At 51.0% G+C, this 69,771-nt stretch overlaps 7 protein-coding genes across 7 annotated transcripts; 4 read left to right on the top strand and 3 right to left on the bottom strand.

Annotated features, from left to right (window-relative positions):
* Positions 1 to 30,741: 30,741 nt before the first annotated feature.
* On the bottom strand, positions 30,742 to 35,189 carry EI90DRAFT_3089466 (uncharacterized protein). Its single transcript, XM_039062296.1, has 10 exons — positions 34,591 to 35,189; positions 34,323 to 34,510; positions 33,886 to 34,265; positions 33,239 to 33,823; positions 32,763 to 32,900; positions 31,829 to 32,713; positions 31,607 to 31,774; positions 31,484 to 31,555; positions 31,220 to 31,414; positions 30,742 to 31,163 (listed from the first exon to the last, which is right to left on the bottom strand). Exons 1-10 carry the CDS (start codon positions 35,175 to 35,177, stop codon positions 30,867 to 30,869), a joined length of 3,495 nt encoding a protein of 1,164 aa, XP_038908720.1. The 5' UTR covers positions 35,178 to 35,189; the 3' UTR covers positions 30,742 to 30,866.
* A 1,618-nt stretch (positions 35,190 to 36,807) lies between these two features.
* EI90DRAFT_3089462 (uncharacterized protein) lies at positions 36,808 to 37,835 on the top strand. Its single transcript, XM_039062295.1, has 3 exons — positions 36,808 to 37,303; positions 37,377 to 37,725; positions 37,781 to 37,835. Exons 1-2 carry the CDS (start codon positions 36,902 to 36,904, stop codon positions 37,425 to 37,427), a joined length of 453 nt encoding a protein of 150 aa, XP_038908719.1. The 5' UTR covers positions 36,808 to 36,901; the 3' UTR covers positions 37,428 to 37,725; positions 37,781 to 37,835.
* Positions 37,247 to 38,418, top strand: EI90DRAFT_414488 (uncharacterized protein). Its single transcript, XM_039067586.1, has 4 exons — positions 37,247 to 37,303; positions 37,377 to 37,493; positions 37,552 to 37,725; positions 37,781 to 38,418. Exons 2-4 carry the CDS (start codon positions 37,479 to 37,481, stop codon positions 38,138 to 38,140), a joined length of 549 nt encoding a protein of 182 aa, XP_038908718.1. The 5' UTR covers positions 37,247 to 37,303; positions 37,377 to 37,478; the 3' UTR covers positions 38,141 to 38,418.
* A 193-nt stretch (positions 38,419 to 38,611) lies between these two features.
* EI90DRAFT_414412 (uncharacterized protein) lies at positions 38,612 to 39,060 on the top strand. Its single transcript, XM_039067585.1, has 2 exons — positions 38,612 to 38,879; positions 38,947 to 39,060. Exons 1-2 carry the CDS (start codon positions 38,684 to 38,686, stop codon positions 39,015 to 39,017), a joined length of 267 nt encoding a protein of 88 aa, XP_038908717.1. The 5' UTR covers positions 38,612 to 38,683; the 3' UTR covers positions 39,018 to 39,060.
* Positions 39,061 to 39,171: 111 nt separating this feature from the next.
* On the top strand, positions 39,172 to 39,595 carry EI90DRAFT_2947613 (uncharacterized protein; the record flags this gene model as incomplete). The annotated part of the gene is made up of 2 exons (XM_039055356.1): positions 39,172 to 39,375; positions 39,425 to 39,595. 2 exons carry the CDS (start codon positions 39,172 to 39,174, stop codon positions 39,593 to 39,595), a joined length of 375 nt encoding a protein of 124 aa, XP_038908716.1.
* A 639-nt stretch (positions 39,596 to 40,234) lies between these two features.
* EI90DRAFT_3089459 (uncharacterized protein) lies at positions 40,235 to 40,800 on the bottom strand. Its single transcript, XM_039062294.1, has 2 exons — positions 40,435 to 40,800; positions 40,235 to 40,381 (listed from the first exon to the last, which is right to left on the bottom strand). Exon 1 carries the CDS (start codon positions 40,725 to 40,727, stop codon positions 40,461 to 40,463), a length of 267 nt encoding a protein of 88 aa, XP_038908715.1. The 5' UTR covers positions 40,728 to 40,800; the 3' UTR covers positions 40,235 to 40,381; positions 40,435 to 40,460.
* An 11,132-nt stretch (positions 40,801 to 51,932) lies between these two features.
* EI90DRAFT_3022183 (uncharacterized protein) lies at positions 51,933 to 53,052 on the bottom strand (the record flags this gene model as incomplete). The annotated part of the gene is made up of 4 exons (XM_039057746.1): positions 51,933 to 52,094; positions 52,129 to 52,147; positions 52,482 to 52,539; positions 52,770 to 53,052. 4 exons carry the CDS (start codon positions 53,050 to 53,052, stop codon positions 51,933 to 51,935), a joined length of 522 nt encoding a protein of 173 aa, XP_038908714.1.
* Between the last annotated feature and the right edge of the window lie 16,719 nt (positions 53,053 to 69,771).

Here is a 69,771-nt window from a genome sequence, read left to right as displayed (position 1 = left end):
GATCCCAAATTAGGGACCCCCAGGACAACCAGCAATGGCACAGCACTCCGCTTGAGTTGCTGAGGCCGAGGTCCTTCCATGCTAAGTCTCCGATTCCACTCCGGAGTTGTCCGAATCCACCTGTTCTAACAGTGCCAGCATCATGGGAATGTGGGCCTCAGAGTATTCCTGATCTCCAAGATCGTGATATGACATCATCTGTTGAGCACTGGGGGGAGAGCTGAGTGATGAAGTGCCGTAGGGTACAGATTCCATAGGATGATATACATGTCGAGAGTCTTCGGCTCGCAACCTCGAGTTCTCATGGTGAGGACTGCTAGAGGACTCGACATAACCAGACTTATAAGACATGTTGTGAGTTGTACAGTCACACAGGTTCAATTGAGTCACAAGAGAAGGGTTGTTACAGGGGACAACACACAAGACAGTTGTAGAGAGTAATAGTAGTTAGTGGGAACCGCCTTTGGTGGTTTCCATACAAGATGCGTGACTATCTACAAATGGAAGGGTCGCAGGAAATCCCATGAAACACAAGTAACCTCGGCCAGCACCAAAACCCCAATGGGGAAAGCTTTGCACGAGGGGGGGAAAGGGGTAGAACGAGTAAGGAGGATAGGGTACCGGGACAGAGGGCGAAAGGGAGAGAGAGGGGGAGCGATAGAGAGGAGAAGTCTTTGACTATGCGACGGATATGGTCATTGGAGACTCCGTATCTGTAACATTGCCCCCCAGTCTCCTAACGACCATGATGCGGTCCCTGGGGGGCATATCTCCACAGGTCGTCTCTCCAGGGCAACCAGCTTCTCGAACGCTTGTGATAGGAATCCGGAGGGAGGGAGTCATACTGAGCTCCACCAGAGGAGGAGGATGGATGTGGGTCCAATCCTGGGTACTGCACAGGCAGGGGGTAGGGCCGACTCATAGAAGGAGGATGAACAGTTGTTGGAGGAGCTGCCAGGTTGACGACGAACGCAGGCACGGCAGTGTTGGTGTTGTTATCCACCACCCATGTAGGATTGACTGGCATCACGAAAGTTGGCGTCCGCAGAATTGACTGTGGCCCTCCGGCGCTATACGGTACCATACTAGAAGGGGAAGGATCGGGATTCGAGTCTCTCGGGTTGGAGCAGCTGTCCCTTTGAGCAATCGATTCCCGAGACGTAGAAGACCACCTTCTATCTGCATCGCTGTCGTAGTCGGATCGACTAGGTTCGGGCGATATGAGTCCATCCGAGTTCGACGGGTTTTGTTCCCCATTTGCCAACGAGCCTGTCCCGAGTGACCCGAGACTGATCCTTCTCTTCGGCCAGGATACGGATGGGACCTTCTCTCTTCTCGAGGCAATTTCCTCCAGCGGTTATGGTTCGACGAACCCGAGGGAGAGGATGAGGTGGAAGAGTTGTCAGTGGAAAGGGCGGATGGGGTGTTGGTAGGATGAACGCTTGGTTGCGGCACCACCACATTCGGAGGGGGTAGGAAGACCGAACTCCCCGCACCTGGCCAGTTGGGAGATGGAGGTGGCATGGAAGCATCTCCTAGGTTCAAACCCAACGTTCCCGATGTCAGCTCGTCTGAGCCTTCGTCGAAAGGAGTCGGTGAATCTGGCTGTGCCAGTTGTCGCTCAGCGTCATCCATGACCACCTCTTGTGCCTCGGCACGAGTCATGAAGTGTCCGGTATTCAGGTAGTAGAATGTCCAGCTTAGACGACATTTCTCCACCAACTTGAGGGTGGACAGGTCCTTGTTGGAAGGGGGTGGACCAGGCCACATGAGTCAGAATTCGTAGGCCTCCCTGTCTTCAGCACCAGGCAATGGTCCGGGCACATCTTCCCATCTGGGCCAGTCGAGGAACCAAGGGACTTCAGTCCCTTGAGCCAATGGGAGTTGATAATTACGAGCAGCCTTGGCATGTCTGCTCAGGTCCAGTTCTTCGAACAATCCATTCTTGATTATGCGACATGGCAGCTGACAAGCTAGGTATACAGTGAACTTGGGTGAACTTGCCATCAATCGATCATCAGTCAAACTTTCTTCAAGAAAAATTCCTTTCGGGGGTTCCAACCAGGATATCTTATGTCCCTCTTGGACATCTACTTCCATCAGGTGTTCATGGATCCGGGTGTAATTGACGAAAGCGGTAAGGAGGGAAATGATCCGGAGTATGTAGGTATATCGAGATATTATGGTGAAGGGGTGTTGCCAGGGAGCGAACTGGAAGGCAAAGATGTGACTGTCCAACTCGTGCTCGCCACCCGACTTGGACTCGAGTTTGTATATTACTTCCCTCAATTCATTAGGCAATCGCAATTTCGTGAGGGTCTCAGCCTTGAGTGCGGCGGCCTTTGAAGACTCCCAGCGTTCCAGCAATGGGGTCAGAGATCGAGGTGGAACGTTCTGGTTCCCGTTTTCTCTCAGCACTTCGGCCTTGTTGAGGTGGTGATTTTCAGGTAGCAAGAGCCACAATCGATCCAGAGATCGAGCACCGGGTCTTACGTGGTGCAAAGCGACGTACGAGAAGGTCGGGTCGAGGGGTCCCAGCTGCCCGTTTAACCACATAGGGTCGGATGGGGCTCTCTTGAAGGGCTCGGACGATACTTCGGCTGCCTCGAGACCTGGGCAGTCCCGTCTGTGTTCGTCCATGATCGCAACAGAGTTATGTGGGGTGGGCCTGCAGCTCATTCTTGCCAGTCCGAGAGACATTGTCAGTTAGGTTCGTTGATGGGATCGCGAGAGGAAAACGATGGAGATGGGAGGTGATCGAAGTGTATCCTGTTCACGTGCTGTTAATCGACTTCGTGTGAATACCCGATCAGGAAGTGGGCGCTTATTCACATCTGCTCAGGCCCGCCTTCGATCTATACCTTCCGAGGATCTCGGGGGCGTTTCGGAGGTCTCTTTCGGTTGCCCAGGTGTCTTCTTGCACCCCATATCCTTTCCATCTCACTCTGTACAGGAGTTTCCCTTTCCGCTTCCTGTACCCCACCACCTCTTCTACCTCAAACTCTTCTGAGGCTTTCATATCGTCCCTGGGGTTGGACAGTAATGGTCTTGAGATGTCACCGGGTGAACGATAAGGCCTCAGGTGCGCTACATTCACCACGTTATGCATAGGGTAGGAGTCGGGAAGTTTTAATCGGTAGGCGTTTTCGTTTATCACCTCTGTCACCTTGAATGGTCCAATGTGTCTCTGCATTAGCTTCCTCCCTGTACCCTTTACTTCCAGGAGGTTGAGTTTATGAGGATCGATCAGTACCAAGTCTCCCACTTCGTACGTTACTCTCCTGTGTTTGGCATTGTGCACTCTAACTTGACGCAGTTGTGCCAGATGGATCGCTTCTCGTGCCCATCTTCTGCGTACGTTCAATGCGTCTACTCTTTCCTCCACTTTGACATTGAGGGATTCCTCGGGAACTAGGAATGAGCTGGGCAGATGGGGTCGGAAACCCATCAGTAGCGTAGCAGGAGCTTCTCCTGTAGTAGTGTGAGGACTATTATTGTACGCTAACATCAGAACATCCAAAAATTCATGCCAGTCATCCCTGTCCTTATTGACATAAGCTCGTAACATGACTTCCAATTGCTGGTTCATTATTTCCATCTGTCCATCCGTTTGCGGGTGCGCAGCCGAAGACATCGCCAGCTTAGTGTTAAAGTGATGTGCTAAGGACGACCAGAACGTCGAGAGAAAACGAGGATCCCAGTCGCTGACTATTACTGCGGGCAACCCCACATGTTTAATCACATGGCGCCATAATAAGTCTGCAGCGCCCGTTGCATCCATGGTGGAAGAGCATGGGATAAAATGCCCATATCTCGTGAACTTGTCTACCACTACCAAGATGGCATCTGGCTGCATGGTTCCTTTAGGAGGGGGTAATCCCATCACGAAATCCAAGGTTATCGTGTGGTATGGCAAGTCAGGGACAGGCAAGGGCTTCAGCAGACCCGGCGTTTTGCCTCTGTCATGCTTGATCTTCTGGCAGATGTCACAAGTTTCCACATACTGTCGAGCATCCTTTCCAAGGTCCTTCCAATAACACTTAGATTTCAGGCGCTTGAGCGTTCTTTCTATACCCATGTGGGCAGCCTCGTGAGGGGTGTCATGAATTTCCTTGAGGATCGTGGTCCTGAGACTTCTCGGGACACATAGACATCGGCTGGCTTGCGGGTTGTCCCAAAGTAGCAACCCTTCCTCCGACACTTGGTAGGCACCTCCTGATACACCACCATCAAGAGTTTTACGGCATATGTCCCTGAATTCTTCGTCCATGTAGTAGGCCAGACGGAATTCCTCGGCTGTTCTTGGGGCTAAACCCAACCATAAACTTGTCGTGCTCTTTTCCACTTGATCTTCATCCACTATGTCCATGCTATGCGATAGGTCTAACTTATCTACAGCATTAGACCGTGCCCTGGTAACCACAAAGGCTCCTTTCGCTGGGTCCTTGCGCAGATACGTGCTCCAACTTTGGATAAGGTCCTCCTGAGCCAGGCTGGTTTCCAGACTGAGTAGCTTCTCCACGTTCGGGGATATCGTTTCCGGGGTCCGGGCCAAGCGAGATAAGGGGTCTACGTTAGAATGTGCAAGGCCCGGGCAGTGGACTATGGTCATCTTCGGGAATGCTGCGAAGACTAGACCCCATGCCACTAGGCGACGATTGTAGTTTTCGAAGGTCCTTGCCCATTGCAGTGCCATGTGGTCCGTGATCAGGAGTAGGTCCTCGCCTTCGATGAACGGTGTGAACCTGACTAACGATTCCTTAGCTGCTAAGGCTTCTCTCTCGGTTGCCAAGTATCGGGTCTCCGGACCCTTGCACGTTCGACTCCAATACGCGATAGCTCTTTCCACCTGGACGGTAGATTCTTCGAAAGCGGATGCCCACTGTGCAGGTAGGGGGCGATCATCTCACCTGGCGTTCAACTTCTTTACCCACTCAGGGATCTGCTCCTGCCGATCATATGCGAGTTTCAACTTCTTGTAGGTGCGCATCCCCTTGAAGTCCTTAATAGTCATCGGCAGTATCTGCTGTAACGTACCCGCCAAAGCTACGTCAGATGCATCGGTATAGAGCCTATAACCCAGCCCTTTCATGGGGTGTCCCCTGACCGGAGCTGTGGCTAGGGCGTATTTCAGCAATGAGAAGGCTTGTTTGCATGGCTCATGCCAGATCCAGGGAGCCCCATCTTTCAACAAGTCGAAGAGGGGTCTGGCAATGAGTGAATACTGAGGTATGAACGAGGAGAAGTAAACCACTATTCCAAGGAAGGTGCGCAGCACCTTCCTGTTTTGGGGTTCTTTGATCTCCAGTAAGGCTTGCACCTTTTCCCTGTGAGTGGAGAGTCCCAGGCGAGATGCCTTTTGACCCAGTAGCAACAAACTCTGGTATCCTAAATGGCACTTGGGCGGCGAAAGCGTGAGGTTAGCCCTTTTTATAGTGTCGAGAACTCGATCTATATGTGCCAAGTGTTGGGCGAAGGACGTGGAGTATACTACGATGTCGTCGATGTACACTAGGGCGAATTGCCACAGGAAAGGAGCTAGGACTTCCTGCATGACTCTTTGGAACACAGGTGGGCCATTTCGCCACCTGAAGGGCATCCTCGTAAATTGAAACAATCTGCGATGGGTACGAAAAGCTGTCTTATCTCTCGATTCTTGATCGAACTCAAGTTGCGTAAACCCTGATAGCGCGTCGAAGGTTGACATATACTGGGAGCTGGAAAGGGCCTGTAGAATATCCATTTGTCTTGGAATTATGGGGAACTCGTCTGGGATAGTGACCTCATTCAGTTTTCGCCAATCCACACAGAGCCTATTCTTCCCTCTTTGGCTGACGATTATAACCGGGGTGCCCCAGGGACTCTGGGACGGCTCGATCACTCCCATCTCTAACCAGGCATCTAACTGTTTATCGATGATCTCTCTTTTCAGAGGGAAGGCATGGTATGGCGGAAGCGAGATGGGCCTTGCGCCTTCTTTTAATGATATATGCACACGGGCATCATATCGTCCCAGGTTCCCAGCCGTAGCGAAGGCCCTCTCATGCTTCTGCACCAAGGCTCGGAGCTGTTCCTTTTCTTCGGGCGATAACTCTGGGTTTACGTCTACCACATCCACCAAGGTTTCAGGAAGGACTTCGTCTCCAGGTATCGTCTCTGCTGTCTTTGGTCCAACCAAAGCTCCATCAATCTCTTGGACTTCCTCAGGTTGTCCCAGGACGTTGGCTTCCGCTGCAACAGCCTGTATTAATAGTCCTTTACTCTGGAATTCACGGATCTGAGGCTCGCTTAGTTGTTCGGTGCTATCTAGATCCTCATTGGGATTGCACATGGATGCTATCATTGTCCCGCTCTGGACTTTGATCGGGTATGGGTTCAGATTGGTCAAGGGCAGCCTAAGGGGATGGGCAGTGTTTACGAGCATGGTTGGAGGTGGCAGGCAGTCACCCTGCTTCCATCCCGTCCTCCGTCCTTCGACGAGGCGAACTCCCGAGTTGTGGTCGAAGTTACCAGTGACCCCAACCAGGCGGACTGTGTACGGTTCTAAGGTCACATCCTCCGTGACTTTTAGTCGACCTGTACCCAAGACGTTCATTCATTTAGGTTCTCGAGAATGAGAAGGACCGGCTATAACTGGATAGACGGGTGCATGATGAATCTGGCTCTTGAGGGGAACCTGGTGGTCTGAGTCTGCCACTTGCCAGAATTCTCGTTCGGGTGGGCGCATAGTATGCAGCTGGAACGCTGTCCGCACGTCTTTGGCTATCAACAGAGGGATGGTCATCCCTTTGAGTACGTAAGCTTCCACACCTCGCAACAGGACATGACCTCGTTGTGAGGGCAGGTATAAGTCAATCGTTGTGTAGCCTTGGCATTTAGCCTTCCCTGTTAGCTGAACCAAATTCAATTTCAATCCTTGCTTTATGCGGGTACCTTCTCCTTTAATACGGTCATACAGGTCGGTCGATATTAGCATGCAGGCTGCCCCAGAGTTGGCCAACGCTTCTATCTCGATCCCGTCTATTGCGTTGATGCGACAACGGACCCGACAAGCATCAGATCCTAAGGACTGCTGACCTGGGGGTCGCTCGAATATCTTACAGGCTTCATATATCGCACCCGGGACCAGGGTGGCCCCAATGAGTCTCTCGTCAGGCAGGATCTCCTTCCACGTACAGGCCGCAATGTAAGAAAAGGAAGAATCTTCGGCATTATCTATGTCAGGTACATCCGATGATTCGGAATCGGACAGGGTACAAAACTCTGTGTAGGCCACTGCGAATTCTGCTTCCTGACCTTCCACTAAGGCAGCATAAGCCCATCGGTAGGTACTTTCCAACTTGGACGAGTTGTCACACTCCTTACAGTTGTTCCTGGCTCTATCAGCCTTCCTAGGGGGACAGTCGTTGTCCCAATGGTTCGCACTTCCACAGTGTCGACATGGTCTGGGCGGTTTCTTCCGCGACTTAAAGTCGCTTGTAGGGTAGGTCTGGCTCCCAGACATGACGGCGACGCTTCTGGTCTCGACACGGTCTCCTCCACGTTTATTCCTCTCCAGATGGGTGTGGGCGACTCGGTTCGCTAAAGCGTCGATACTGAACTCGTCGCTGGCTACTAATTCGTCATGCTTAAGTTTAGTCAGCCGTAAGAGTTCTTCAGCTGTGTCGACCTGATCGATGTTGAGGTGGACCCACCATCCTTTCGGGATGTCTTCTAGAAGTCTTTGGGCCTCGCCCCTCAAGACCTCTGGTCCGGGAACATCGGCAAGTGGATATAGGATGCGCAAGAGTCGTAGTTTGCATGTTGCGAAGTTGTGTGGGGACTCCTTAGAGTACCTCTCACCCTTACGGTACCTGCAAGCATGGAATCGATCTCGAATCTTGTCGAGGAAGGCGGGTGTTAAGAAGAAATGTAGCACATATCCATGTAGATCTTCCCAATTGGTGGTAAAATACAACTTGTCGGCGACCGGTACAGTCGACCACCAGTCTGCCAGAGCACCCTTGAAACGATCAGGAAGTATGCAGGTCATTTGTTGGGCGAAAGCAGGCAAGTGCCTGGCCAGGTTCCGACATATGCTGCACCATGTTATATAGCTGTCGATCGGACCATCAAACTCCGGGAAGTCTGACGTAGTATATTTGCGATCCACATAAGGTTGCATACGGTCGAGAGGAGGTCTGTATCCAGGATTCTGCTGAGGCGCTGCCAACGCTCCAGGTCCGGGAGGTGGGGGAGGGGGCGGTGCCCCAGCATATCTGATGGGTAGAATGCACCCCGGGTATGGAGCCCCACCGGGTGGAGGAGGTGGTCCAGGTGGAGGCGGTGGTCCTGATGGGGGTGGTGGACCCGCATCTTGTGGTGGCGGCTGCCAGGGGTTGAGAGGCGGTTGTCTTGGATCATGATCTGGATCTCTGGATCCAATGGGTCCTTCATTTGCCAGATGGAGAGGAACACGAGGGGGTTCGGGTCCACGATTGTCGGGATCGAGTCTATCCTCGACAGGTCCCAGCTCTGTCTTCCTTCCGACCTTCAAACCTCTCACAAATTCTGTGTAACCCATGTTCTCCTTGGGGTTCTCGAAGGTGTTGGTCTCTCGACAAATCATGACGAACGGCCTCGAGGGTTCGTCTCTGGGTAGCATCCCTGCAGCAACATTAATACTTGGTCTGGGCACCGGGAAGGCCCTGGATGGTTGGGTGCATTTACGAACGAAAGTGGTCTCTTCAGCGGGAGATATGAGATCCTCAAAAGTGGTCCATCCCAACGGGAGGGCTTCAGGTTGATGAGTGGGTCGCATTTCGGTCGACCACGCCTCCTCGACTTGCCCAGGATCCGTAAACTTGGCGGGCGAGACATTCGCCAATCTGAGTCCACTCATGCGCGACTCGTCAAATTCTGTGAAGGACGAGCAGCTTTCTTGATGGCGTCGAAATGTTTTTCGAAGGAGTTGAAACGCTGGTCTAGGAAGTTCCATGCAATGCTGAACTCCTTGGGCGATGACCATCCTCTTATGGTGAATATCAGGGCGAGGTCGCCTCGGGGATCCACTACGAAATCACCTATGGCTAAGTTGGCCTTGGTGGCTAGCTGGGTGAACTCGGTAATTTTCATGAGCAGGTCGGTTAGCTCAACCTGCCAGACAGTCCCTAGTCGATATCTCAAAGGCTCTCCTCGAGACCAGCTCCAACAGACTCTTTCTCGAGATCAGTGGGAGCGAGACGGCGCCAATTTCGTATATGTTTCATGTAGTTATTCGAATCCCACCTTCAAACTCTCCAAGAGCTTCGATGACTTGCCTGAGAGCTTGTTGGCTTAGGAATGCGCCAGGTGAGGAATGCACATCTTCGCCTACTGGCGAGGTATCTCTCGAGTTGGATCTACGATCCGACTGACTGATCCTCGTGGGGTGGGAAGGAGGATACAATTCATGTGTCACTTGGACCGGGGTGACTGGTTCATCTCCCAACAGGGACACCATCTTTGGTGGCATGGTGCGAGTTTCTCGCACTGGGGTTGGGGCACCAATGTTACAGGGATGGGGAGGAATCCCCTTTCCTCGATCCGTTCTTATAGAGGGATGACGAACATTGTATCTAGTCTGTACCATAACGGGATATGTAATCGATGAGTGATCCCAGTCTTGCATGGGAGTGGACGATCGAATTCCCATTGATCGTGGTTGGTGATGTAGTGAGCTATTAAGGAATTGATGGTAGGTAGTCGGAGATGTCAGGATGGATGGGTCAGCCACGGGTACTTGGTGCTCCTCGATGGAGCGTACCGTGTGCGCAGTCGCAACTCATGAGGTGGGTAAGAACTTCGTATAACTGCCATTGGTTACTTGGTGTTCGCAGCACGAACGTACTGGTAGCGGGTTGACATCATGAGTGTGCAATGAGGAATGGCTAGCAGGGCCTTCAGTGACTTGGCGTTCCCAAAGGGAACGTACTGTTGGCAGGGGGATGTGATGACTGACGAGGGAGGGAACAGACGATGGATGGATGGCTACTTGGCACTCGCATAGCGAGCGTGCCGACATCATGGGAATGTGGGCCTCAGAGTATTCATGATCTCCAAGATCGTGATGTGATGTCGTCCATTGAGCACTGGGGGGAGAGCTGAGTGATGAAGTCCCATAAGGTACAGATTCCATAGGATGATATACATGTCGAGAGTCTTTGACTCGTGACCTCAAGTTCTCACGGCGAGGACCGCTAGAGGACTCGACATAACCAGACATATAAGACATGTTGTGAGTTGTACAGTCACACAGGTTCAGTTGAGTCACAAGAGAAGGGTTGTTACAGGGGACGACACACAAGACAGTTGTAGAGAGTAATAGTAGTTAGTGGGAACCACCTTCGGCAGTTTCCATACAAGACGCATGACTATCTACAAATGGAAGGGTCATGGGAAATCCCGTGAAACACAAGTAACCTTGGCCAGCACCAAAACCCCAATGGGGAAAGCTTTGCACGAGGGGGGGAAGGGGTAGAACGAGTAAGGAGGATAGGGTATCGGGATAGAGGGCGAAAGGGAGAGAGAGGGGGAGCGATAGAGAGGAGAAGTCTTTGACTATGCGACGGATATGGTCATTGGAGACTCTGTATCCGTAACAACTAGAGAACATGATCCATCCAGCAATGTGACAAAGAAAGTCATGGGGGTGATGTTTCCGGAAGCGAAGCGGAGGGGAATATCAACGGTGTGGGTTATGATTGAGTTAGTGCTACTGTCAAAAAGGCGTAGTTGTAGAGGTTTAATCTGATATGTCTTCAGGGCCAACTTCTTCAGAAATGTGTTGTCGATGAAGCAGTCCGAAGGCCCAGAGTCTATGAGTGCAGGAACGTTCTCATAGGTGCGGAAGAGTTTATTGTTTGTCCTTACATCGGACAGAGAAGAAGAAACAGGAGAAGAGAGAGAAGAGAAATGGAGAGAGGTGGAACGATCTATGGAAGTAGGAGGAGGGGGAGGAGGAGGAGAGAGTGGTACATCAGCAACACTATCTACAATGGGTAGAACATCAACTGAAGGGTCAACATTGAGGGGAGAAAATAGACCATCAGAAAGAGAAAAAGAAATGGGAATGTGGAGGGAGGATAAGTCCGAGATGGAAGACACATTTAAGTGCACTTCTTTGAGTGCATGGAGGGAAGAATCGGAACCTCCGGTCCATGTGGAGTCCACAGGGGTGCGGACTAATTTTTTGCCTCTGTGGAAGCAGATCCTTGCTCCTCGGTCTGGGCTGTACAGGCCTTAGACATGTGAGAAGAAGACTTGGGACAGTCCTTGACCATATGGCCACTGACTGCAGAACATGCAAAGTTTCTCGTCGAGATGATGCTTACACTCTTGTGGTGTGAGCTTGCTGTTGTCTCTGAGTTTTGACGAAAGATCTGGCTTAGCGGAGCTGGCCTCGGACTTTTTGTTGTCCTTTGGAGGCTTGCTACCGGAAGCGGAGTTGAACGAGGAGGAGGAAGGAACGGGGTTGGAGCGAGAAGCGGTAGTGGACTTGTCGAAGACATTGGAGCATGGTTTCGCATGACGTGTCACTTCGGATTTATGCTCCCAATAGCATGCATCGAAAGTTTGTGACAAGGTGCGAAGTTCCGAAAGAGTAGAAGGTTTACCTACTCTGGAAATGTCATCCTTGATATGTTCCAGCAATCTGTTATAGAAAAAACGACAGAGTGCGGCTTCTCTGTAACCATGAAGTTGAGAAGCATGTCGATTGAACTCGATGATGTACTTGTTGATGTGGTGCCCATCCTTCATATCCACTGTCATTAGTTGAACTTCGGCGTCGCCCACAGGATCCTGAGGGTCGAAGTTGGTTTGAAGTTCGTTGATGAACTCCTGGTAGTTATTCATCCATCGAGGACGAAGTGAAGAATTTTGATCGAATAACAGGTCCGGTTCGAACCAATCAAGGGCCATCCCCTTGCGGTAGGATGGCACGAAGATGACCTTGGTGCGGTCGCTAGCAAAAGTGAGGGGGCAGTCCTGGAAGTTCAGTTCGCATTGGACCAGAAATACTTGGAGTTCACGGGGATCTTTACCATCGAACTGTTTGGGCTCACAGACCTTGGTCTGGAGAGCAGAGGAAGGTGGAGGAGGTGGACATCCGGTGTGACGAGCCAAACTGGCGATGGCTTGGGCTAGCTGTGTAATAGCTATGTTGGGGATGGGTTCAGCATGGGTTTGGCATCATCAGCGGTTGGGACAGTGGGGATGGGAGGATCAGCAGGAGGAGGGTCGACGAAATTGGGGACCTCGGAACCGAGTCCAAAGAAGTGAACTGGATCTATGGGCTGTTCCGTGGTGTCTCCGAAGTCGGAATCTGCAACTGGTGATCGATTTCTAACAGGACGCATGATCGGAGTCGACAGGAGAGGGGTTTCTAGATTAGAGAAGCTGCAAAACTCAACTGGGTTTCTCGCCAGACGACTAGGACCAGGCTGCGAGGGTTCAGCAGGTGGTGAGGCAGAGTTAGGAACTAATGTGCATAATTGCAAACGAGTGCGAGGGGCTTTGGGTGCCATACAAGACATGTACTAGTCAGGGAGTGATAAAATACTGTTAGAGACCGGATCGAGACAAAGGAGTTGTCTCCGTGGCAGAGGGCTTCGGCCTCAGCGACTCAAGCCAGGAGCACTGTGCCAAGTTACACGTCCGTGCCCTAATTTACTTACTGGTGACGAGAACTAAAGGGGGATCAACTCTAGTCGATTTTATCACTGAGGTGTAACCTATGTACAAGTTAAGTATATATAGTTACAGCAAGGGCGGGCCCATGAATGACAGGGCCAAGCGGAGCAGGGCTAATGGAGTTAAACATTAGCCGATTGAATATTACTGACAAGTCGGGTTATGGGGTTAGCAGAATGGCAGGTGATAACCCAGAAATGGCAAGGAGGGATAGGCCCGAAGGTGGGCTTGCAGGGCAAGCAAGTGAATTGCCCAGCGGGGGTGGGAGTGCGCTAGCAGACGTCGGAGCTGTCCGGAAGCCTTTGGGGCTCCGTACTTAGGGAGGTGTAGGTAATATATTGAAAAGAGGGGGTGGTGACCATCGAGGGAGGCGGCGGTGATTGTGGAATATGGGAGCTCCGAGGTTAGTGAAGAAGGAGCAGAGGTAGTGGAAGATGATGGCCGTGGATGGATATGACATGTTGGTTCATTATGGTGCTTAGGTGATGGTCCGACAGACCAAGTTCTGGGGGTTCATCTTGTACAGTTTGGAGGGTAGGTGGTTTTTGCTTACCTTTCCCTTTCTTTTTTGGGGGTTTTTCAACTGGGGTGTCTGATGGGGGGGGGGCTGCTGTGTTGGCATGGTTTTTGGTGCTGGGGGGAGACCCATGCAGCTCCACCTGGCCTTACAGTCTTTATGTGCACTGTCGTGTTTCCCCTTGCAGTTGATACACTGGTGTTCACCATCCTCGGGGTGGGATTCAGTTTTGTGGTCTTTCACTCTGCATTTGAGACATCTCGGCTGCTTGCAGTGTGCAGTGCAGTGGGAGAGCATGCCGCATTTGCTGCATGTGTGGATCTGTACTCGGTCCTCATACAGTGTGACTGTGCACCTCGTGTTGAAGAGATAAACCATCCTCAGGCTCAGCATGGTGTCTCTGTCTTTTTTGTCAGAGAGGTTGACAACAATAGACACGAAATCCTTAGCATGAATTGTTTCATCTGTGCCCAGCCACTTTGGTGGTCTCCAATACTTCAGGTTCTTGTACTGCAGTACATATGTGGCCAGTTCCTCGTGAACCATTCTGGGTGTTATCAGTTCGTTGTTGCTGTGCATGGGGATCTTGTTGATCTTTACGTGGTCATTCCAGGTGATGATGGCCACCATCTCATGGCCAAAGGCGACAAGGTCTGATGCCTTGCATGTCAGTGCAGAGGTTAACTTGATGTTGCCTGCAATCGAGTAGCTGATGGCCATTACTCTCAGGTGTTGGGGGATGTTTTTCGTCTCCAGCATGTCGTTTATCTTCTTTCTCGTTTCGATGCCATTCGGGTGTTCTTCCGATCTGATTGGGGGGCTTACTGGATAATGAGGCACCTTGGGTCTGCTGATGGGCCAGGTTCAGATGCATCCAGTGGGGACATGGGTGTCGGGTTCGGTTTGGGTGGTGGGGGCCTAGCCACCATGTGCGCCCATGTTGCACTGGGGGTTGACATGGGGGCAGCTACAGTCACCGGGTCTCTGGGCAGGGGGGTGTTTTGTGTGTTTTGGCCTAATTCTAGTGTATTTACTTGTTTGGTCAGTTCTGCGAGTATGGTGCTAATTTTATCAGAGTTATTGGTTTTAGACTCAGCAGTAGTGGGTTCATTATAATCGAGGTCTAGGTGTGACAGCTTGTGCATCCAGTCTCCGAAGTATTGCAGGTGTGTCAGGGCACACACCCCTGACCCAGCCCCACCTGACCCAGTGCCCCACCATCTGCTCCTCCCGACCTCCCCCCTCTTCCCCTTTTACTCTTCTCTTTCCTCTTTATTCTTTTCTTATCACATGGATGACTTCCTTTGTATCAATATACCATTGACCCGGCTGCAGTGTAACGTGCCTGGACCCGGACACACTGGATGACCTCCCACATACCAGACGCTCCTGGGACCTCTTACGGAGGTACCCAGATGGATGTGGCTGTGTGTGTAGATGATGTGGCGCTTCCCACCTGGCCTCAACCACATGTATATAAATACAGCCTAAGTAGGAACTGAGAAGCAACCTTCTTCTCACACTTCCCACTTTAGCCTGAGTGGCCAGGGACCCTCAGCCCCGGGCGATATACCCAGGCGCTCTCAACCCCAGGTCGGTCCCTGACAAGGTGGTGCCATAGGCCCATAGAACTGGCGACCTTGATCTTATCGAGTGTTTCCTTCATCGCTTCGGTCACATTGTCGATGACCTCGTGGTCATCTTCTGTGAGCTCTACATGGTCGAAGGGGATGTCATCCCCCATTTCCTTGTCCCTTGGGCCATGTAAGGTGGTCTGCAGTGCAGCTAGGTCCTGCCATCCTGGTGTTGGGTGGACTGGCAGGTTGTGGGTGTCAAGTAGTCCTTCTGGGTCTGAATTTTGGTGTTCAGCCATGGGGGTGGGTGGGTGTCAGGGACGCGTCTGGGGTAGAGGAGGCCCAGGTGAGATGCCCGACACTAGAAGTCTCGCGGGGTGTGGAGTGGGCATGCATACTGGCGGGCCCAGCTCAGGAGACAGTCCCTGGCCACTTAGACTGAAGTGGAAAAGGGTGAGAAGAAGGCTACTTCTTTGGTTCCCACTTCAGGTATGTTTATATACATGTGGCTTGGGTCACATGACGAGTGCCACATCATCCTCGCATACAGCCGTAGTCACCCGGGTGTCCCCATGGGGGATCCCAAGGGCATCTGCTGTGAATGCACGAGCTGGACGTAGCAGGGGTCGCCCGAGGTGCCCAGGCTGGGCATGTCGTGAGCACGCTGCGGGTGGGTCAATGGTACATTGATACAAGGAAAGATCGTCTGTGTAGAATAAAGAGAAAATAAAGAGAAAGTGAAATAAATGAAGAGGAAGTGAAGTGGAGAAAGAAAGAAAGAGGAAGGGGGGAGGAGGTAGGAGAAGGCTGGGTGGGGCTGGGTCAGGCGGGTGTGCCCTGACAGTGGGTGGGTAAGTGTGTGTTCTGTTCTGAAGATGTTTTCCCTCTCTTTTCGAGGTGGTGTCATGTGCAGAAATGCTAGGAGGTAGACATTCCACATTCTCTGGGGGAGGTAACCCTCAATATGATCTGAACAAGCCACCGGATATCGAGATACAACAACCCAGGGAGCAAAGCTCCTTGGACCAACGACAACATGAGGCGCAACAAAGCGCCATGGACTACATGACACATGTGGCACAAGCAAGTGCTGCTGTAAGGGGGCAAGGGATCTACCACCCTAATGAGAAAGAGAGGGGGCCACAGAGTTGGGAGTGCTCCAGGGGAGGTTCAGATGATGAGAAGGGGGGGGGGAGAAATGGTCTGGTGCTATGTGATAAAAAATGAAAAAGTCGTAAATATCAAACTAATGGGAACTCTGTCCCTGCACTATATCTTGAGCCTCTTTGGCTTCGTATTCGCCACTCTGGGCGCTGGTAATGTCTGCTAAAACTTCATCTTTGTTGGGGAGCACCTCTCTCTGTTGGGGGAGTCCTTTTTGTAAAATACAAGAAAGAGGCAGTTATAAATATGAAAAAAGTATGCATAGAAATCCAAATGATCCGACGGGTTTAGGACGGCAACAGATCCACAAAGAACAAATAAGAAAAAAGCAATATCAAAGCAATATTGATGTTGTTAAGGAAATAAAGAAACATGGCGATCGCCTCAACCGCAGAACCAAATTCATCACTCATAACATTGTTCGACTTGTGTTGACAAGGGCTTTCCAACGATACCAAATTCGTCCAGATCGGTGGAGAATTGATGGAGATATGGAGGAAGCGGTGGAATATGTGGGTGACAGTTACCCAATTTGGAAACTGATGGTTGTGCATGGTCAGGAATGGCTTGAAAAAATCAGAAGAGATATGGGAAATGTGGAAGGGGTATCTGAAACAGTGGGTGATGTGTTTTTGAAGTGAGGTGCTTGACGTTGTAATGGGGATTTGCTGGTGTACCATAAACAAGCCAAATCCTGCAATCCTACCACCCTTAGCCAATGTTCCCTCCTATACATTTCTTATTTTTCCTGATCTTTCTGACTCCATTTCTGCCTGATGTTTCCCCTTCTTATTGTTCTTTCTTTATTTGTCATTACCAGACTCTTCTGTGATACTATGATGCACTGTATAGTAGCTAGAGAGTATCAGCACCACACTCTAGAGGACCAATATACCCATTCAGACCTGACCCTCAGTGAGATTCCTATCCCCCCTCCTTCCTGTCTTGAGTCTAGTTGGATAGACCCATTACAACGTGGGTGGTAGAATCGCGATAATTGGCTCATTTGTGTGGTACTGGCTGTGCCCACCTACACCACAAATCAACAACTTCCTGCGATGCCAATGGGCACCATATATCCCCAGCCTCCCCAAAGGGGCTTTCAACCATATGTGGTGAAAACTGCACTGATGGCGCAGCAAGTGCCATTCCAGGGGCAGCAATTGCTGCTGCAGCCCCAGGCCTACTCTCCAGGGAACTTCCCTGGCCAAATCACCCCCTGGATTGGCCAATTTGGCCCAGGTCCAACAACACCCCAGCCAAATGTAGGCTGGGAATTAGCTATTGCATCAGTGGTAGCTGCCCAGCTGGGTCAACTCCATCAGGAGTTGAAAGAGATGAAGTCCCTCATAGGAGGGAGAGGAGGGAGTGACAGCAGCTCCTTGTCCAGCCATCCAAACAGGCATGGTCTGACAACTTGAGGGTGTCAGATGACGCCTGTGATAATTGTGCCCATTCGAGGTGCGAATACAATAGAGCACGCAGAGATGCCAAAGGCATCTATGCCTCTCTGAGAGACAGAGAGAGTAGTCAATCTCCAGAAGAGGGAGATCGGAATATTAAAATGCGAGCTCAAAGAAGCATGTGCACTGGCAGACCTCACTGCGAAACCCATTATGATGGGGGCCTCCCAGGTCAGGGGAGGGGATACAGTGCCAGGCCTCATGAGGCACGACCCCAAGTGGGGACTAGCACACCAAGGGGCAGGGCACTGACCTGCCACCCTGTGGGTAGGCAACCCTGTCTGGGTTGCATAAGGGCCTTCCCTCAGGAGGGCAAACCCATGTCGAGGGGAAGAGGTAGAGCAGTAGGCAACCAATGGCAGACCCCCAAGGAGGGACCACTGCCAGAGGCAGTGGGCCGCTGAGTACCTCAGCACCCTATGGGCAAGCCACCCTGCAGGGAAGTGTCCACATGTTATACGAGACCACCAAACTCAACGAGTTCGGCAAAGTCGAAGCTCCCATCGACGTAACAATTGACCCCAACTTCCCCATGAGGAGAACAGCAGGGTCAGAAGTGGCACATGACGCTGCATATGCTTGGTGGACAAGTGTGAGTGGAAAAGCATTCATACACTGGTACGAACAGGCCAAAGCCACCTTTAAAAGTGGCAAGGTACACAAAGACCTTTGTGAAAAAGCAAGAAATATTTCTTGGAACTCCCGAGCATCGCAAAACTCGCAGAGGATTACAACTCCCCAGAGAACAGGGGGCTAGGCAAAGCTGCCTATGTGAAGTCCCAGTTCAAACCACTCAGGACTCCTGAGGAATGCACCACAAAAGCTGTGGGGTGGGAAGCGAAAGCTTCCAAATACTGGGAGAGAGATGCAAGTCTCTGTGCTGGACAGACGAGCCAGCGACCATCCTTCCCCATGGGAAGAACAGTAAACTTACTGTACTCTACACCTGAGCCAAGTGGCTTGGGAACACAACAACCCACTCCCACCCAGGAAGCACCCACTTCGTCGAGTCCACAGCTCAACAATGTAGCCCAGGTTATGTCACCGCATTTGACACAGCAATCAGATGTCCAGATGAACAACCTGGAAAAAACCCTCCTCCAGGGCAATAACTCTACCCTCAAGAATGGGAAAGTGACACAGTAATACGCCATTGAGGCACCCGTGAAAACACCTTCCTCCAACTCGAGGCCCCACACACAATATTGTATGCGAGGAACTGCAAGTAACAATTGCAGAAACTCCTACACCTAACCCACATCCACCACTGCCCATGTGTAAACACCCACAAGACTGCCACTGCCAACCAGCCCTTCGCATGCCCACCACCTGGACCACCCCCACCACCACCATGACTGCGACCCCACACCCCCCAGCCCCACGCCCTCAGCCAATGGAGCTCGACTGCTCGAGGGCAGACCAATGACAGTGCTGTGCCACAACTGCAATGCCCCCGGGCACTTCACGTGAGACTGCCCCCTCCCAAAGGTCCCCTGAATACGCCGCATGCACCCGGAGGACCTTCGAGTGCTCGCAGAGGAGCTGAGGAGCCAACTGGTGGGGACACCTGAGAGGGATGAGGAGACAGAGGAAGCAGACCCCACAGAGGGTTTTCAGGAAGGTGACTGGTGAAGGATGCATCCCAGCTGCCCCTGAGCAATAGTACCCAGTGTAAATACAGAGAGATGTGCAAGTCTGCACTGCTGTCCAAATTCCACCAGGTAATTGCAAATAAACCGCATCCTCAGCCAGAGAATGTGCCAGAACTGCTGGCCTACCACCCCAGGTAGCTGTCTCCCTGCCTGCCATACTCCAGCATGACTGGAAACTTTGTAAGCCCAGACTTTGTCCGAAAACACGGGCTCGAGACGACCCCGCTCCCCCAACCATCCCAGTGCGAAACGTAGATGGAACACCCAACAAGAATGGAGCCATCACCGAAGAGCTGGAAGCCCTGCTGACGTTTGGCCAACACACAGAGTGGGCCCGCTTCGCTGTGGCAAACCTGGGGCAGCAGTCCCTCATCATCAGGCACTTGTGGTTGTTACACCATAACCTGGAAGTCGACTGGGTACAGCAGAAAGTCTCATGTCCCAGTGCCCCTCCTCCTGCCAGTCACCGCAGGCAACTGCCGAAGGAACCCTCGAAGTGGAGCCAGGGGACGGGATTTACGCTGCCATAATCCTGCCAGAGTGGGGACACGACTTAAGGGCAATGACCATGCTGTCCCAGCACCTAGCGGAGGAAGCCCAGGACATGGGAGCGAAGCCATCAATGTTGGAGGAGCTGGTACCAGAGCACTACAGGGACTTCTGGGATGTATCCTCAAAAGAGGCCTTCGATGTGCTGCCCCCCCGAAAGCCCTGGGACCACGCCATTGACCTGACCCCAGACGCTAAGCTCCCCAGAGGGAAGACTTTCCCTCTGTCCTGGCCAGAGCAAAAGGAACTAGACGAGTTCCTACATGAGAACCTGTGGAACAGACGCATATGCCCGTCGAAGTCGCTGATGGGTGCCCCGGTATTCTTCGTCAAAAAGAAAGATGGGTCCCTGCACCTGGTCCAAGACTATCGAAAACTCAATGAAATAACAGTCAAGAACTCGTACCCCCTCCCACTCATCTCCGACATCCTTGCATGCCTTCGAAATGCGAAGTATTTCTTGGCGCTAGATCTGCACTGGGGGTTCAACAACATGCAGATCAAGGATGGAGACGAGTGGAAGGCAGCGTTCGTGACCAACCGAGGCCTGTTTGAACCCATTGTAATGTTCTTTGGGCTGTGTAACTCCCCAGCGACCTTCCTGTCAGGTCACAGTCCATGTATGTAGGAGTCACATGACCCAGGGAGGTCACTATGTCCTACCCACTGTGAATCATACATATTTGATACTCACAGCTGGGTTCTAGGACACCCACCTTACACTTCCAGACTATGATGAACGACATCCTCCAGGACTTCATCGACCGGGAGGTCGTTATCTGCTACATGGACAACATTCTAATCTTCACGTCCACCCTGGAGGAGCACCAGAAGGTGGTGTGTGAAGTGGTGGAAACGCTGTGGTGGAGGAAGCTCTTCCTCAAGCCAGAGAAATGCAAGTTCGAGTGGTGCCGCATCGAATACCTCGGACTTGTCATCTCCAAAGGAAGCATCGCCATGGACCCAGTGAAGGTTCAGGGAGTCCTCGACTGGCTGACCCCGACGAGGGTGAAGGAGGTACAATCCTTCCTAGGTTTCATGAACTTCTATTGCCACTTCATCAAGGACTTCTCCAAGATGGTGTGCCCACTCCATTCGCTGACCCACAAAGGAAAGGCCTGGGTGTGGGGAGAGAGCGAAGAATGCACCTTCCATGCCCTCAAGGAAGCCGTCGCCTCCGCCCCCATCCTCGCGTTCCCTGCTGACTCTGGCCGCTACAAACTTGAGTGCAACGCCTCCAACTTCGCCACCAGCACGGTCTTGTCCCAGCTCCAAACCGATGGTGAATACCACCCCATTGCCTTCATGTCCAAGAGTTTCACCGAGGTAGAGCGCAACTACAAAATCTACGACAAGGAGATGCTTGCGATAGTATGGGCGCTAGAAGAGTAGCACCAATTTTGTAGAAGGGGTGGAGGAAAAGGTGGATATCTACACAGACCACCGCAACTTAGGCTATTTCTGCACCATGCAGTGGCTGAATCGCTGCCAGGCATGGTGGTCGCTGTTCCTGTCCCGCTTCTACTTCACCCTCATCCACCGACCAGGGAAACTCATGGGGAAACCGGATGCCCTCTCACGCCACATCGACCACCCAAAGGGGAAGGACGACAATGAAAGCCTGACCCTCCTTCAGTCAGAGTGGTTCAAGGCCCATGCAACTGAAGCTGTCATGGTGGAGGGAGAAGAAGCAACCATCCTGGGAAGAATTCGGGTGGCAAAAGACTGCGATGAGAAGGTGATGAAAGCACTAAGGGAATTAGGGGATGGAATGCTCAGGATGGATGAATGGGGTAAAGACAGAGAACTGATCCTCTACCAGGGGAAGGTGTATGTCCCAAAGGGCCCGCAACTCTGCCACGACCTGGTGCGCCTACACCACGATGTGCAGGCAATGGGACATCTGGGGCGATGGAAAACCCTGGAGCTCGTCTCCTGCAACTACTGGTGGCCCCGGATGGCAGAGTTTGTAGGCTGCTATGTAGTGGGGTGCAATGCCTGCAACTGTGTCAAATCGTTCCCCTCGCAGAAGGTAGGGAAACTCATGCCAAACAAGGTCCCTGCACACCACTGGCAGGTAATCTCCATAGATATGATTGGAGAGCTCCCCGAGTCAAAAGGCTACAATGCCATCCTAGTCATGGTGGACCACCTCTCCAAACGCATCCATGCAATCCCTACAGTCACGACGGTAGACTCAGCGGGGATTGCCAGACTCTCCTTGGAACATGTCTGGAAGCATCACAGACTCCCCGAGGAGATCCTCAGTGACAGGGGAAGCACCTTTGTCTCCCAATTTTCCAAAGAGCTAGCGGCCCTGCTAGTGGTCAAGCTAACCCCCTCAATGCCTTACCACCTGCAGATGGATGGACAGACAGAGCAGGTGAACCAAGAGATAGAAGCTTATCTCCGAGTGTTTGTCAACCACTGCCAAGCTGATTGGGCGGACTGGCTCCTGCTAGCAGAATTCTCCCATAACAACTGCATCCACGCATTGACCCGCTGCACCCCCTTTGAGCTCGACACCAGGCAGCACCCCAGGATGGGGATGGAACCCACATGTGCATCAGAGGTTGAGGCTGCAGATGCGTTCACCTCAGGAATGATGAAAATGCAGGAAGAGGCGAAGGCGGCACTAGAGCATGCAGCGGAGGAGATGGCCCACTACTACGACCGAAATCGAGAAGTAGCGCCTGAGTATAAGGAGGGCGATCAAGTCTGGCTCAGCACCCAGAACTATACCATGGACTGCCCGACCAAGAAACTAGACCACAAATGGATGGGCCCCTTCAAAATCCTTAAAGTCATATCCCCCGCCACCATCAAACTCCAGCTCATGGCACAACAAAAAGGAGTCCACCCAGTGGTATCAGTAACAAATGTTCGACCCTATCGCCCAGATGAGATCCCTGAACGACCTGCCAACCCCTGCCCAGGCCCTGAAATTGTAGATGGAGGAGAAGAGTACAAAGTCGAGAAGATCCTCGATTCCCACTGGCACCACAGGAAGCTCTGGTACCTTGTGAAGTTTATGGGCTGGCCAAATTCCGAGAACAAATGGCTCCCCCACAGCGACCTGGCCAATGCCCGCAACTGGATCGAGGAGTTCCACAGAGCCTGCCCAGGCGCCCCAGGCAGAGAGCGAGATAACCCTCTGGCCACTTCGAGGTGAAGAGGCTTAAGGGGGGGGTGATGTCAGGGAACGCTGCCTCCTTGCTTTCCATCTCCCTTTCCTTTCCTTCTTTCTGCACATGGACGACCTTCTCCTTCATACCTGTAGCCTGGACACATCCGATGCCAGGTACCCCACAGGGGTACCATGCCCCAGATGCACCATGCACCTCTACTTCTCTCTGACACTCAGGATCACCCATGGAGCCACCCACGATATCCTGGCTCCATCTGGGAGTGATGTGGCACCCTCACATGACCGATTCCCACCTGTATATAAAAGCAGAACCGAAGAAGTAACCTTCTTCTCACTTTCTGCTTCAGGCAAGTACCCTAACTTAGTTTAGCCCTTCATCCTAATAACAATACACTTTCTGCTTCCGAGGGAGGGCTGTCCGCTATACTGCCCTGCTACCCTGCTACCACCCGAGCCACCAGCGCCAGGCATTACACCGCTGCCCCTACCTCTCCTGCACCGTCCCTGACAGAGGTCTGTTGGAGTGCACATGCAGATGTGTGGGTGGAAATATGCAGCATGTCCGGAAGTGCTGTTCAGAGTTAGCAGATTGGGATCGCGGCCTCAGCGACTCAAGTGGAGCGCTGTGCCCTGAGCTTGACGTTTGGGGGAGATCCCATATTTAAAGATTGACACTTACAGCAGACTTCAAACAAGACTTGCGGGCAGAGTGGACCTGTAGGAGGAGCATGGACTCTGCAAGCACGGACTCAGAAGGGGGGAAGCCCCCTTTGCAGAAGGAGGGACTCAGACCAGAACAGGGGGGTACTCTAGTTGATTTCAGACTGAGGTCCCCAAAAGTATTTACAGGATATAAATAGGTAGGAGGAAAACAAAGAAGGGCTGGTCGGTCCAGCACAGTCCGGTGCAGAAATGAGTTGGGCGTTCTTAGATGAACACCTAGCCTCCGGGTTCATTCGCCCCGCTACTTCCGCTCACATGGCACCGGTCCTCTTCGTCCACAAGAAGGACAGATCCCTCCGTCTTTGTGTTGACTTCCGAGGGCTGAACAAGATCACCAAAAAGGATCGCTACCCACTCCCCCGCATCTCTGACCTCCTTGACACACCTAGCTGTGCCACAGTCTACACCAGACTCGACCTCCGGCATGCTTACCACCTGGTTCACATTGCAGCAGGCGACGAATGGAAGACTTCTTTCTGCATGCGCTATGGTTCTTATGAGTGGCTTGTCATGCCATTCAGTCTCACAAATGCACCTGCAGCCTTCCAGCGATTTGTCAACACGATCTTTGCCAACCTCTTGAACGTTTCTGTGGTAGTCTACCTAGACGAGATCCTTACCTACTCGGAAGCCATAGCTTCACATCAGGAGCATGTCCGAGAAGTTCTTAAGAGACTCCGCAAACATGGCCTATACGCCAATCCGAAGAAATGCGAATTTCATATGGACACTACAGAATATCTCAGATACTGCCTCTCTCCCTCCGGACTCACCATGTCCATCGAGAAGGTCAACGCTGTCCAAGATTGGCCTGAGCCCTGTAAAGTCAAGGATGTCCAATCCTTCCTTGGCTTCGCTAACTTCTATCGGTGTTTCATCCACCAATACTCCAACATTGTGGTCCCCTTGATGTGCCTTACGCATAAAGGAGCCCCCTGGTTATTCTCTATGACTGTCGCTCTGCTTTCAACACCTTGAAAGAAGCCTTCACTTCTGCTCCTATCCTGACACATTGGTTACCCGACGCCCCCCTCATTGTAGAAACCGACACCTCCGATTATGCGATCTCCGAATCCTGTCCATCCATTGTGATGACAGAGAGATTCGCCCTGTCGCTTTCCGCTCTAGAACACTCTCGGCGCTGGAGCTCAACTATGACACCCATGATAAGGAACTGCTTGCCATCCAGGACGCATTCCGATCATGGCGTCACTACCTTGAAGGTTCAGGAACTCCAATCGACATCGTTACCGACCACAAGAACCTCGAATATTTTTCCACCACCAAACTCTTGACCTGGTGGCAAGCCCGCTGGTCAGAGTTCCTCTCCCAGTTCCACATGACTGTCCGATTCCATCCTGGAAGACTCGGAGTAAAACCAGATGCGTTGACTAGACGCGGGGACGTCTATCCCAAAGAAGGGGATATGGACTACGCTCGCATCAACCTGCAGAACCAACCCAACCAGTCTTCACTTCGGAGCAGCTCACTGTGTCCTTATGAGCCACATTCCTAGCTGCCACAGTAATCCGAGCAGCCGTACTCATCGACACAGAGGCTCTCCATCGAGACATTCTAGCCTCCCTCTCCTCCGATATTGTCATATCCATCCCCGGCCATCGACTCCCGGGCTCTCCGACCCCCCGTCCTCACTCCGCTCCCCCCTCACCAACCTCGGAGCCCCCGTATTCCGCAAACCTCCCGGTGCCCCTCGATGACCACCACCCCCTCATTTCAATTTATTACCTACGCCTCCCTAAGTACGGAGCCCCGAAGACTTCCGGACAGCTCCGACGTCCGCTAGCGCACTCCCGCCTCCGCTGGGCAATACACTTGCCTGCCCTGCAGAGTCCACCTTCGGGCTTATCCCTCCTTTCCGTTTCTGGGTTAACGCCTGCCTTTCCGCTAACCCCGCGAACCGACTCGTCGGTAATATTCAGTCGGCTAATGTCTTAACCCCGTTAGCTCCGCTCCGTCCGGCTCCGCCAATTGCGGAACCGCCTCCGCTGTAACCATATATATACACTACTTGTACATAGGTTACGCCCCAGCAAATAAATCAACTAGAGTTACCCCCACTAGGTTCTAAGTGCCAGTCAGTAAGTTAGGGCACGGACGTGTCACTAGGCACAGCGCTCCTGGCAGAAGTCGCTGAGGCCAAAGCCCTCCGTTACGGAGACATTCCTTCGTCTTAAAATCTGGTCTCTGACAGATATCACAATCTCTTCTCATCTCACTTCCCCCAACCTCCCCAATTCCCGCTGGTCCATTGCTGCCGAAGGCCTGTTAAGGCTGGACAACCGCATTTACGTTCCAGATTCTAACGATCTCCGTCTCCGCATTGTGCAAGACAAACACGACCACCAACTTTCCAGACACTTCGGTCAAAACTGGACTCTGGATCTAGTACGTCGTGAGTATACCTGGCCGGGCATCCGTAACTTCGTCAAGAGTTACGTCTCCTCCTGCACTTCTTGTACCTGTGCTAAAGTCCCCCGTCATAAGCCTTACGGCTTGCTCAAACAACTCCCCATCCCCAAACGTCCTTGGAACTCCATCTCCATGGATTTCATCGAACAGCTACCCTCCTCTTCTGGATTCACTTCCATCTTGGTCGTCGTGGACCGCCTGTCCCAACAGTGCATTTTCATTCCTACCCATGACACCATCACCTCTCCGGAACTGGCCAAGCTCTTCCTCCTCCATGTGTTCTCCAAGCACGGAGTTCCTTCCCACGTCACCTCCGACAGGGGTCCAGAGTTTGTCTCTCATTTTTTCTGTTCACTTGGTAAGGCCCCCGACATCCGCCTCCACTTCACCTCCGGTCATCATCCAGAAGGAGACGGTCAGACCGAACGGATGAACCAGACGCTCGAGCAGTACCTGTGCATCTACAGTAACTACCAGCAGGACAATTGGTCCGAACTCCTGCCTCTTGCAGAGTTCGCATACAACAACACTCCGAATGCCACCACAGGCGTCTCTCCATTCTTCACCAACAAAGGCTACCATCCGAACATCACCGTTCACCTGGAGCGAGACCTAACATCAGTACACGCCCAGGAGTACTCTGTAGATCTCGACTCCCTCCATCACTTCCTTCGCGAGGAAATGCACCTCGCTCAGATCCGTTATCAGGGCCCAGCAGACTCCTGTCAGAGTCCTGCCCCAGCTTTCGAAGTAGGAACCTCGGTCTATGTAAAGGCCAAGTATTTCCACTCCACCCGACCTTCCAAAAAGCTCTCCGAGAAAAACCTCGGCCCATTCAAGATCATTGCCCACATAGGAACTCACTCCCTCACTCTCTGCCTGCCGGAAAACATGCGAGCCATTCACCCGGTATTCCATGTCTCACAGATCGAACCCTCCGTCCTGAACATCATTCTGAACCGCCACCAGCCACCTCCGCCTCCCATAGAAATCGAAGGCGAGATCGAGTTCGAGATCAAAGAGATACTCAACTCCAAGATCGACCGATGTAGATGCAACAAGTTGCTCTACCTGGTCAAGTGGCTAGGCTATGAAGGGACCGACGAGGAGACACAATGGCTACTTGCCAGCGAGCTCGATCACGCCTCCGACCTCGTCGCATTCCACTCTCGGTACCCAGATAAGCCTGGACCCGAAGCTCCTTAGGAACCCCAACTCCTCTCCCATCTCTCCCTTTCTCTCCACTCCTCACTTCTGTTTTGTCATTTTTCTTTTTCTGTAAGTACAGCTCCCCTCACCTTACTAATTCTGGGCCTCCAAGGGTTCAGGCCTAAGAAGGGGATACTGTCATATCCATCCCTGACCATCGACTTCCACTCCCTCTGATCCCTCTGGTCTACCTCCAAAATCACCTCGGTACCCCTCAATGGTCACCACCCCCTCCTTTCAATTTATTACCTATGCCTCCCTAAGTATGGAGCCCCGAAGGCTTCCAGACAGCTCCGACGTCCGCTAGCGCACTCCCACCTCCACTGGGCAATACACTCGCTTGCCCTGCAAGCCCACCTTTGGGCCTATCCCTCCTTTCCTGTTATAAAAATGGGGCCTAATTGGCCCATTTCTATAGCGTCCAGGTGCAGGAGGGGGCCGTGACATTGAGAAGATGTTACAATTAATGTAACAGATGTTGTAACAGTGGGGTTTACAATAACATGGACATCAGGTGTTTGGGGTGATAATAGTTGGTTAGGTTGTTATTATTTACATGTCACGTGATACTGTACTGCATAGAGCCCATAAGAGGCTAAAAATGGGAAAATCCCATTTCCATAACATTGCCCCCAGGCTCTTATGGGTCTCTGTGCAGGACATCAACAAGAGAAAAGAAAAGAAAAGACAGAAAAGTTGTGAGAAGTCCCACAATACAGAAAAAAAATCCCTTGGCCAGCACCAAAACCCGGTGGGAAAGCTTGGCACAAGGTTTAGATTAAGAAATAAATTTTATGAAAATATATATATAAAAAAAAGGGGGTCCCAGCCCCCCAGACTCCAATGGGCCGCACAGCAGCCCCCCACAGTCCAGCCTCCAGGGCTCTGAGAGTGGCAAATGCGGACTCGGGGGTGGTGGCTCACCCAGTGGACGCAGACGGCTTGGAAGGTTGGGAGGGGGAAGTGGTACTGGGTCCGTGCGCAGCTGGATGGGCATCAGGCTCACCCATTTTGACGGTGGGCACGGCTGAGGGGGGACAGGATGCGTCTGTCGTGGTACTGGACGTGTCAGAGTCGATAGACGCACCAGATTTGGCGCGGGAGGGTGTGGGGATGGAGATGGCGACGACGACGACGACAGCATGGTCTCAGGACACGCTGAAGTCGAAGGGAGATGTGGGGAGGGGGCCAGATGTGGTTGGAGGGGCGAGTGACGTGTTGTGAACGACGCGCACATCGTGATCGGGGGCGAATTCCATGGGATTGGGGGTGGAATGGCCAGGCACAGCTGGATCGGGCGCGAATGCCATGGAATCGATGGTGGGACAGCCGGACACGGTTGTGGTGGGGCCGTTGGACGACGCAGAGAGGTGGTGGGAGAGGTGGGTGGGGTCACTGGGCGCAGCTGGGCAGAAACCGTAGTCGATCCAGGAATGGATCGCGTCGCAGTGGGCTGACGCATCATTTCCTGGTGTCGATGCGACGATGGAGGGAGGGGAGCTGGGCTGGGAGGGTGTACTGGGCTGGGCTGGGTTGTTTGGGCTTGGATCAGGTGGGGGAAATGGCCCAGCAGCGCAGCGAGTGCCTTCTGCGCACGTTCCAAGTGTAAAAGAAAATCAGTTAATTTTGTTTTCAAAACACTCCAAGCTGTAGCGAAAGTACGCAGCTCAGAGCCCTCTACCAAATGTCCCCCAGTGGGTCCACCTCGAACTTCGCTGGCATAACTCCAAACTCGGATGCAGTCCGAGTGAATTCGCGAATCGCTTGAAAAATCGAGTGCGGCACTTATTATTGATGCGACAGCCAATGGACTGCCTTGAAAGGTCGTGGAAAAACTCGACCCCCACCGTATCTGGGGTCAATTTCCTCCAATCCACCAGGAGGGTGAGTGGGGCACACGGGAATGTATGTAATGAATTCAAAACCCGCTCCAGAGCGTGTTTCAAATGGACCGTTAATGAGCAGCCATTTAAAAACCTGCCATTAGGGCTGGCCTGAGTAACATCCTGCACAGAAAGCTGCATTGTCGATTGCTGATCAGATGTGGAAGTGGCTGCGACACCATTGTTATAAAAATGGGGCCTAATTGGCCCATTTCTATAGCGTCCAGGTGCAGGAGGGGGCCGTGACATTGAGAAGATGTTACAATTAATGTAACAGATGTTGTAACAGTGGGGTTTACAATAACATGGACATCGGGTGTTTTGGGTGATAATAATTGGTTAGGTTGTTATTATTTACATGTCACGTGATATTGTACTGCATAGAGCCCATAAGAGGCTAAAAATGGGAAAATCCCATTTCCATAACATTTCCATTTCTGGGTTATCGCCTACCTTTCCATTAACCCTGTAACCCGACTTGTCGGTAATATTCAATCGGCTAATGTCTAACCCCGTTAGCTCCACTCCGCTCGGCTCCATCATTTGCGGGCCTTCCCTCGTTGTAACTATATATACTCAACTTGTACATAGGTTACACCTCAGTAATAAAATCGACTAGAGTTTACCCCCTTCAGTTCTGGTTGCCAGTTTAGTAAGTTAGGGCATGGACGTGTTACTTGGCACAGCGCTCCTGGCATAAGTCGCTGAGGCTGAAGCCCTCTGCCACGGAGACACCCCTCGTCTCAACCTGGTCTCTGACAGAAGCGTGGATTTAGAGTCAAAGATGTTACATACTTGGTTCCTCACACAAAAAAATCCTGGCGACATGCTCGGTCACCAGATGGTGCCCAGCCATGGGAGCGTGAAGAGGTGTTGCAATTGCAACCTGTCTCATCGACAAAAACAAGCCATTCAGCTTGGTAGTTCCGGCCCATATACTGCCTAAATGCAGCTCGTAATTCTTCATTGTGCTCCGATGCAACTTTTTGCAGCTGTCAGGAAAAATAACTTCTTCAGAATGCTAAAGAAGACATAAAATGTATAATAAGCACCTTTTTGTATGTGAGACCCTGTTGCTTCAAGCCTCGCCAGATAGTCGATTGGCCAACAGAGATGTTGTGGTAGATCTCTAATATTCGTTGTATTTCATGAAGGTAGAGATCTGGGTTAAGCTCGATATGACCTTGCATCAGCTGGTCAATAGATTGAGCACTAGCACCAACTGATTGCCATGATATGTCATACTCACATCCAAATCCCAGTTGTTCAGTTTGCGAGTCTGCCCACGGTTGCTGACTTTCTCGAAGGGAATCCCCTGCCTGTGAGCCAAAAGATACAGTGAATTGTCTGGCTACTGAGATGTGTAGCTTGTGAAATCTCCTCAGTAGAAAGGGTTTTGGACATTAGGATGGTGAGTCGCTTCATGTCTGGAGTGGTGTGCTTTAGCGCCCATGAGAGTGACTGTTGTGAGTGACCGTTGTGCAGAGCAGAGCCTGGACTTGTTATGAAATGAGACCCAGATAGCTGGGACTTTAGTGTGCAATGGGGAACACGGAATGGCTGTGCAAGAATTACTATATTGAAATATAATTCAAACTATATTGAAAGTGGAAATTGCAGAAATTTGGCCATTTCTTGGTTGATTTCTCACAAACAGGGTCATACCCCATTCACTTTTCATCGGACAGGTTCTCTGAAAAGCACAGTAAATACATTACATTTATGCAAATTGAAATTTGACCCCTATACAGTTGGTCGAGTTGGGTCCTTGACTGCATATCTCAGCAGCAGAACAATGTATTTTACAATGAGTGAAGAGAGTGAATACAAAGCAAGGAAATACTTAGTGCCCCAGCTTCTTGAGCCCACTAGTGTTAGCAATGAGGTTGCCTGTTCTTGGGTTGGGGTTCGTGGATGATTGGGAGACCACAGGGGTGGAGGAGCGGTTTTGAAGTCGATTACTCTGTCGTGAAGGGACAGCAAGGGTGTCAGCAGCTCGGGCCCGTTTGGCTGGGACACGTGTTGGAGAGGTAGGTAAGGACTCCCCAGGTTCACAAGGGTGCTTGCGAGAGAGTAGCCAGTCCTCACCATCTGAGAGTGATGATGATTCATCCTCATCACCCTGGGGAGCAGGCTGTGACTAAGAAAGTGATAATTGTTTTGGGAAATCAGATACCCAAAATATGGATTACACACCTTTAGATCAGAAGGGCTGACATCCTGAACTATATGTTGCTTCCCCTTATCTGGAGCATTCTTGTGACCCTCGTTGTCACTCTCACTGCTCTTGTTGTCACTCTCACCACCACCCTTACCACCCCCATTGCTACTCTCCCCATCCCCATTGTTACTGTCACCACCTGCACTGTCACCACCTGCACTGTCACCACCCTTATTGTTGGGTTGAGGAGTTGCTGAGTGCAATGATAATTATTATTGGGAGAGCTCATATGCACTCACTGGAGCAATAAAATCAAAATCTTTGTGATTCCAAAGGAATTTTGGGAGGGGTGCTGAGTGGTCAGATCGCAACTGAAACACAATCAGGGTCTGCATCACCAGAGCAAGATTATTTCCACTCACTGTAGAGCCCTTGTACACATTGGGCTTGTACTCGAATTTGGATGGTTTAATCCACTCGGTAACATGGATATCTTCATCATGGAGGGCTGTTGGGATGGTAGTTCCATATTTTTCCTCATCAGTGATCACAGCATTCAGGGATGAAACAATCGAGTAACGGCGGAGTGCCTAAAGATGCAATTAATCCAGATGAAGAGGGGAGCATAATATATTTGCACCTACTGTTTCAAAGTCATTCCATGCCTCTATGAGTCCACAATCGAGGGGGGCACTAATCCGCTCGTGGGAGTGGATCCAGGGCATATTTTTAAATGTGTCACGAAGAACTTGGATGTCACTTTGATGTTGGCGACGCCGAAGGTTATACTGAGCCAAGGGTGACTCCCCATCTTCGTCCTCAGTCTCGGACTCATCAGGCAGCCCCTGAAGGCGCCGAACAAAGAGGGTTGGGTCATCAAGGTATACATACCTGTCACTTGCAGCATTCTTCTGATGAGAAGAGACAAGGTCGAATTCTTTGGGGTCGATCGCACTAGACCTAACTGCATTGACAAGAGAGGTATAGAGGAAGGCGGAAATCCCATGGCTTCTCATCAGGGGTCGGCGGCATTTGGCATCATGGACCAGCAACATCAGCATCGCAATTCTCCACTTCGAGGAGATACGTTGCAAATTGTTGCTCTTCCCATCAAAAACTGTGATGGAGGAATACACTGACATGGCTCTATGAAGAATGTCCTTGACTGAGCGTGAGGCATGGCGTAGAGCCTTTGGTTCTTCGTTCACATTCCATGTGCGAAACACATCTTGACAGGTGCGGAAATGCTGACATTCCATCTGCCAGGTCAGAGCCAGCCGACCTGATGCGAAAATCCCATTCGTATAGTTTGGTGGAATAGGGGGAACAGCATCACTGTTGTCTCTGGCACCTTTCTTGCCCTTGCCCTTTCCTTGTGCTGCTCCGTAGACATTCACTTGTTGCCAAAAGCCCTTAGGAAGCCGGGCAGTCTCGAGTTGAGGGAGGAAAATGTACTCAGGGCTCCTTTCCATCTCGATGATCCAGTTTGAGAAGTGAGGCAGCATGTTACAGACAACATGCATTGCAAACTTGAATGAATGAGGACCTGTGCAGATGAGTCCTATTTATGTGACTTACTACAAGTTCAATGTGATGGTGATTTGTAAGAAGAATATCCCTTTTAAACGAGTCAAACAAGACATATGAACGATCTGCAGGATCGTCCTTTGGCCACTCAAGCAAGTAGGCAGAGATTGGGTCCACCCAGGCATGAATCTGGTGAGACCAAGGGGTAAGTAAATCATCCCGATCAATGGCAAATGAGTGGAACCACAATGGCAAAGTAACACTTTGTAAGTAGTGTTCAATCGTTTTTCTGTTCGCGAGCAGGAGAACGATGTTATCAGGACAAGAAACCTCGTTTTCATGTTCGCGAACAGAAATACGATGATCAGCTGTTGCTCATGACAAACCGAAACCAAATAAATCGTTTTCAAGTTCGCGAACAAGAATACGATATGGGACAAGAAACCAGTCACCATTTTCGTGTTCGCAAACGAATACAACATCTGAAATGATAGTATGAAATTTAAATAGTTATTTGAACCACATACCTCACGGAAACATTCCATGTATTGCCCACAGATATCCTCGAATTTGTCAAGTAATGGGGTGCTCATAAGGACCATCCGAATGTTATAGAGGTGCCCTGAGAATAAGATGTCAAAGCGGCTGAGGGCAGCTAATTTGACATGGGGATCTAAAAGGTCCTTGGCATGGGAGAGAATTTTCTCAATCCCTTTCCGAACTTCCTTGATATAGTTGCTATATTTGGCTTGTTGAGTTAGTGTGGCAACCTGGAAAACATCGTCAGCATAGAGATGTTTCTTTTTCTTTCCTCCAGGCAATGCGAGACCAGAATCAACTTCCGCCTTCTCAACACCCTTCCAAAACTCCATGGTGTAATACTCTTCGAGGTCTGGCATGGATTCCACTTGGTCGATGAAGGTAGTGATAAATTCGACAGCAAGCTCTTCAAGTTGCTTCTTGTGTGTTTCTCGAATCGCAGGGGACTTGGCCTTTGCATGTTTGGCAAGAATTGTTTGAAATTTTTCATATGGGAAATTTGCGTCCGATGTCGAATTGCAGAATACCAAGCCCAGAAGTTCATTCTGGGCTTGAATGTAAGTCCAGAGGTACTGATGTGATGCATATTCAATTTTGCACCATGATGTTAGTCCCGCATGCAGAATCCACATACCGAGGATGTCATCTTCACTGTTCGTGTTGAGATATGGTTGACAGTAAACCCACTCCAGTCACGGTAGTAACGCCCAATGCGTGTCATTTCCATCATACCTCGGGTAGTTCTGTGGTCCATCACAATTGTTCCAAACTTTCGGACCATGTCTTGTTTGTTGATGAGTTCTTCGAGCCGCGATTGGTGTCCTCCCACCCCCTGTTGGCATGCAACAGAGCGCCACAATTCTGGGCGCCAACCATCCTTCCTCTGGAGCCCAAGAAGCTGTTGATACAGGGGGGCAAGTCGGTCCTCTTCCGTCGCATTGATTTCAACAGTGTCCTTGTTTTGGGAAAGGAGATCGATTAGCAGATTTCCTGTCTCCTCTGCCTCAATGACGTCTTTTTTAGAGCGATGTTGAGTGATCCTGGAAGACTTCGGGGCATAGCCAGGCTTACCAAGATCCCAAATGTTGCAGGGCCATGTCTTCAACTTCTCAAGCTTGTCCAGCTCGTCTCTGCGCAGGCGTTGAAGTTCTGCAGCCTTGGCTTCTTCTTCTTCTTCTTCCCCTTGCCTCTCAATGGCTTGCTCAAGCTGCTCCAACTTTGTCTCTGCTGTTTCGTAAGCACGTCGTAACCCGGCAATTCTAAGGAGAGATCAATCATGAGTTAGTCGGCCCCGAGGAATTATTAATTGCAGCCGGAAGCGTTCAAGTAGCAAACTTACCTATGTTGTCCATTTATGACATGGATCTGGTTTGAACTGGCTGCCTCCTGACCAGCATCTGAGAATACGACAGGCGGAAGAGACTGATAGTTCTGATGCGTGATTTGGCGAGGCCATGCTTGAGTTTGGATCCAAGATCGCCGCACAACCAAATGAATAGCCATGTCTGGGGTGAGACGTCGGGGACCAGCATCGTTGTAAATATCATTACCAATGCGCTTCACAGCATTGGTTTTAATCCGTCGTGGATTCCGACCACCAAGCCGAAGACGTGGACGCCTGGGGTCGAAAACTTCCAGTTCCCCAATTCCAACGAGTGCCTTCTCCCGAATATCAGCACAAGTCGCAATCTTCATATCCTTGTTCATAGTAAGCCAGTCCTTCGCAACGGTCAAGTTCCACTGTAATCCCTTTCTCTTAATTTCTGGCTCAGATCCCGACCGGGACTGATCGGCCATTGGCTGAGATGATAGAGTCGTCGTTGCCGGTTGGGCCAATGCCATTTCACAGGTTTGCGGTTCAAAGGAAAAGTGTATTCGGAGATCAGCGGAAAAACAGCCGGCCAACTCCGCGGTGACACGTGTCATCGCTACCACCACTGATTTGGGTCGGAGCGTGCATCTTGCTCAGACTGTGATGGTGAAGCCTAAGTGAGTAACGAGAGCCTTTTTCACCGTGATTTTTGTTCTCACTCACCAATTCTGAAACACAACCAAACCACTAAATGTTGACCCGTTTCGGGTAAAGCCGACGCGTCTCTTGCATTCCAAATCGTTGAAAGCGCCGTGAGTGACGCACGCGTCGTTCGACGCGTTCAGCCCCCGATATGACCGTATGTTGCACTGCAGATAGGCTTTTGATCACTGGTTTGGGCTCGGCGTCCTATCCATTACAATAGGGGCCATATCCGGTGAGCACAAAATCCGTCGTTCACGTCTTGTGAAAATCGCTTCTGATCCGTGCAGCACCCCGTTTCCTTTTCACATCGCTCAAGGCCATCACGCACGAACACTCATTTGTCCCTGTCGGTTATCGTTGGGCTTTTGACAGGCCTCTCGCTGGTAAGGGCACTCGGGTCAAACCTTCTGCCTGTATCGACACCTCTCACAACACACCCTGCATTCGACCTCAATCGCCCTACAGATATTTCAGAAGAATCCCCTCGTCGCAGCTAACTGAAGACCACCGGAGGCGCTTAGTGTGTCGCTGGTGCGTCACGGTTAAAGCACGCTCTTCAGCCAATCGAGCCTCCCGGACATACGTCGTTTGTGTGGAACGGTGATTGCTTTCGACGTCCCGTGCGGCTTCATAGCCCTTTTGTAGAGATATCCGACTAAGGAGGGCTGGAGGCTGCACCCTTGCACCGCTAGCGTCTCGTTGTCGTTTCCCTCGTCCAGGCAACACGCTGCAAAGGCCGATCTCCCACTCCGACCCCGTACGACACCCTTCACAGGCATAACCAGTACGAGCCGCCTCATCCCCACATTTCCTCTGAACGGCGCATTACGCGATACACATACCTACCTACCTACCCTGCTCCTCACTCGCGCACAAAGACTTAGATCTTGCTCTCTGTTGTGGGACATCCCCAGAATAGTAATAAAAGCTCTGTGTATCATCTACTGCCATCGAACGGGCGTAAACGGCCTCAACCTGCGGAATTGTTGGCAGTTATCGCAACCCTCTGCATCCCGTTTTCCACGCTACCCCTTATCCAATCCGGATCAGTGGGATCACATTCACATTGGGTCTGAGTAACCGCGAACTCCTCGGTCAGTGCTGGTTAATCCCAGACGGTGCAATCGGACAGAACCTGACCCGACGTGTACCCCCGCCACTGCCTACCACTCCGTGCCCAATACCCACATAGAAGAACCGCTTTTGAAGCTTCAGCGCCCTGGCTTTATTTCCCACTGCAACACGGACAAGCAATCGCTCCGGCTCACCTCGTTTGGTGTCCACCCTTATTCGTGTGTCCTGCAGCCACATCCGCATGGCTGTTCAGCTGAGCGCGCATTTGCTTTACAGATCAATTGACAGCGCGACCCGCGCGTTCTTGTTGAAGGGCCTGCCCTGTTCTTTGCTTTGACCTGAATGCGTTAGTTTTCCAAAGCAACTACACCATGCCGAGGAGATACAAACCTGTAAAGGCTCCCGTTTCTACTTCACCTGTAAAAAGATATCGTCCATATAATTATAATAAACCTAAAAAACATGGCGATCTCCTTAACCCCCAACCTGCATGTTATCCTGAATTCTCAATGTCCAATGTCCATGCCTCAGCTCGTGATAACACCGCCCCCCAGCCATCATGATGGGTGGAGATAGCAACCTCCGGTGGCTCTGTGGTGACCCAACGCTGGGGACCAGGAATCCAGTCCACCCATCGGTGGCAGGTCCCAAATCGCCACGATCATATGGGGAGTGCGATGCTGCGTGCACCGACAACATCTCGACTCCCCCCTCACCGCAGGCTCCAAAAATGGAGTCACTCATATGGGAAGAATCTCCCCACTCTTGGTTGGAAAATGTTGCAGAAGCCACTATCCCAGGCTCAGACACCCCTTCATCCCCTTCGCCACTGCCATCAGCTCCCAAAAAACGAAACAAGAGAGCATCGCGGAACCCACAAAAGCAGGCAGCTTGGCTTCATTGGCATGAGAACGTGATATATAAAGCAGTGGGAATCTACTTAGATTTGGAGGCGAAGAAGGTGGGCCGTATATCTCTTTGTACCCCTGGTGAGACGTTGTTTGATGAAAATGGATGCCTGTGCACACTGATAGCGTCGCTCTGCTCTCGTTGCAACACATACCTCCGGTTTCATTCACTCATGACGATCACATCCTCAAGTACATTGGTATCCTGGCTTCTCTAATAGTGGTTTAATGACCTCACTCCAGGTGCTGTGCAGCGTATGTTTGAATACTGTGGATGTCCCTCCAATACCCTCCCACTTAGCACCATCCAGTCCAGCTACTTTCCCGGGTCACCTGTGATACCTCAGGTTGCCTTCCATTTCGACGTCCTTTCCCTATACCTAGCTTTGAATGTGAGCTTGTCTACTCCGATTGCCTCCTTCCATGCGCTTTGTTTGGCATATTGCAGGAGAACGGTTATGGATTCCCTGTCAATGTAAGATTCATTATTTGTGTGGCGTTGACATGTACATAATCGCACTTACATATAGGAACCCTTTCTAGGCCCGTTTAGCGAAGTGGTTACATGGTTTAAGGCCCTGCGGGACGTTGTAGAGGTTGAAACAGAAAGAGAGTTTCTCCTACCCACAGGCCCTGTGGAGCTCGATGCACCGCTATGTCTTGATGCACTGTCACGGCTGTGCATTCCGGCCCGTTCCCGGCCCATCCCGATGCCGCCCGAGCCTATTCCTGCTGTGCGAGTGCAAGCGCGAGCCCCAACCTCAGCCCTATCCTCCCTGAGGGCTCCCTGCTCACTCCCCCACTTGCCCCTAGGCTCCCCTACACTTGGCCGACTCCCCCACAGCCACACCGACCTCCCTGCCCCAAGTCCACCTCTGGCACCGACCTAGCATGACTCCGCGACATCACCTACTCTGCTACGATACCATTGCCACTATCACGGCCCTACACCCCTTCGTTTATTTATCTGTTATTGTTTGTTTTGACCCTCGGTCATTGCCAGCTGCTGTGCGGCCAACCCCGCTCTTTGTTCCTATTTGCTTCCGGACCCTTCGGCCTTCGGCCCGGGTCCGCTTCTATTCATTCTATCTTCATATATATACCCTGTATACTACATTATAGTACCTTAGCTCTAATATCGATGTGACCACGACCCCTAAGTCCTGACCCCAACAAGGCAACCCCAGTGAGTCCGAAATGAGGGCCAAGAGACAGCTAGGGGGCACAGCACTCCCTTTAGAGTTGCTGAGGCCAAATGCCCTACCCCCCGGGCCTTGTTCGTGGCATCACAGCCATCATGGCCTATAGCGGCCTGCAACAGCGACCCTCGGTGCCGACCCTGGACCAGTGTCTAGCACGCACCGCATAAATCTGTAGGGCCTGACCATGATGGATCTGCTCATGACAGCGATCCAACGATCGTACCTCATGGCATGATATCTAGTGATCCTGACATGCCAGCCTCCATGAATCCTCAATCATTGACCTGTGAGCAAACAAAGCTACTTCGCAACACCTCTGGCAACAGTGCCAGCCCATACCTCCGTGCGAAATGCCCACAGTGTTTTGGGGGGTCAGTGTGGGGTAGTCCTGCCAATGAGTTGGTCCTCACATCTATTTCAAGAATGGGTATGCTAATTTCCTCCCCAGATATCCTGATGTCATTGTCGCTATGGATGGTAATATGCAACATAAGCAGTACATGTTTGTTGGAGGAGAGATGGTTCTTCCCTGGAACGAAACCTGCACATTCCTGACCCAGGCTGAAATAGATGAAGCTGCCCACCATGTCTCTGAGGCACGAGCTGCATCTAGAGGTTCTTTGGAATCTCGTCCTTCATCTCTTGTACTGGATGGTGCCATTGATGAATGCAAAGAATCCCACGGAGCCACAAAACATGAAGGGAAGTCAGCCTCCAAAATGGATACCTTCCATTCAAAGGGCCTGATGGCAACCGTGTGCCATCATGATATTCCCCTCTTCCTATGTGACATGTGCACTCGGGGCAAATGGCAACACTTCTCAGTTGCCATGCTCATCGCACTCAGCTGCCAACTCCCCTCAAACGCCACCATTGGACTGATGTATGACGTTGGGTGCATTCTTGATCGATCCGTGGCCAAGGTATGACTTCGCACACTCTGCAGATACAACCTCTGATGTTTGAGTAAAGTATAATCTTATCCCTGAAATTGCCCCCAGATTAAGCATCGCAGTTTCAGTCTTCCATGCTTATGCCCATCAATTCTGTTGTCAAATCGCGTTCCACCCATGGAAACGCAACGGGTTTGGGAAGTCAAATGGGGAGGGAATGAGCGGTTATGGTCCTCAATGGTTGACATGATAGCGCCCGAATGCATGATGAGTGTGAGTCCCAACATGCCCTATACCGTTCGCTCCACAAGCCCAGTCTGATGCAATGTTGCTCTGGAAATATAGCTGGCAAAATGGATTGCAACTATTGACAGCAAAATCAAGCTAATTGCATCCCGTGGTCAAGACTGTCTCGCTTTGTTGGCAAGGTCTAAAATGGCCACCATTCTTCATGAGGAGGCACTTTCGACTGAACTTCTCCAAGATTTGAAGAATAGTGGATTCACCACTCGTTTTCTTCAATCCCAGTGGGAAGAGCAAAAGTCTTTGCAGCTCTCCGTTCGGGCTTGTATGCACATTTCCAATCCCACATTCGGTGTTGGCTTATGCTGTTATGTCCTAGACAATGACCAAGCTGGAATGAAAAAGTTTGCAAAACTTTTGGGAGCCGAATGGTCGGCTCAGGCACATTCAGATGCATTGGAAGCCATAAAGAAGGAGCTGGATCATATCGTCCTGATACGAACAATGGCTGATAGTTCTACCGATCTCAAGGAGCATTTCAAAGCTGCTCAGCATCTGCGGGAGTTACATGATGAATCCCAAAAATGCTTGCACAATTTGACTGCCCAAATCGGTCTGTCTGATCTGAAACTTCCGCAAAATCCATCTGGCCCAGAAAGGGACTACATCGAGAAATATATTCTAGCCCGGTTCCGCAAACATTCTATACTTATCCGCTTAGCCAAGTACCAGGATGAGATGAACCCTGTTCAAAGCTCCCAACGGCGTGGAGGGTGGCTAGTTGCAAAAGTCGGTAAGCCTTCTCCCACTTGAGGTGAATGATGCCATAGTTAAGAGCCTGTCCGGTACTTTAAGGATACTCGAGGATGGTCTCAGTGTTTAGTAGTGCAAACGACCACGCCCGAACCATTTCTGCCCATGTTGCACAATATAACGAGCTTGTCAACAGCCTCGAACATTCTGTCAGACCATCCTGGTTCCCAGACTCTCAAGTGCATGCGAAAATGAATGTCAAAGAGGTGCTCAATATGGACCCCAGTGATGAACGATGGACTAAGATGTGGGAGAGCCTGTGGAACTCCAACTGGTCCCTGGATGAGAAACCACCGGCCTTCATCGTCAATCAGCAGGTTCGCCATGGGATAGCAGCAATGCTATCACTTGCTCGTATTGAGGAAGAAAAGTGCAGGCTTGCCCGAGAAGAACTTAATGCACGTACCTGGATCGTCCAATCGGTGGACTCATTGATTTGAATCATGGACAATATCCATCGTATGTCACATAAGTTCCACTGATTACCTGTATTGCTAATCATCTTTTTCGATCCCAGCCCTATTCAACCACCGATTGCAACTACGCTTAAGGTTGTCCCTCAAATGCCATGATATGATCGTAAACGGTCCATTTCCCAACATCAATCTATGGCGTGCATCAGCACACTATCTACTCACAAACTTAGAGCGTCCCAATGCCAATGCTATGCCAAGTACCACTGAATATTCTTCCTTCCGCCTTCTCCCACCGTCTTCCGCCACTCTACCCTCAGAAAGTAATGACATTGACCCTGAAGAAAATGCTGAGGCCAGAAACGAGCTAAGTGCCCTTAATGGGCTTATTAGGATGAGTCCTGAGCTGGACATAGATGCTGATCATGCTGACCCCGACCTGCCTACCGACGCAGCTAGTGGCCTGGGAAATGCTCTCGACCCTGAGGTGGCCCCAAGCCATGTAGATGATGCGCTAGAAGCAGGGCCAGATGGTGCAATTGACCTTGCAGGGAATGTCGAAACATTCAGCGAGCCTCTTGCCAATTTGGCTCCACCTCCTACGGCTATTTGGCATAATCAATCAGGAGATGCAAATAATTCCAGCAGTAATGAGAACATCGAAGAGATGTTCTGGAATCAGAACCCTCGTCCTCAGAGCCTTCCCCCAAATTCAACGATCTTTGATGCTATACGCTCGCCCAGCAAATCCTCTCAGCAACAAAAGCCAACGAAAATTTGGAAGGAAATAATGGAGTTGTATTTGCCTAAAGAATCAGGAAGAGTGAGAATTCCCCTGGCCTCCCACCACTCATCCCACTGATGCTCCATTAGATGGTGAAACAAGATGGCCAGACAAGATACTACAAACACATCACAATCTTCCCCAATGCACTAGTAATGGCCAATCGCCGGTGGCTGATAGATGGCATGATAATTGATGCATACATTGAGATGCTGAAAGACCTCACTGACAAAAACCTGTGGGACCTGCTCAGTACCACCCGACCCCAAGTGATCATGTTTCCTACCCAGTGTGAGGGAATGCGACATCATTTGGCAGTTCGCCTATTGGATGTATGTTGGAGTGCACTCTTCAACACTGTGCTGACCAGTTCCTTAGCGAGCAACAAAAAAGATTCGAACTGATCTTTTTGAAGCAACCAGTTGACAGTCCCAGCTGCTACTGGCTTCTTGGTGTTGTGAACTTTGAAGAGCAAGAGCTGCGCTATCTTGACAGCAAACCCATCCCCGAAACCTCCAATATAAACTGCCATGGCCCACATTGGGTTTTTACAGTGTGTTGCCCGATTCTAGTCCATGCCCCAGTGTTAGTGATACCCTTTCTACAGATACTCCAACAACTGGTTGACGCTGTCTGGTCGTTCACTCACCCTGATGGTCAGCATGGGTTCAACTGGTTCAATTGGACCATGAAAGTAGTCACTGTAAGTATACTATCTTGCTTCAACCGAATATGACATTCATTAACAGTCCCTAGATGGAGGAACGACAACGGAATGGGTATGATTGTGGCATGTGGGTCATGGCCGATGTTCAAGCTGTGCATGTTTGTCAGGGACAGCTCCGAAAGCGGCGAGGTCCCTGCGTGCGGGACTCGGTGGGACGGATAGCGGCTGTGCGTAGCGGCGATCCCATTGCAGGGTGAGCGTCCCCGACCACTTAGGCTGAAGTGGGAAGTTGAGAAGAAGGCTGCTTCTTCTGTTCCCACCCCAGGCACTATTATATACATGCGGTCAGGGTCACATGGAGGAGGCCACGTCATCTCTGCACACAGCCACACCTCCCCAGGTGTCTCTGCGGGAGATCCTGGAGGCGGCTGCTCAGTAGGCAGGAGTGTGTGTGGCGCGTGCAGCGATCAGGGAAATGGGGTTAGGTATGTAGTGGTACATGGAGAAAAGGGAAATCGACTGTAGAATAGAAATAGAGAGAAAAGGGGAAAAGTGAGGAAGGAGGGATGGGGCTGATAGCGGGGGTCGCAGAGTAGGGCAGTACGGCGTGGGGTGCGGCGCGGGGTCAGGCAGGTGTGCCCTGACATCACCCCCCCCTTAAGCCACTTCGCCTCGAAGCAGCTGGGCGGTTCTCCTTCTCTCTCCCCAGGGCGTGGGGGTGCGTTCGATGGAACTCCTCAACTAGGTCGGAGGTGTGGGTCAGGTGGTCGCCCGTGAGCCATTGGTTTTCTGAGTGTGGCCAGCCTGTATACTTTACCAGGTATGTTCCCTGGGACGTAGACTCTCACACACTGCATCTCTGATGTCTCTGATGTAAATCTTCCGTGAAGAAATTAAGATCAATGGGGTATGTCATTTGGGGGAACTAGATACGAGTTCAGAACCAAGTGTACAGGGAATGCCTACTAGTCACTTAAATCTATTTGTTCTTGTTCACTATCCATCACTATTGGAGCATCCATGGGGTCGATCTCAAGTCAGGCATAATTGACGGGAAATCTTGCCGCTACTTCAGCAGCTTGCTGCCGCAGTTCATGAATGAGATGGGGGTCCAAGGTTTTCCAGGTGGGCAGCCAGCAGGGATTTGTTGAGGGGAGGGAAAGGATTTGGTGTTTTACCTGATCTCGAAAGCTATCATTATTCATGTCCAGTGGTGCGGCATCAAGCCCAACATTGTCAGGGCACACCTGCCTGACCCCACGCTGCGCCCCACACCGTACTGCCCTACTCCGCGACCCCCACTATCAGCCCCGTCCCTCCTTCCTCACTTTTCCCCTTTTCTCTCTATTTCTATTCTATGGTCGATTTCCCTTTTCTCCATGTACCACTACATACCTAACCCCATTTCCCTGATCGCCGCATGCGCCACGCACACTCCTGCCTACTGAGCGGCCACCTCCGGGATCTCCCGTGGAGACACCCAGGGAGGTGTGGCTGTGCGCGGAGATGACGTGGCCTCCTCCATGTGACCCTGACTGCATGTATATAATAGCACCTGGGGTGGGAACAGAAGAAGCAGCCTTCTTCTCAACTTCCCACTTCAGCCTAAGTGGTCAGGGACACGCACCCTGCGATGGGACTGCCGCTATGCACAGCCGCTATCCGTCCCACCGAGTCCCGCATGCAGGGACCTCGCCGCTTTCGGAGCTGTCCCTGACAGCAGAAGAAGGCTTCAACCTCATCTCCCCCGCCTCCCCCGCTATGGTAACCGAAGAGCAGTATGTCAGGGCACACACCCTGACTAGCCCGGACCCGGACCTGCGTCCGGACCCGCTTCCACCTGCCGTGCTTCCCGCATGCATGCACGCTCTGCGTGCCGCATGCTCCGGACCCGGTTCCTACCCCTTCATGTGACTTCCGGGTATCCCCGGAAGTTTTGCTGATATTGTGGCCACTGTGGGAAGATGAGAAGTTAGCTTCCTTCTCATCTCCTTACCCACAGTAGGCAAGTGTATTCTACATTGCCTTTATCTATTCATCTCCTTACCCACAGTAGGGCTGGTTACACTATAGGCTGTGGACCATAGGGGAGGGTCATGGGGACCCGGGAGTCATCCCCTGACACAGTACGATGAACTGCTGTCCCGATTCCACGAGCTCCAGGCCATCGTAGAGACCAAGCTCAGAACCAGCCCCCAGCCACACCTGCACCGGCACCGGTCCCCGCACCAACACCTGCACCCGCCCCTAGACCCAAACCACCTAAAGTCGCCTGTCAGGGCACAGCCCCTGACCCCACACACCCTCAGGTACCCTTCCCCCATTTTCTCCTATTTTTCCCTTCACTGTTCCACAATCCCGCATGCATGCAGACCGTGGGAACGTTCTGGGTGAGTTACTCACCCAGAAACCATCACAGCCACAACCGTGGGAACTTTCTGGGCGAGCTGCTCGCCCAGAATCTTCCCACGGGGGGGTGCCAATTATGGAAAGTCGGCAAAGAGCCGAAAACTGTATAGTTCCCGGCTCCCATTTGTAGCGGCTTCACAGGAGGTTGAGAAGGTTACCCTTCTTCTCAACTCATTTCCTGTGAAGGCTGGGGCTAGCCCCCTCAGTGAGTTTGAAGACCTCGGACTGGGACTAGATACCCCAGCAACTCGGAGGATCCCCTTGGGCCCGTCACGGAACGAGGGCCGGGCCCTGACATCGCCCCCCCCACTGCCTTCTCTGGAGCAGTCGAAGACCTTGACCGCTTCAAGGCCGAATGCAGCATATACTTCCATGTCCGAGCAGCGGAATTCCCCAACCCCCTCTCCCAGATCCTCTTTGTCCTGTCCTATATGAAGGGAGGGACTGCAGGGGCGTGGGCGATGCAGCGCACCATCACGCTACTGACGATGGGCTCCCCCCGACTCACCATGGACGAGTTCAACACGGAACTCGATGCCATGTTCCAAGACCCGAACCGCAAGGCCACAGCCAGACAGAAGCTGGCCACTCTGCGGCAGGGCAGCGACTCCGTGGATAAGATCATCCAGGAGTTTGAGATCCTCGGACCCACCTCGCGGCTAGGGGATGTGGGGCTAGTGGATCGCTTCAAACAGGCGATCAACTCCCAGCTCTGCAAAGCATTTACCGCCTCCGCCCCATGCCAACCACCTGGGCCGAGTGGAAATGCGAGGCCAGCCTCCTTGACAACCAGTGGCGGCGTTTCCAGGCAACGCAACCCCGCTTAGCCCCCACCAGGCCCCCACTCTTGCCCCCGAGACCCCCACTCCCTGCCACTCTCCCGCAGCCACACCCCTTACCCACTGCCGCTGCACCCCAGCCCCCCACGCCCCGCCCCGCGGCAGGAGCAGGGCCACAACCCATGGACCTCGACCGCTCGAGGATCGACCAGAGGCGAAATGGGCTGTGTTACAATTGCAACACACCAGGGCACATCGTGCGGGATTGCCTGCAACCGAAAACCTGCCGAGCCAGACGGATGCACCCTGAAGATCTCAGAGCACTCATGGAGGGGCTGAGGAGACAGCTGGTAGACGGACCAGAGGCAGAGGGAGAAGGGCAGGAAGTGGAGGCCAGGATTTTCAGGAAGGCGACCGGTGAGGGACGCGTCCCGGCCGCCTGCAGGCGATAGTACCAACTCGTGTAGATACTGTGAGGCACCTAAGTCGGCGCCAATGTCCAAATTCCACCGAGTCATCGCCAAGAAAAAGAGGAAAACCGCGTCCTCGAACAAAGAGATACCAAGCGCAGCGCCGGAGGTAGCGGTCCCGCCACCCGCTATCTATGTGCTGTCGAAGCAACCCCCCAGATCCCTCAACCTAGCCGTAAAGCTAACCACCTTGACCTCCCTCGCTACTGTCTCTGTATCAGCCCTCTTAGACTCAGGAGCCACCAGGAACTTCGTGAGCCCCGAGTTCGTCAAAAAGCATGGGCTCGAGACAACCCCACTCCCCCAACCCATCCCTGTCCGCAACGTTGATGGGACCCCAAACGAGAACGGGGCCATAACTGAGGAGCTAGAGGCCCTTCTGACATTCAGACGGCACACGGAGCGGGCCCGCTTCGCTGTTGCAAACCTGGGGCAGCAGTCCCTCATCATAGACCATTCGTGGTTGCTGCACCACAACCCAGAGGTAGACTGGACGCGGCAAAAGGTCAGTATGTCTCGCTGCCCATCCTCCTGTCGGTCGACACGAGGACACGCCGACCAGGACCCCATAGTGGAACCAGGGGACAGGATTTACGCCACTATCATCCCTCCAGGGTGGGGACACGAACTGAGAGCGACCACGACTCCGTCTCAGCGGATGGCCCAGGAAGCCTGCGAACCGGAAGCAGAGCCTGTGTGCCGTTCGAGGCGCTGGTCCCAGAGCAGTACCAGGACCCCGGGACGCACCCCGAAAGAGGCCCGACCAGCTGCCCCCACAGAAGCCCTGGGACCATGCAATAGACCTGGTGCCAGATGCCAAGCTCCCGAGAGGGAGAACCTTCCCCCTGTCGCAACCAGAGCAGAAGGAACTAGACGAGTTCCTGTGCGAGAACCTGCGGAACGGGTGCATACGGGTGTCCAAATCCCCGATGGGAGCCCCAGTCTTCTTTGTCAAGAAGAAGGATGGAACGTTGCGCCTAGTCCAGGATTACCGGAAGCTCAACGAGATCATGGTCAAAAACTTGTACCCCCTCCCTCTCATTTCGGATGTCCTCGCACGCCTCCGAAATGCCAAATACTTCTCGGCACTAGATCTGCGCTGGGGATTTAACAACATCCACATCAAAGACGGCGACGAGTGGAAGGTGGCGTTTTCGACCAACCGCGGGCTATTCGAGCCCACCGTCATGTTCTTTGGCCTGTGCAACTCCCCAGCGACCTTCCAAACAATGATGAACGACATCCTCTGGGACTTCATCGACCGGGAGGTCGTCATCTGCTACATGGACGACATTTTGATCTTCACTGCCACCCTGGAGGAGCACTGGAGGGTCGTCCGAGAAGTCCTGGAGACGCTGCGGAAGCGGAGACTCTTCTTAAAACCGGAGAAGTGTAAGTTTGAGTGGAAACGGATCGAGTACCTCGGCCTCATTATCGCCGAGGGAAGCGTCGCGATGGATCCCATGAAAGTCCGTGGAGTTCTCGACTGGCCAACCCCAACCAAGGTCAAAGAAGTACAGTCCTTCTTGGGGTTTGTCAACTTTTACCGCCGGTTTATTAAAGACTTCTCCGAGACCGCCCACCCCCTCCATGCACTGACTCGTAAAACCAAGGCATGGGCCTGGGGACCAGACGAGGACCATGCTTTCTGTGCCCTTAAAGACACCGTCACCTCCGCCCCGGTCCTTGCCTTCCCTGCCGATACAGGTCGTTTCAAACTCGAGTGCATGTCAGGGACTCGTCTGGGGTCGAGGGGGCCCGGGTGTAGCGTCCGGGGCTGAGAGCCTGGCGGGGGGCGGATCGGGCGTGCGTACTGACAGGCCCGATGCAGGACAATGGTCCCTGGCCACTTAGACTGAAGTGGAAAGTTGAGAAGAAGGCTACTTCTTCGGTTCCCACTTCAGGTTTGTTTATATACATGCGGCTTAGATCACATGACGGATGCCACGTCACCCTCGCATGCAGCCGTAACCACCCGGTGTCTCTGTGGGAGATCCCGAGGGCATCCAGTGCAGGCGCGCATACTGGGCACAGTGGGAAGTCGTCCGAGGTGCCCGGTCCGGGTGCATGGTGGGCGCGCGCTGCAGATGGGTCAATGGTACATTGATACAAAGAAAGTCGTCCATGTAGAATAAAGAGAGAAATAAAGAAGAAGTAGGATAAGGAGGAAGTGAGGAGGGGAGGATGAGGAGGGAGGAAGGGAAAGGGGGAGGAGGCAAGGAAGGGTGGGCAGCGGGGCACCGGGTCAGGTTGGGCCGGGTGGAGGCGGGTCAAGCGGGTGTGCCCTGACAGCAGTATGTACGTGGATGTGACACCTGTAACCGTGTCAAATCCTTCCCCTCCCGTAAAGTGGGGAAGCTCATCCCGAACAAGATCCCCACCCGCCGCTGGCAAGTGATCTCGGTGGACATGATCGGAGAACTCCCCGAGTCAAAGGGTTACAATGCCGTGCTGGTCGTAGTGGATCGCCTATCCAAACACATCCATGCAATCCCAACGGTGACGACGGTGGACTCAGTGGGAATCGCGCGGCTTTTCCTTGAACACGTCTGGAAGCACCATGGCCTCCCAGAGGAAATCCTCAGTGACAGAGGGAGCGCCTTCATCTCATGCTTCTCGAAAGAACTCGCGGACCTCCTCGGCGTCAAGCTCACCCCTTCGACCCCTTATCACCCCCAAACGGACGGGCAGACGGAACGAGTAAACCAAGAAGTGGAAGCCTACCTTTGGGTATTTGTCAACCACCGCCAAGATGATTGGGCGGACTGGCTCCCACTAGCGGAGTTTGCCTATAACAACCGCGTCCACTCCTCCACCCGCCGTACCCCTTTTGAGCTCGATACCGGCCAACACCCCAGGATGGGGACAGAGCCCACACGCACATCTGAGGTGGAAGCTGCTGATGCCTTCTCGTCGAGGATGATGAAGATGCAGGAAGAGGCGAAAGCGGCGCTGGAGCACGCGGCAGACAAGATGGCCCGCTACTATGACCGGAACCGCAAGGCGGCCCCTACGTACCAAGAAGGCGACCGGGTCTGGCTCAGCACCCAGAATCACACAACCGATCACCCAACCAAGAAGCTAGACCATAAATGGACTGGCCCCTTCACGATCGTTAAAGTCGTCTCCCCCGCTGCCGTCAAACTCCGGCTCACCGCCCGACAAAGGGGGATCCACCCAGTTGTATCCGTGACGAACATCAGACACACTGTAGAATGCACGGATCGGACGACCCGGAATGGAATCGGAGACTAGCAGGAAGGACTGGCTCAGCGACTCAGGCGGAGGCTGTGCATGCGGTTGTCCTAGGGTCCTAATTCGGATTAGCAGAGGAAAGTCTCTTGGGGATTCATGTCGATTCGACTGAGGTACAAGTACTAGTACATGTATATAAGATCCGGAATCAAAGAACAAGGGTAGGACGAAAGGAGACAAAGGGAGATGGAAAGAGGAACAACACCGAGGGTCAAGTGTTTGACTCAATGGTGTTTCCCAAAGGAGGAATGAAGGGCCAAGGCCCAAGGAGGAAGGAAGGAGGTTGGGAGTGGGGAATGGCTAGCTGACTGAATAGAAAGGAAGCAGCAGCCCAAATAGGAATGAGGGAGAATAGCGGAATTGAAATGGACAATGCAATAGTTGCAAGGTCCGGAGTAAGTCCGGAAAGTCCGAACTCGGAGGTTAAACTCCGGAATATTGGCAAAGGTAATTAAATGGAATGAGCTAACCAATACAATGGGTATAAGCGGAGGTGGGGTCAAAGTCCGAGGTCGGAGCTAAGACCGGAGGTTCCGGGGACGAGACGTGAACGGGATACCGGAGCGGAGGTCCGGAGTCGGGAGCATAGGTTTTGCGTACTCGTCTGGAAGGTGTCGAGGTTGGGGTCGGACCCGGAATGTTCCGGAGTCGGACCGAAGTGGTGTCCGAGCCGGAGGTGGGATAACCTCTGGAGTCGCAAGGAGAAGGTGACGGAAGGGAAGTAGGCTCCGGAAGTCGGAGTTCGGAGTTCCGGAGCCGGAGCGGAGGTCAGGATTGTATGGATATGACACACACCACCCTGATGAAATCGCAGAACGCCCCGCTGACCCCCACCTGGGCCCAGACCTCGTAGATGGAGAAGAGGAGTATGAGGTCAAGAAAATCCTGGACTCTAAGTGGCTATGCCGAAAACTCCGATCCCAGGTCCATCCCCTGGAACGGTGATCACTTGGAGTTCGTCATGGAACACGAAGACGACCCGGACTTCCTCTTCGTCTACTCCGATGGGTCCAAGACAGATGAAGATGGCCAGAGAGTCACAGGCTACGGTGTAGTAGGGTACTCAGCAGGCGATATCGTCTTCGAAGGGAACGGCGCTATAGGAAGCAACGTGCAGATGAGCTAACAAAGGAAAGTGCCCACATTAGAACAGACAGGCCAGGTTACCACTCACTCGCATATGTAGAGAGCCTACACAGAGCAGAGATGGAAGAAGCGTGGAAGGCATGATCGTCAACGGCACCCGATCCCCCCAGCTCCGGATTCCATCTAGCGAACCATATCGCCCCAACACTCAGACTCACCCTGAGGTTTTAAGTCACTAGACCGAAAAACCTTTAGCAGACTAATCCAGTTTCGGACATGCACACATCGGGGAATACTACCCGCACTTTTAGCTATTAGCGCGATGTTGGGCTATCCTCCAACCAGGCAACATCTGGATCCACATGTTCAAAACCTCATCTTTCTCGTTACTAACTTCGTCGGTATCAAGCAATTTTACCATGTCCCTGGCAAGTCTTCTACATTGGCACCCTTACCACGAAGCTCATCTCCAACGTCCCTAACAATTTCCCAGTGCTGAGCCATGTCCAAGGTTTAAGGAGGTGGTACCTTCTTGTCGATGTGCAGTTTAATGATGTCGATCTCCACCAAGCATTTGAAATTTTCTTTCAATAGCACCTCCGAACGAACTGCTGGCAGAATTTTCGAGGTGGCTGTCAGTGTGCATCTGACAGAGTGAAGATGTGCATTTACAGATATTCCAGGGGTCAGCATTCCCGATCCTGGGTCGCTGCTGGTGTCCTATGCATGGGACCCAAGCTCATACTGAGCATAGAGGTGAGTCGAACGCCAAACAGAGATGCAACAGGAAGTTGAGGAAGGGTGGTGGGCCCAGGCGGTGAGATACCAGTTTGCACATTTCTTTGTGAAGGAACCACTGTTGCTTCCATGGAAGGATAAGGCTGTTCACATTATAGACAAGGGCAGCGCTGCACTGCAGAGAAACTATAGAACACGACGATTCAATGAATGGTTGTACCCCGAAGCACTTCCAGCAGTTGCAATGTGAGGTAGATACTGCATGCTGCCTACCCGTGATTGGGAGCCTAAATTTGTACCTCAGCATTTACGATGTCCACCATGTGCCTTTCCTTCCCCCCTCCTCCAGCAGTGCATGGAATGAGTCGGTAGTCAACTTCTGCATGTAACAGCCCATGGAATATGTCCACATAATTTACTTTTCTGCACGCACACTTGACGGTTCTGATTAGTGACGTCCCAATATGTACAAGATTGGCCCGCTCATGAAAGTAACTAAGGTTATTCTTTGTGTGAATCCATTGACATTTCCGCTCTGAGCCTCTGAACTTCATCCTCCAACTCCTTGCATCTCACCGCAAGCCTTAGATAGTCGGTTAAGTTGACCTCACAATATGAACACTCTGAAGTCTCTCCGATGGCAGGCAAATGCTCGAGGGCTGAGAGTGGATCATCTTCATCAGGTGTCTGTAACGCTCTTGGACGCCTGACACTTGGGGGCATGAGCAGTGGCACTGCACCGATCCCCCTGTTTTTAAGATTTCTTAGTACCTCACCTTACCTGTAGTCTAGTCGTCATGGCGTCTTACCCCCTGAGTGCCTGAGAGGTCATTGAATGGGGAGCAGATGCTGGCTCTGAGGGTGCAGCAGGTAGGGAACCGGGTGTGGGTCCCATCTCTCTTTATTCGGTGCCATGTTAGCCAACGTATACTATCCAATATAATCCATATTGATCTCGTACTCTCTGAGTTTTGCCCGACGATTGCGCTGTTGAAGTGTATTAGCCACCCGGTGCTCATCTGCTGTTGAGTACAATTGAGGACGTCCATGACCACATTTCTCCTCGAAATCGGCAGAGACAGTATTGGTGCCCTGTGATACATTGTTTCAGTTGCCAGCGACCCACCAGAAGGGGCTGGTAGCACCTGGGGATTATTCATGACAGGTCATGTAAGGATTAAGTGGAAGTGTGACAAGCCAATACATTATACAACACCTCCGTGTTCTCTGTTCGAGCAGCATCACCACGATAGCGAACCCATTTGCCTCATGATCAAAGGTCAGCATACTCTGGTGTCACTGAATTTTACCGCTGAACATTGCTAATAATTTCTACCCTGTGGCACTTGTGGTGTTGGATCTCCAACACTCTCATCGTTGAACGACGGCCACACAATTACAACGCAAATGGTGGGTATCCTTCCTCGCTCCAGCAGCGTTGAGGTAGCCTACGTTTGTTTCAATGTAAGTGCTGTTCACCTTTCGTTCATGTTGTCTGAACGATTGAACTGATAAAACTTTGCTTTTGCACAATGCACTACACATGGGCTTCTCAGCTGTTAGCGGAACGGGGGTAAACTCCAGTGAGTGTCAATTCTCATTATCCTGTTCTACAACACTCATTTAAATCTGTGTCGAAATAGCAACATCAGAACCTGCCACCATCCCAGTACTGCTCCATTCAGGACCGTGACGTTTCTGGAAAGCGGAGGGCCCTAGTGTCCCCCTGCCACTCCAGAGATATCAATCGATCGCAGATCTAAACACCCAGGTCTTGTGGAGTTCTTACACGCTGCAATACCAGGGTGCGACAGGTCTTGCCGTTTCTCTGCTCCGTTTCTCTTCCTTTTTCTCTGCTTCGTTCTGTGCCTCGGACACCAGTGAACCCGTTATCGATCCAAGGACTCAGGTCGTGTGGAGTTCCCACAGGCAGCAGTACCAGGGTGTGGCACATCTCGCCGTTTCTCTCTGCTCCATTTATCTTCCCCCCGTCGTCTGCTTCGTTCTGTGCCTCAGGTATTGGTAAACCCATTGGGCCCTGCCAGGCCATCGACACTGTGAGCCTCGTCGTTCCGATCTTAAACTTCCCTCACTGCTCAGGTAGCACATATTGGTCCAACCGCCTGCAGACGTCCTATCGCCCTCCCCAATCCTCCTCATGGAGCTCATAGACCCCAGTGTTAACTTCTATTCCATTGTCATTACCACTCCCCAATCACAAAGTCAGTAGCGTACAGATTTGCAAGCATGAGCTTTGGGGACGTCAGAACCTCGCCTATTCCTGTCCCAAACACCAATCGCCTTTGCCAAGGATGGAGATTAAATCCTGATGGCGTGTTCTATATTCATGCACTTGAATCACTTGCCTGGGATGGGCTGCGACGCCCCTTGCGCCTCCTTTCGGGACAGGTGCGGATTGCATGGGTGGAGGAAGTGGTTAGTCCTGTTGTCGATCACTCGCTGCATGGGACATTTGAATGGAGCAAGCTATTGTTACCGCACTCAGTTCATTATTACCATGCTGTGTTCGAAATATTCTTCCTTCCTTCCGAGTCCCTCACCCACCCTAGTCAAGCACTGCTTCAAGAAGCCATTAATTCATGTATACAAGCTGAGCCCAAACTTTTCCTGCCAGAGTATGACCAATTTCCCAATGGGGCGTGGCGGTATTTGCGGTGTTTTGTTCACCCCATGCCTCCGCCAATGCCGTCACCCGAGCCCATCCCTTTCCCATATCCCGGTGGAAAAGAAGGCTGGACTGTAGGAAAGACCTTGGGTGAAGTCTTCATCAGGCGACTAGACCCGTCAAAATGGTCAAAAGCTATGAAGAGGGCAACAATGGACACCAATCAGGCCATCGCTGAATGTGTCTGTGTGCAGCACTGGGAGCAGCACCTCGCAGAGAATATCTCACATGGGACGTCAGGATCAATAGGTGTAGGTGTATTGCATGAGCTTGCCTCTGCATTCGCTGATTTCCGTTATCGTGAACGTTTCGAGCCTGCTGGACCCACATACCCTCCTGGGGCAGTTCGGTTCTTTTGTCTATGCACTTTCATCCAAGATGGGTATATCCTGCTGCAATTCAATGGCCATCCATTTCGACGCCCGGAAGATGATGACGGCATCTCATCCGATCCAGAAGAGTTCTATAGTGAAAATGATTGGGATGTAGAGGAAGCGGAAGATTCTTCCACATCAGCCTCAGAAATGCGAAACCCCCATGAGTCGCTGTTGCTGCACACCTCCCCCTTCCGCTCTCAGCGCAGTGGGAGGGGGCATTCGCTGCGTCCAGAAACTTCCAAACACCAGGCAAGCTCGTGGCGTTGCTGAAGCCCTTTACCTCTCCGATGCCCTCGTTCAACAGAATGAGGGGCATCTTATTCCTTTCATTCCATAGACCGTCTAGACTGGCAGCCCTATGGACCGGATCACCGTACAACTGCACCAGAGTGTCATCGCTTTCCTTCACGTCCTCCCATGGGAGACATTCAGTTTGGTGAAGCCCAAACCCCATTCTCCCATACCTTGGCCCCAATCTCCCACCCCCAACGAGAATCCTTGCCTCCCCCACTTCCTCTGCCATCCTCCTATGAGCCGCCATTGAGGCCGGGGCAGCACTGCCAGATATTGCACGCTTCACTTCAGTCGAGCAAATCATGGTGCAGGATGGAGGGACAATATCTCTTCTCAGCAATGCCATGATCATTCGAGGTATGCAAGGTGTATACAGGAGTGTTTGTCTGTTATTCTCACACTGCATGGTGATATCCACAGGTGCACCTCCTTTACCTGTTCCACCACTCTCCCCTGCTCCTGAAGCTGGAGACCATGTAAAGAAGTGGAGAACGGAATTATCTGGTAAGCTGTCTGCTCCTTTCCTCTGTGGGGTCGTTTCTGTCTAATCTGGAGACAATATCTTAGAAGGCACTGTCAACCGAGCTTATCGTCAGACACTGATCTGCATTGTGGGGACGAATACTTCTCATATTTGCCCCTACAATGGATCATATGCCTCCTGGGTGCATGCTGCACCTTTGGCAAAGACGAGTCTCTTGAACGTCTCTCCAAAATACCATGAGTTCATGGACACTTCCCAGCGACCGGTTAGCACGATCCACTCCACCCACACCTTGCGCTCATTGAGCGTCATCGCCCCTTCCAGTACATTCCGCTGCCAATCCTTAACATCGATCTACTTCGTTCTCCCGACGGTCTGAAGTGGCTTCCAACATCTGAGTGGAGGGAGAAGATCATTGGCACGCAGTCCACGGTAAAGCAACTTCTTCGCCACGTTCAAGACATAGTCTCCCATCTCTGCCATGCAGAAATCCTTCCCTCTCACCGTGAAATTATGGCTATACTCAAGCGCGAGTCAGAAGTCCACCTTGACAAGCTGTTCCACTCCCAGATGATTGCGGAATCTGAAAACTACCATCATGACACCGTTATCGAGATTGAACGCTGGATTGGAGAGCTATGAGGGCATCTTCGCTATTGCTACCTCGTTTCTCTTGATGCATGTGCCATATTGGGTGGTGTGGAACTTCCGACATGGCCAGTTCAAGAGTTAGTCCTTGGGACCATCTTTGACACCTTGGAGGGCATTCACGCTGAGGTCCATGACCCCACCCTTAGTGCCTCTGCCTTGGCCTTTGCCCTCACTCTGGAAAGGTGGGGGGTTCCCCATTGGAGGGTGGAGTATGGCGAGAAACGCTTTGCAGTGTCTCGGTCATGTCCACCTTTACTTGACCAGGTGGTGGAGCTTGCTCTTCAATGGGAGATATGGAACTGTGCTGAGTCCAAGGATCCAATAGGCGCTGTGAAGGGGGACATCGTTGTAGGATTTGACTTTGTTGTTACGGCAACTGCTACATGTACCCGCCCACAGCAATTCTTGTTTGCGGCCCCGAATGACGATCACTCTGCCCAGCACTTTGTCATGGAGCAATGCCTCCAAGCGCTTGCCCCCAACGGAGATCCTACTTCCTTCGAACACTTCTCCAGCATGATGAAGAACATCCTTCAGGGAGTCTGGCTTGGGTTAAAATATGAAGAGGGTCTGCATCGTAGTACAGCCTTGGAAGGCAGGAAATGGAAGAACATGAGAATCCCATTCCCCATTGGCGCACACGCTCCACTCATGGCAGTGTTTGTCAAAATCCCTTTCTCGTACTATCACCCTCAACACCCCCTTCCATCACCCATCCAAACAGTGCCTGTTATCAGTGTTCCCTTGTCATCTGCCACTGGCCCTGCCACCACCAACACTTGGCTAGGTATATCCATATGCCTGTCAGGCCCGGTACTGGAGCTATGCGGTGATCTGGATGCAGTGAAGCAGTGGGGGGTTCTTGCCTATCGTGAAGTCCGTGCCCCAACAGTGAATCAGAAAGTGGATGGTTGGGATGGGTCGACACACTGTCTCAACCTACTCTGCAAGACACAAGACAGTGCTCACAGTCTCAGGCGATACCTCCAAGCAAGATTCCCAGGTGCGACTATCAGAGATATTGCCATGCATGACCATACACCCAGTGGATACATTGGGGTATATGAGCTTGGATTTGTTGGTGAGGTCTTTTCTTGCAGGCTCAACCAAACCGTGATCCAGACTCTCTTGGACCGTGCACCCACCCTGCTAATCCCTCAAGGCCCAGACACCTTGACAACTGAGACAATGGAGCTGTGGACCCGGATGTACTCCCAAGACCTCTTTGAATACAATCGCTTCCGGATTATGACAACAACATCCAGCCAAGGACGTTTACCGTTCAAAGTGGTTGAGGTGACCTTCAAACAAGACATGCTCGAAAAGATGTGCCTGTGCAGGCCCTTTGAGTTGAGCGAAGAGGAACGTTTTGCTCTCCTTCGTTTCTGCCTTATCCTTTGTCACCTTCGCCGCTTCAAACGCGCATTCCGTCAATGAATCTACCCCTCAGAGGGTTCTATCTATCCTGGTGTTGTTTGTTTCATTGCCGGTTCTGCAAGGCAACTTTTTGAGGGCATCGAACTACGAACAAACGAGATGCTGAAGAGGTCAGGGAACCCGTCTCAAGAGGAGTTTGAGTCCATTTGTTGGCAGCCAAAAACTGGCCTCTTTACACTCAAAGTGGCAGAGAATCCACCTGCTCCCCTAAACAAGCCGACCGCAGAGGAACTATGGGGGTTGTAGTTGGAGAGACATGTAACATTATGCAGGAGGGGGTTGTGGCTGCTGTTCATACGTTTCATACGTGGTCTACCATTTGTAGCACCTGCACCCTGTTCTTGATTCTCACTATGCAAAGCATATGTTCTTATCTACTGCAGTGTGAAACGGACTTATATGGACGTCAGCATGTGGTAACTTGTATTGCGACTCTTGGGCTGGTGTATCGCCCTCTCTGTAACTCGGACCGCTCTGTATTTGTGTTCACATTTACAGTATCCATCTTACATTTGTCAAGCTTACAAGTTGCACAGCTATGAGTTAAATAATGACCTGTGCGATACCTCCATCGTAAATAATATCTATTCACGCTTTTAGCGATTAGCGTAATGTTGGGCTATCTTTCAACCAGGCAACATCTGGATCCACATGTTCAAAACCTCATCTTTCTCGTCACTAACTTTGTCGGTATCAAGCAATTTTGCCATGTCCCCAGCAAGTCTTCCTACATCGGCACCTTTACCACGAAGCTCATCTCCAACGTCCCTAACGATTTCCCAGTGCTGAGCTGTGTCCAAGGTTTCAGGAGGTGGTACCTTCTTGTCGATGTGCAGTTTAATGATGTCGATCTCCACCAAGCATTTGACATTTTCTTTCAATAGCACCTCTGAACGAACTGCTGGCAGAATTTTCAGTGCAGCTTGCCACACCGAGTGTTGTGCACATTTGAACAAGGTGTCAAAGGTGGCAGGCTCACCACCCGTGCTTGTTGTGGAAGATGGCGTCTCCGAGCGTGCCCAGGGTGTTGGCCCTTCGTTCACAGTGAGATATGTAATCCCATTATTATTCGATCCTGACATTGATTGCCCTCTAGCTGGAGTGCTGTTGGGGGTTGGATGAATCAACCTAATAGGAGGGATAACCATTGAGGTATGTGATTCTGGAACCGTTTGAAGAAATTTCATGTTGCCCTGTGGGACTTACTCCATGAGATCCAACTGAATGATACAGTTAAGGTCACAAGACAAGGACATAAAATCATGGACAAGCCTGGCATCGAAACCAGGACCTCTCAGTGTGCTACCATTACACAACTCGCCCGTTTGACCATGCCAGTATAGGCTGTTAAACTCTATACCGATGGGAACAGATATCCATTCTCCAACACCGTTTTGCTGGTTCGTTCTGTGAAGACATTTTGCGGGATGTCAGTGAGTTGCGGCTTGCGTTCTGGTTGGGATCTGGAGTGTACTTCCAGTGAGAAGGTGGGCAGGTTGAGTGGCTCTATTTTTGAAGGGAGTATCAGTGATAAGGACCCGCTTGATAAAGGTGAGCTGTTACTCGGTGACACTGTCTCTGGTACCACCTCATCCTCCTGTGCTCCTGTCACCTCATTCTGTGGCAGTCTGGCTCCGTCCACCTGACTGCTGTTCCTGGGCCTCATGCGAGGGGGCTTGGCCTTTGCTAAAGCATGCATGTGAGTGGCCTTCAGCTTCAACAAGTTGAGCGGCTCTATCTTTGAAGGGAGTATCGGTGACAATGACCTGCTGGATACAGGTGAGTTATTATCCGGTGTCCCTGATACCACGTCGTCCCTGTGGTCCTGCTGCCTTATTCTGTGGCAGTCTAGCTTCATTCACCTGACTGTTGTTCCCAGGAACCATGCGAGGAGGCTTGGCCTTTGCTGGAGCATGCATGCGGGTGGCTTTGGACTTCTTCCTAACTCGCTTGGGAGATGGAGACTCTATCTTACTGTCTCCGACCATATTCCCTTCCGGTGAGTCTGGTAAGTCTGCCTTGCATTGTAGGAGAAATAACAGTCACACTATGGAAACCCATTATGGAAATATGCCAGATAAATCACAAAACCTCATACGACAAGTAGATATGAGAAAATAGAAGGACCTGAATTTTAATGAATTTTTACGAATTATTATGACTATATGCAATAAATCGAAAGAAAGAAAATTAGCAAAAATACTTCAAGCTTACCATCAACGAGACGGAATTCTCAGGGGAATTTATAGCAAATATTAAACAAAGAATTAGGACATCGACCAAGATTTGACTATAAAAACAATCAGAGAACCTCCATGGAAACTACTTTCCCACGTCCGCACACATAGCCAAGGATGGAAGTACCATGGAACAAGGATTCCTCAGGAACTAATGCAAAATTCAAAGTCGTGTCTATAATAGGAAATGTAGATGTCCCCCAAACGGACCCAATGAAAGTAATTACAGGGAAACTACCCATAAACGACGGAGATATGACTAAAACTCCTGAAAAATGAGGACAACGTCTAAGAAGCAAGCGCGAAGACTAACCAGTAACGACCGAGACAAGCTTGATAGCCCATTAGAAAGGAAGGGATCTAATCTTAATTCTCCCAAATTTTCATAATAAAAGGATCATGCATTAATGAGATATCCAATAATGGGAATAGCGACATCAAAAGTCCGAGCTCAGGGAAAAGTCGATGTTTGCGTAGGATTCATAATTAAAACATACAACTAAATTCACACGGAAATTATGGAAAATGGGGAACTGTAGTTATGCAAATTTTCAGCCCAAACGGTCCAGCCGTTGTGAAGTTATACCCATGACGGGAATATAGAAATCCGCATCATGTTTAATGACACGTGAGGGTGGCGATACGAAGGGAACCGGCTGTCGGAACCGAGATCTGCACTTCGGCAGATCGCGAAGACCAATTTCCATCCAAATAAGGAAGAGCCCGGTCAAAACAAAGCACGGAAAGTGCAAAACAACCTTAGATCATGAGGGAAAAATCTGAAATAAATCACAGAAGCCCATATGAAAGATATAAACACCTGCACATATCATAAATTCCGAACAATTAAATGGAAACAGCGCCCGCATACGAACGACTATGGGAACGATGCACATGATTACCGAATGTGTGCGTGAACTTTTGCTAACTCAACAAATACCAGGAAATAGAACACAACTTTAGTACCATTGGAAAGGAGGGAATAAATAAAAATTTATGATACCAAGAACGTGAGAAAACATCCAGAAATGAATGAGATGCAAGGACATGAAGTTAGAAACCTGAAAACACGCGGGAAGACAGCTTCAAGAGGTCCAGAGCCCTAAATAAAATACATAAAAATATGATATCTTCGAGGACGACCTACTATAACAACGAACAATACATATGGAGGATTAGGATGTGATAATACAAAGGGGAATCAGGGAATATGAACGAAATTCACGAAAACCACTAAAACTATGACGGACCATGGCGGGAATTTTAGGGAACGATATTCTAATGAAGTGGAGAGCTATAATGCATTCGTTTGAGTAATTCTTGACTACTAGCAACTTTTTCTTTCGGTTTTAAACCTGAATAATTCACTCATTTACCATTTCAGTCTCATTTTAACTAAATGTCACTAAATAAAAATGGAATAAATCAGCTGAAGGTCTCAGCACAGCCGGACGCATAGTAATGCGAAGTTTGAATTCAGAATCACCGAGTCATAGCAAATTTAATGGTATATATAAGGAATTTGAAATAGGTAACTGCGACAAATGCAGTGCAGCCAAGTTCTAATTAACCATTAAAATAGCTTAGGTGAGGGAGGACAATAAGGATTCTAGGCGCAGTCTGACTGCAGTAGAACCGCAGTTCAGCGCACCAAAAGCGCAGTAGAACTATAGCGTGAAAATTTCATTTTTTATTCAGTTTGAGAAAAATACACTGTAAATAAATCCTGTAAATAGAAGGTAGAGCGTGAAAAAGGAAGGCGACCCAAGGAGTATAAAAGGGAGACCCTTTCTGCGACTTTTCGCCCCCCTTAGAGAAGTAAGAAAATATATTTTTCTCAAGCATTTCTGGTTGTCACTCCAGCGCAAAAAAGTGATATACAGTTAAGATTGCCACTGTAGTAAAAGGCAGCAATTAAGGAGAGAAATATTAAGTAGATATTTCAACAGGAGAGCTGGTTAACACTCCAGATTTCAAAAGTGTAAACACAAAACAGTTATCTTGCTACTGTTAAAACAAGCAATAAAATAAGACAAAAATAAAACACACTCAAGGGACACTCCAGACACAATCCAAATCCATTAACTGAATAGAATCTTTGAAACTTCACCAAGTAGAAGATTTAATTCAAGTTAAATTCCAAATTAAACAACGCTACACAGAATTACACCTAGACAAATTAAGAAATTTCAATAAAGAAACAGCTCTGCAGGGCTCGGTTTATCTGTAAGTCAATTCCCAGGAACTTTAAAACTAACCCATAAAAATAGAATTAGCCAAAACACTCGGATTGGTACTATATTTACAATAAATACTACTAGTACACTTCCCCATCCTAACTAAAGAACCAGGGAATAGCTTGGTGGTGGTCTCGTTTGAACCTCCCAACTGACCTTCTTTCATTCTCTCCTTCAGCGCTGTGCCTCCATTACGTCTCAGTTAGTCCTTGTATTTCTTATGTCTGAGGTATCTTGTAGAAAGGGGTCGGGATTCACTTCAGAGGGACTTTGGGTAACATTTTAGTCGAGATTAGAACTAAGGAAAACTACAAGTTCTAATCTACAGGTACTTATAAGGAGGGATGGAAAGGACTTTAGTCAAAGTCCGAATGATAATAGAAAAACACCGAAAGGTGCCGAATGATACCGAGAGGTACTGAAAGGTCCCGAACGATATTCTTAACAGGGAACCGAGGTGTCGGGTCAAGGAGGGCAGAGTAAGAGGCCGCAAAATAAATGGGAATGAGAAATGGGTAAGAGGGGGTTAGCCGACTGAATGGTAAGAAGAAGATAGTCGTGCTATGTATGAATGGAAGGTGACTAATAAGTGATGATGTGAGTGGGGTCACTGAAGGATGCGGGTAGCTCTGAAAGTGGAGTTGCATATCCGAAGGATGTTGGGTGACTCCAATAAATGAAATGGGTGGAGAAATGGTTTAGGGGTAAGTCACGGGATGTCAGAGGTCTGTCGGGATATTGGAGCAAATCCGGAGTCTCTGAATGTTCTGACTTGGGACCGAGCTTCCGGGATGGGAGTGGCCAAGGTTCGGTGTGCCGCAACCAGACCAGAGCTGAGACAGTCAGGAAGGAAGGTGACTTGGGGAGTGGGGAGGCATGGTGTAGGGGATGGTGAAGTTGTTATGAAGGTGTGGTGTGGTGGGAGTGTGCAGGGTCGGGATTCCGGGATATGACAGGAAATAGAAGAAGGAAGTTTTGAAAATAGATTTCGACCCAAAGATTATATATCTTTGGTATTCCTCCTCACTTCTTCCATGAGGAGTTGTGTGTAATTGGTGTTTACACATGGGCAGTGGTGGAAGTGGGTTAGATGGAGTAGAAGTTTCTGCAATTGTTACTTGCGGTTCCTCGCATACAATATTGTGTGTGGGGCCTCAAGTTGGAGGAAGGTGTCAAAGACACAGCAAGGAGGGGCAGTGTGCCTGGGCCTTTCCCTGGAAGGAGGCCGGAGGTAGAGAATGGGTGGGAGGACCGTGGCCTCAGCAACTCGGAGAGGAGCGCTGTGCCTACATTTGGTAATGCTTAAGAGTTTGGTGTCAGGGGACGCACGTGCTCGTGCAAGATGCTCCGATAACCTAGTTGTGATTAAAGCCGGGGGAAAGGGATGTCCCCATCTTAGGGTCAGCTATATACATGTAGAGTCCGGCAATAAGGAAACCAAACAGATTGCCGATAGAATCACGTGATCATAGAATGTTCCAGAACAATGCCGGAGATGATCCGGGTCACCGGGGCTTAGGTAAGCGGAGTAGACGGGAATTACCAGCATACTTCCCATGCGCATACGCGCAGCCGGCATAGGGTCCAGGGTCATTGCTGATCCCTGACATTTGGTCCTTAACTTCAGAGCGAGGGGCATGAACTCTGGGGGGTAGTCTTGTCAATTTTGCACTAAGGTGCCATCAACTACAGTACAGGACTTATATACATAATAGAAGACAAATGGGAACAAAGGGGAAAACCCAAGGGGGACTTACCCACTTGCCAGGTCGGCGAGCTTGTGAGAGAATCGCCTTATCGAGCATTATGGAGTGGGTAGGTGAAGGGTGGAATTAGTGACAGCTACTGGAGAGTGGGAAAACCTTTGTGGGGGTGGTGGAGGTCCTAGGAGGTCCATAGTAATATTGGGTAGGTAGAAATATTAATAAACGTTTAAGGTGAGGATAAGAGGTACCAGAGAAGGTACTGGAAATTGGAGGCAGAGGTGAACCGGAGGGTATGGCAGAGGTGTGGGGGGAGGATGGACCGGAGGTGAGGTGGAGTGGATATGACAGAAGGTGTTTTCACAGGCACCTCAATGGCATATTACCATGTCACTTTCCCTTTCTTTGAGGGTAGAGTTATTGCCCTGGAGGAGGGTTTTCCTCTGGGTTGTTCATCTGGACATCTGATTGCTGCATCGGATGTGATGACATAGCCTGGGCTACATTGTCAAGCTGTGGACTCGATGAAGTGGGCGCTTCCTGGGTGGGAGTGGGTTGTTGTGTTCCTGAGCCACTTGGCTCAGGTGTGGAGTACAGTAAGTTTACCGTTCTTCCCATGGGGAAGGATGGTCACTGGCTCATCTGTCCAGCACAGAGACTTGCATCTCTCTCCTGGTATTTGGAAGCTTTCACTTCCTGCCCTGCAGCTTTTGCGGCATGTTCCTCAGGAGTCCTGAGTGGTTTGAACTGGGACTTCACATAGGTTGCCTAGTCTTTCCCAGGAGATTTTCCCCCTGTTCTCTGGGGAGTTGTAATCCTCTGCGAGTTTTGCGATACTCAGGAGTTCCAAGAAATATCCATACAACTCTGGACCTCTGCTTCTGATTCTGGACCTCCATCTCCTCCTCCATGTCATATCCATGCATACCCGACCCTGACCCGACTTCCGGACCTCCACCCTCTTCACCTCCGGAGTCATAACCTACCGCTGCCGTTCCGATACTCACCTTCGGTCCTGGCAACACACCTCCTCCTTACCTCTCCGACCCTATCTCCGTCCGCTCCGATACTCACCTCGGACTGAACACTGCCCCTCTCGCCACCCTCCTACTACTCCGCTCCCCCTTCACAACACCTCCACCCTCCCGTCATCCTCCTACACTTCCCCCGTCCGCTCCGATACTCACCTTCGGACCTGACTACTCTCCTTTCCGCCACTCCTTCTCCCTTACCTTTCCCCTCTCTCCTCCCTCTGTTACTCCTTCACCACCCTTCCGCCAAGTTACGACCTTCCACCACTGTCCCATACTTCGCACTCGGACACCGCTCGTACCTTGCTCCGAGCCTCCATCATAGTCCCTACCTCGGACTTTGACTCCACCTCGGTCTTAGTCCATTGCATTGGTGACCTCATACTACGTAAACACCATTGCCAATATCCCTCGGACTTTCAACCCCGCCTCCGTAACCTCCGTAAGCTCCGCAACCCCCGAGCTTCGCGGATCGCCTTCGGCACTCTCGCCGCTTGTAATGTGTTTCTCACGTTTTCCCCTCATCCCTATTTGGACTACTGCTTCTTCCTATTCTAGCCAGTTAGTCATCATCCCCACTTCCCCTCATCCTCCTGCCCCTCTGGGCCTCGCCCTCCCTACCTCCTTTCGGACGTATCACAGGTCCTGCCTTATGACCTTCGGTACCGCTCCACTCCTTCTACCCTTTGTTCCCGTTCGGACGTCTTCGTTCCAATTCGGTTACCCTTTGTTTTCCTTGTGCTTTTGCCCCTTCCATTATATATATCGGCGCTTGTACATACTTGTTTTGGTTTAGTCCAAAATCGACCTGAAATGCCCCCTAGAGACTTCCTGCTCACCTACTGTGAAATTAAGGACCAAATGGACAAACAGCAATGGCACAGCGCTCCACTTGAGTCGCTGAGGCCAAGGTCCCTCCACGCTAAGTCTCTGATTCCACTCCGGAGTCATCTGTTTCCGCCCGGTTCTAACACTCCAGAACTCCACATCCTTCACCTCCTCCTCCCCTTGTTGGTTGTTGAGAGCCCACTCTACCTCTAGCTCCAACACAATATCCAACACTACCTCCAGTCCGACTCCGGTTTACTCCGGGTCCAATCCCAACCTCGTACCTTCCAGACCAGAGCTTGTGATGCTCCACACCTCTGGCTCCAGACTCCTGTACTGGAACCCCATCGCACCTCCACCTCCAGAACTCCGGTCACATCTCTGCCTCTGGACTTTGACTTCCTCCATCTTATCTCCTTGTATTCCTTATTACTTCTCATATATTATGTCTAGCCAATATTCTGGACTTTGACTTCTGACTCCGGACCTCCAGAACTTACTCTGGACCCTGCAGTCTCTACTGTATAGTCCTCTTGTTGCCTCCTCATTTAGACAGCTGCTTCCTTTCCATATTAGTCAGCTGTCATTCCTCACAACCCACTCCACTCCTTCCCCTCTTGGCCTTGCCCTTTTGAGAAGCACCATAGAGTTCCCACCCTTGACCCTTGGGGTTTGTCAGGGACTGTGTGTCAGTTCACAATGATAAAGGTGTTCCTGAGAATCCTAGTCGTTGTTAATGCTGAAGTGCCACCTTCAGTGGAGATAGGGCTTATATACATGGATACCGCTATCCACTAGAGTGCGGCTACAAACGAGATAAGAAACAGCCGATAGAATGATAACATGAAAAGATAGCTATTCATTCAGATAATTGTAAGCGAGGTGTGGGAAAGGGGTGACATGTGGATGGAAGATAGAAGCAGGATGCTAAGTGAGAGCTAAGCGAGATTACCTGCGTTCTTCGGATCACTCTGGATCATCTGATGGCAACTCCCTTCTGGCATAGGGAGTCAGGGTAGCTGGTTAGGCCATGCCCTGATGGGGTTGTTCCCTCATCCAGTCCCCCTTTGTCCTCCTTCCAGTTCCCTTTGTCCTCTGACTCCACTCCTGTATTATCATATATATATATACACTCTGTACTTAGTTTCCTGTACCCCTAGTCTGAAATCGACGACACTAGAGTCGACGACTTCAACTGAATTGTCCCCCCAAGAGACTCCCCCTGCTAACCTGAAGTTAAGGACCACCTTAGACAACAGAGCAATGGCACAGCACTCCACCTGAGTTGCTGAGGCCAAGGTCCCTCCTTACTAAGTCCCTCCTCCACTTCCAGACAATATCATGCTCTTCTAACAGCTTCAGCCTGTTTGTACCATTGTATGAATGCTTTTCCATTCACACTTGCCCACCAAGCATATGTGGTGTCGTGCACCACTTCTGACCCCACTGTTCTCCTCATGGGGAAGTTGGGGTCAATTCTTATGTCGATGGAAGCTTCGACTTTGCTGAACTCATTGAGTTCAGTGGTCTTGTATAACATGTGGACACTTCCCTGCAGGGTAGCTTGCCCATAGGGTGCTGAGGTACTCAGTGGCCCACCACCTCTGGCAGTGGTCCCTGCTTGGGGGTCTGCTGTCAGTTGCCTACTGCTCTCCCTCTTCCCCTCAACATGGGTGTGCCCTCCTGAGGGCAGGCCCTTATGCAACCCAGACAGGGTCACCTGCCCATGGGGTGGTGGGATAGTCGGTGCCCCACTGTCAGGTCACGGTCCATGTATATAGGGGGTCACATGACCCAGGGAGGTCATGATTGTCCTACCCACTGTGAATCATACATATTTGATACTCACAGCTGGGTTCTAGGACACCCACCTTACACCCACCCCTTGGGGTGCTAGTCCCCACTTGGGGTCATTGTCAGGGATCAGCAATGACCCTGGACCCTATGCCGGCTGCACGTATGCGCATGGGAAGTATGCCAGTAATTCCCATCTACTCCACTTACCTAAGCCCTGGTGACCCAGATCATCTCCGGCATTGTTCTGGAACATTCTATGATCACGTGATTCTATCGGCAATCCATTTGGTTTCCTTATTGCCGGACTCTACATGTATATAGCTGACCCTAAGATGGGGACATCCCTTTCCCCTGGCTTTAATCACAACTAGGTTATTGGAGCATCTTGCATGAGCATGTGCGTCCCCTGACAGTCATGCCTCATGAGGCCCAGCACTGTATCCCCTCCCCCTGACCTGGGAGGCCCCCTCATTATGGGTTTGGCAGCAAGGTCTGCCAGTGCATGTGCCTCTTTGAGCTTGCATTTTAATAATATCTCCCTCTTCTGGAGATCGACTTCTCTCTCTGTGTCTCTCAGAGAGACAAAGATGCCTTTGGCATCTCTGTGTGCTCTATTATATTCATGCCTCCAATGGGGCAATTATCGCAGGCATCATCTGACACCCTCAAGCTGTCAGACCAGCCCATTTGGACAGCCTGGATGAGGAGCTGCTGTCCCTCCCTCATCTCCCTCCTACAAGGGACTTCATCTCTTTTAACTCCTGACAGAGTTGACCCATCTGGGCAGCTACCACTGATGCAATAGCTGATTCCCAGCCTACATTTGGCTGGGGTGTTGCTGGACCTGGGCCAAATTGGCCAATCCAGGGGGTGATTTGGCCAGGGAAGTTCCCTGGAGAGTAGGCCTGGGGCTGCAGCAGCAATTGCTGCCCCTGGAATGGCACTTGTTGTGCCATCAGTGCAGTTTGCACCACATATGGTTGAAAGCCCCTTTGGGGAGGCTGGGGATATACAGTGCCCATTGGCATCATGGGAAGTTGTTGATTCATGGCACTTATTTGTGCCACATGTGTCATGTAATCCATGGCACTTTGTTGCACCTCGTGTTGTCATTGGTCCGAGGAGCTTTGCTCCCTGGGTTGTTGTATCTCAATATCCAGCAGCTTGTTCGGATCATATCGAGGGTTACCTCCCTCAGAGAACAACATCTTGTCATTTTGTTTCTTGTGGTAGTGGGAGGGGTTGGGGTTTTTGTGTGTGTGGGATTCGCTGCAAGTGTGTGGAGTTACACATGAACCTGGTGTTCATGTGGGTCTAGGCGACAATGTTGCCTGGCCCATGTGATGTCTAGCTCATTTTTGTGTGGCTGTCCAGGCGAGTTTCTCATCTGGCTCTATTTGTGGCTGTTTGGGTGAGTTTTCTGGGCAAGTTGCTTGCCCAGAATCTTCCCATGCTTTTGGCTGTGGGCAATCACCCTTCAGATTCACTTTTTCCACCTCCGTTTCTGGCATGTGGTTTAAGATTTCATGAACTACTGCTTTGCAATCAGGGTCTTCCCTGAAGTTGTAGAATATATTTACTTCCCTATTTGGGAAGATTTCTTGGTTGTTCAGCTCATGAGGCATGAGTCGAGATACATGGAATCTTGGGTGGACTCCACATTGCTCAAGTTGTGGTGGCAACTTGAGGACGTAGTTTGACATCTCTGGAATTATTTCCAGAATTTCATAAGGCCCTATATACAAGGGCTTTAGTTTGCCTGCCCTTCCTTTGGGTAGGTTCAACTTATATGTGAGCTCACCTTTTCTCAAAGGTGGGTCCAGGCATCTCTTTTTATTTGCCTGGATTGTTTGGGCAGCATGATTGTATATTATCATGTCATGTGCTGCCATTAGGTTTTCCTTCACCTTTTGGGTGAAGTTGTTCACTCCCAGGTAGTCCGAGGGTGGTGCTGTTAAGCACATCTCTGGCATATGGCCATAGATTAATTCAAACAGGGCAAATCCTGTCGATGCATTTGAGCTCGCATTAATCACAAATTCTGCCATCGACAGCTTTGCCACCCAGTCACATTGATCTGGTCTGACCATTGCACATAGTATTTGTACTATGTTTTGTATCATTCTCTCCACTTGGCCATCACCTTGCAGATGAAATGTGGTTGTAAATTTCAACTGCACACCTAGTATTTGGTGTAGTTCGCACCAGGATTTTGATGTGAATTTGGAGTCTTGGTCTGATACGATCGAGTGTGGTAATCTGTGAAGCCTTACAACTTCACAAAGGAATACGAATGCCAATTCCAATGCATTCATTGTTGTTTTTATTGGGATCAGGTGGATGTTAGACATCAACCTGCACAGGATTACTCAGAGGTAATCATATCCCAAGCTCATTGAGAATGGACCTGTGAAGTGTGTGGCTATTGACGACCATGGTGTTTCCAGGGTTGGGAGTTGTCATATCCATACCAACTCTGCCCAACCTCCGATCTACTCTGCCACCATTCCAGTTCACTGTCAGGGCACACCTTCGGGTCGCTAGCGTAAGTAGCGCATTGCTACATGACCCGTATCTCCATCAGCTTCTTCTTCTTTTCTTCTTCTTCATCTCCGATCTGATCCGATCTGCGGCTGTCGGTTATGACGCCGCATGATCTTCTATCATTCTTCATCCGATACTACTGGTTATTAGCTAGTTGACTAGCTGCCACCTCTATCGTGTATATATGACCATGTGCTGGGATGGGCATGTCCCCCAGCTTTGATATCAATTAGGTTTCTGGGGCATCCTTTGTTGCGAGCACGCACAACCCTGACATTCACCTCCGATTCGTCCTCTCCCTCATCTCCACCATAACCTCCAGTCCACCTCCAGTCCACCTCCACCTCTGATCTCCAGTACCTTCTCTGGTACCCCTTATCCTCATCTTAGACGTTTATTAATATTTCTACCTACCCAATATTACTATGGACCTCCTAGGACCTCTGCCAATCCTGCAAAGGTT

This window comes from Cantharellus anzutake, assembly GCF_015039405.1.
Source record: "Cantharellus anzutake strain C23 chromosome Unknown EI90scaffold_143, whole genome shotgun sequence".
In the NCBI taxonomy this organism is placed as follows: Eukaryota; Fungi; Basidiomycota; class Agaricomycetes; order Cantharellales; family Hydnaceae; genus Cantharellus; species Cantharellus anzutake.
The sequence above is the reverse complement of the archived record's forward strand: the minus strand, read 5'-3'. Positions and strand labels throughout refer to the sequence as shown.

Coding starts and splice junctions, on each gene's coding strand:
- EI90DRAFT_3089466 (XM_039062296.1), bottom strand. CDS start 35,177: ATGACACGTGTCACCGCGGAGTTGGCCGGCTGTTTTTCCGCTGATCTC. Junction 34,511..34,590: donor GTCATAAATGGACAACATAG/GTAAGTTTGCTA, acceptor ATCTCTCCTTAG/AATTGCCGGGTTACGACGTG. Junction 34,266..34,322: donor CTGCAACATTTGGGATCTTG/GTAAGCCTGGCT, acceptor GCTCTAAAAAAG/ACGTCATTGAGGCAGAGGAG.
- EI90DRAFT_414412 (XM_039067585.1), top strand. CDS start 38,684: ATGATATCTAGTGATCCTGACATGCCAGCCTCCATGAATCCTCAATCA. Junction 38,880..38,946: donor CACATCTATTTCAAGAATGG/GTATGCTAATTT, acceptor ATGCAACATAAG/CAGTACATGTTTGTTGGAGG.
- EI90DRAFT_414488 (XM_039067586.1), top strand. Junction 37,726..37,780: donor GTTATGGATTCCCTGTCAAT/GTAAGATTCATT, acceptor ACTTACATATAG/GAACCCTTTCTAGGCCCGTT.
- EI90DRAFT_3089459 (XM_039062294.1), bottom strand. CDS start 40,727: ATGGCGAACCTGCTGATTGACGATGAAGGCCGGTGGTTTCTCATCCAG.
- EI90DRAFT_3089462 (XM_039062295.1), top strand. CDS start 36,902: ATGATGGGTGGAGATAGCAACCTCCGGTGGCTCTGTGGTGACCCAACG. Junction 37,304..37,376: donor TAGATTTGGAGGCGAAGAAG/GTGGGCCGTATA, acceptor GCACACTGATAG/CGTCGCTCTGCTCTCGTTGC.